General features: G+C 35.7%; 1 protein-coding gene and 1 long non-coding RNA gene across 5 annotated transcripts; one reads left to right on the forward strand and one right to left on the reverse strand.

Annotated features, from left to right (window-relative positions):
* Positions 1–10,249: 10,249 nt before the first annotated feature.
* LOC126713917 (KH domain-containing protein At4g18375-like) lies at positions 10,250–46,309 on the reverse strand. Of its 2 annotated transcripts, XM_050413874.1 has the most exons (8): positions 46,144–46,309; positions 43,557–44,223; positions 23,978–24,451; positions 23,565–23,810; positions 23,200–23,412; positions 22,355–22,410; positions 22,171–22,270; positions 10,250–10,943 (listed from the first exon to the last, which is right to left on the reverse strand). In XM_050413874.1, exons 2-8 carry the CDS (start codon positions 44,184–44,186, stop codon positions 10,596–10,598), a joined length of 2,067 nt encoding a protein of 688 aa, XP_050269831.1. In that variant the 5' UTR covers positions 44,187–44,223; positions 46,144–46,309; the 3' UTR covers positions 10,250–10,595. The 2 variants fall into 2 exon arrangements, with proteins under 2 accessions (XP_050269831.1, XP_050269832.1); XM_050413875.1 differs by lacking the exons at positions 22,171–22,270; positions 22,355–22,410.
* A 20,015-nt stretch (positions 46,310–66,324) lies between these two features.
* LOC126713918 (uncharacterized) lies at positions 66,325–70,022 on the forward strand. 3 transcript variants are annotated; one of them, XR_007651489.1, is made up of 8 exons: positions 66,325–66,608; positions 66,654–66,828; positions 67,156–67,185; positions 67,275–67,342; positions 67,696–67,820; positions 68,848–69,107; positions 69,206–69,340; positions 69,674–70,022. It is a non-coding gene; the product is annotated as an uncharacterized LOC126713918 (long non-coding RNA). The 3 variants fall into 3 exon arrangements; XR_007651488.1 differs by lacking the exon at positions 67,275–67,342 and having other exon boundaries at positions 69,674–69,726; positions 69,828–70,019; XR_007651487.1 differs by lacking the exon at positions 67,275–67,342 and having other exon boundaries at positions 69,674–70,020.
* Positions 70,023–72,089: the final 2,067 nt, after the last annotated feature.

Genomic DNA, 72,089 nt, shown 5'->3' on the forward strand with positions numbered 1-72,089 from the left:
TCGGCCCACGTACGTGGGCAACAACCTGCGTACGTGGGCCAAAGCATAATGGCTGAGGTTTGGAATGAATCCCACATCATCTAAAAGCCATTCCAAACCCCATTTTTTCCACTATATAAAGCCCTACATGGTACATTTTTAAAATAGACAAAAATCCCACAGGAAAAATACAAGATTCATTAGAAAATAGTTAATCAAAAAGGAGTTTTTCATAAACACCCTCAAGTCAATTTTGTTTGATTGAGACCTTTTCTAGCCCCAATCCTTTTATTTTAATGTTGCAAATCGCTTTCTTATTGGTTTGTGAATAGATTTGACTGAAAGGAATAGTCAAAATCAAGTTTGGAAAGCTTTTGTGTGAGATATCTAGTCGAAACTTTTCTTTTTTCCTTTCTTTCATTTTCTACTTTTAAATCTTTCTATTTGCTTTATTCATTTGTTATAATATGTTTTAATATGCTTTTCTAGTTTAGGTTTGTATGTTTAAAATGCATGTTTGGGTTTCAGATTTAATGTTTTAGGCTTGGTTGTGTCTTTAGGGTTCTGGGCAAGAACTTATGTATGCATAATCTTGCTTGCGCACATAGGCTTGATTATGCGCACGCAGGCTTGTTCTTGCATGCATAAACCACTACCTAGAAACCCTAATTTTTGTTTTTATTTGTTTTGCTCCTACTTTCACATGTTTGTTTTGTTTAGCTTCTTTTCCATGTTTTTATACTTCCAAAGTCTCTGTTTCACATGTTTAGTTTCTTGGTTTGCTATCATATGTTAGAATTAGGGTTTGTTTAGTATTTTCCTTGTTTTAATGACATGAACATGCATTCACATGCTCATGCATAAATATGTCATTGGTGTTGAGTTGCTGCAAGGTAAGTAAAAGGTAAGTCATGCATTTGAAATGCCCATACATCTATGATATGGTCTTGCTTTGATGATAGAGATGAATATGCCTTGTTCGATGTGCAATTTCATGTCTATGTTTGTTCGCCATGTCTACTTTGCTGCCTTGTTTTGCTGTTGCCTTGGTATAATATGATGGAGTTTGTGATGGAGCATGCTTAGATGTATGATTAGGGTTTGTAATGTGATGAATGCCTTGATGCCATGATTAGATGAATGCTAGGGTTGTGTTTGTGTGGTTGGGCTCCTTATGCTTTATGGATGGATATGTATGTGTTTTGGGATGAATGATGCCACATTGTATGCTTAGATATATGACAGTGTGTGTGTGAAAGTATTGAACTTGATTTTATCAAGGTTAAGACGTAAGACACAATGATGGGAGGCCAACCTTAGGGTTGGGCAGTCTTGAGTGCTTAACACCTTCCTAAGAACATACCTAAACTTCGAACTCATATCTCTGGTAGTAAGATCAATAGTCCTTCCTCGAGAGGACGTCCTCAAGAGGACGCTATATATACGGTTCCTAGACCATTGCAAAAACTAGGTGACGACTCCAACACTTTCCGTTGTGTCCACAGGTGCCTAACACCTTCTCCATACATAACCAGACTTCCGAACTCAATAATCAAGATTTTTTATCCATCCATATTAGATTAGGAAAAACGACATTTTTCCTAGCCTAGGATTGGTAATAAAAACAAAATAGAGTCAGGTGACCAATCACACCTTGAAAAAAACCCAATGATTGGTGGCAACTTCACTTACCTTTGGTAACTTAATTAAAATTGACTTACTTTCCAGCCACACACAAGAGGTATACCCTTCTTCACAACACCCGAGCTCTAAGTTTGTATGTTCAAGCACGTGAGTGTCGCCGCGATGGGTGGTCAAACCACCGTGAGGTATCAATACAAGTTTATGATTGTTGATCCCATGACTAAAGGTTTGCCAACCAAACAATATAAAGATCACGTGGGACACATGGGACTTGGTAGTTTAGTAAATGTTTAATTTCTCTCTAATTGTTTTGTTTTTGTTTTCTGGACATGTATTTGGATATTCTTAGAGAATAAAAGACATCATGTTTATTTTGTGCACATAAAGTATTTGCATAAAGTTTGTTTTATCCATGGAGATATATGTAAACGATGTTTTATCCATGGGGATATGTAAGGTTTATATATGCATGAGGATATATAAAGATGTATAGCCGTTGGAATACATAAAGAATATATCTGTGGGGATATATAGAGGACTCGAATGGCTAGTAGGTAGTCCATTCATACAATATTAATGGCTCATAAAGTGCGTACGTAGGGAGTACATACATTGCGATACATGGAAGGAAGTAGTCATCGTTATAAGGGTATTACCACCATGATTCGTGTATAGGATTCTTTATTTGATTAGGAGCATTTTAGAATTAGAAGGTATGGGTAAAATTATGGCCTTATTATAGTGACTATCACTCATTAAGTTCTTAAAATGTCATGTGGGTCAAGTGGGAAATTGTAAAATTATCTACATAAGGAGACTTAAAGTGGCCCACATACATTTTATTTTAATTATTTTTTGGATTTATTATTTATTTGATAATAAGAGTGATAGATAAAGATCCATCCAATTAGGAGTCTTTTGTGAACAAACACTTATAACGCTTGGTTAAATAGACGTCATTTGATAAACAGACATACTCTTTGATGGGAGAAGTATAAATAGATAACCAACGTTAAATTGAAAGGGTCCCTAGTCTAGAACATGTGCATGTGTGTCTAACGTTTCTATCTAATAAGTAATAGAACATACAAATTCATAGTATTACATACAAGCCTAATAAATTCAAACTAAGTCTCTTTATATTTCCTTTTTTTTTTTTTTTTTTTTTTTTTTTTTTTGAGAAACAAACACATACACAAGGAAGAGGAAAATGGATTCTAATACAAAGGCACATCACAACTCCACTCAAAAGTCATGGTAACAAAGTAGAAAAAATCTCTCCCTTTTTTTTTTGGCTTATTGTCTTATTCACTAAATATGCAAATATTTGGAATATCCCAAATCGAAAAACAAAAGATACTGATCATGCATGCTTGATAGCTTCTTTGACTAAGGCAATACAAGATCTCACCAAATCTCTCCCACCAATCAACTTGAGTTGCAAGATTTTGTTTTGGAAAAGTCATGATTACCTTTAGATTAGAGAATGTTTTGTACAGATCTTAAGATTAGTCTCGGCGTATATATAATAAGAGAAATAGGATTGCACGAAAGATAGGCAAACATAAGTATGGTGTATTACTGCCGTTTTTCTTTTTTTTTTTGAATGGGTATCACTTCCGTTGTAATAATAAATATTTAAAAAAAATTAAAAGTAGGGTGTATCGGTTCCCATATCTATTAGATTTTTTTTTTTTTTTTTTTTTTTTTTTTTGGTGAACCGTATCTATTAGATTTACGTACTGTTATATAAATATTAGGAATTTGATTCTCACAAAACAAAAATAAAAAAGTAGTAGGTAATTTAGGAATGCATGATGGCTTGTTATCAAAGAATGCTTGGCCCTACTAAGCATACTCCCCATCAAAATAAACAACCCTTAATCCTACTTACTCTCATGACAAATATTCTATATTCCTAGTTTTGAAATTTGAAAGGAATACTACTACATTTGGTTAATAATCCATAACCTGCAATTACAATATAATTGAAATGAAAACTACATTTCATTTTATTGATGTTTTACAAGAGAAAGAAAAAACAAAGAAGTGAAAACATAAGAACAACGAATTATATCTATGTTAAGTTTTGACTTCTCTAAAATGGATATAGACCATTTCAAAATCAAAATTTATTCAATAGATCTAACAGTCATGTCATTTAATTTTGAATGTAGCACTGAATATATCTTTAAATTTGTAATATTTGATTTGAACTATAAAGTAGATCTATTCTAAATAAAAAATATATTTTTCCCCAATTGTTTGATATTGCCTTTTTTTCTCGTTACTTTTGACAATGTCTTGAAATGTGTAAATTGTACTTTTATTCGTGCACTAAAAAAAATCTGCATAGGGCAAAAATGGGCTAGGTTTGGAGGGATTGAGTTGGAAATATGTACAAAAGTGGTGTTTAGTAACGAGAGTGCCAAAAGATAGGGAAAAATATAAGTGTTTTGGAGATGGTAATATACAATATGTAAATAAATAAATTATAAATAGAATATGTATATGGAAAAAACTAAATTATATATATATATATATACACACACTAGCCTCTAAGCATGGGCATAAGGTTCTTCTATATTTGAAACAACATTCATATCATTTTCTAACCAAAAAACAACAACAACAACAAAAAACATATCTCTTCTCCTTTTTCTTTTTTCTTTTTTCTTTTTTTTGTTTCTCTCTTACCGTTTTCTTTTTTGCTTTTTTCTTTTTTTGTACATGTTCAACTCTATCAAAAATAAACCCAAGTTGATATAATCTCAAAAAAAAAAAAAAAAATGTTAGAAAATGTAAGGAGAGGTAGTGCCTATTTTTATGTGATATGGAGAAACAAGGTGAAAAAAAAAAACACCAAATTTTTTAAATTTACCTAAAATTTAGGAGTTTTATTTAAAGTTCAAGGCTTAAATGGCTTGGAAAACCCCTTAAATAATAGTATAGATAATTAAGTTAATTAAATATATATTAAATAAAAATAATACATATACACAGTTAGAGTGGGGCGGCACGAGATAGGATGGAACAAAGAAAACAAATTCCCTCTCCATCACCTCATCATTGCGAGGGGAAAAAAAAATCACGGGAAGAATAGAGAATTTTTTACATCCCTAATAAAAACTCTATCTTACCCTAGCAAGCATAGGTGTTTAGCTCTAGCCCGGTTTAGATATAATACAATGAGCACCCCCTAGATGATAAGATGCAAATGTCAACGTGAAGCTGAAACGCATTATTAACTGTAATCTATAAAATGAAAGCCTTCTTGATTAAACGTTTCCTTTATAGACTTATTTTGTCAACTGGCCCTCCACCAAAGTTGATTCGTATAGGAGGATGAGTGCATTGTGACCTCTTTGAGCAATTAGTATAGTTTCCATTTGACATTAGAGATTGAATAATATTTCACAAAGGCTTTCACATCATGTCAAACCCTTCACTCAACATCCCAAGTTTTCAGCTTACGAACATTTTTACCACTTTCCATATTTGAACCACTTTCCGTCAATCTGCATTATAAATTTTCACATAAGCACCCAATGACTTGTTATTTGCATTACAAAAATTCTATTTACTTTCAGAGTCAGAACAGTTAAAAGAATTTTCGGCCCATTGATATAGCTATTGATAAGACAAGTAATGAAGATAAAAGTTTTGGATAAAAGATGTCGAAAAAAGGGGTAGACATGAGCTTGTACTGCTCGGGTTAGCATGAGCACGTACTGTAAAGTATGCTAGCTAGGAATGGAGCAGTCGTTTTCTTCTCCAAAGTGAAATGCTGACGCACAATAAGTAGTTTCTAAGAGCATTTTCAGTAAATTCTTCAAATTTCTGTACTATTTGGTGAGTAAACAATAATTTTTACCTTTTATCTATCTACTTTATAAAATACATTGTCCAACAGATTCTCTATATTTTCTATATTCCATTAAAATATTATTTCTTCATTATTTCTTTAATTTTTTTAATTCTTCCTTTATTCACGCCCGCACAAAAAAGTTAGCTATGGAATTTTTTAATGTGATTAATTCTTTTCCAAATCTACAGTAGCTCATCAAACTTGATGAGTTATTGTTCATGAGCAAAAACTTTTTGAGAAATAAAGAGACTGTTGGAGCAATGAATTATCGTTTCACTCTCTATTATAGAGAAAATTTTGGGTTTAGCTACACCGTTGGAGATGCTCTAAGTGAGCAATGAAGTGTAGTAGTTTTTGGAGACCAATAGATGTTAATATGGATCCTAGCACATCTGCCAGTGAAAAGTTAAATTCCCTTCTTTTTTATAATGGTACAGAGCTTAGCCCATTATTTTATGTCATTAAACTAAGTAAATGAGGTGTAGAAGTGAGAAGTTAAAGGACAAAGTTTAGCTACAAAATTGGTTGTAACCTTAGGTTACAACCTTACTCAATAAAATAAATATTACAACATAATTTAGAAATCTAACCATTAAATTGCATATTTTTTACGCTCTTAATACACATATCAAATTTTATGTCAATTAGATATTATTTACTATATAATCTATAAGTCTATATTTTATGCATAATTTTAAACAACAAAAACTTGCAATCTAAACAATTTATTAATGACATAATTATTAATTTTTAATTTTTTAGAAATTTTATAAGCACGGAGGATATAAGAAGAAGATGTAATCTAATGGTGGATTTGTCAAAATTTACATCTAATAAAAAGATGTTGAGTAATTTGTAGACTTAGACTACGAGTAATTTTGTAGATAAATTTTGTCCAAAGTTAAAACTAGAATATATATATATATATATATATATTCCAATTTTTGCCCTATTTCTGAGGGAGTTAGCAATCCATTTAAAACCATGGTCAGGTTTGGATTTGAAAATTTAAAATCAAGGGATTTGAAATACATAGGTTGAAACTATCTCAATATAAATATATATATATATATATATATATATATATATATATAGACACACACGCACACACTAGTCTCTAAGTATGTGCGTTGAGTGCTTAGAGGCTCTCTTTTTTTTAGGTAAAGGTTAATAATTTGCATCTATTATTATTTTTTTTTTTTTTTTTTAAACTACTAAACTAAATTTTAGGGAATAAAAAGATGAATGTGAAGGGAAAAAAAATCCTAAATTTTAGGAGTTTTCTTTTTGAATTCAAAATGAAATTTTTTATTTGACATTTATGACCCTATTTCTAAAAGAAGTTATCCTTCATTAACCAGATTATTTTTTAACCATATAAAAGTTCAGTTGAAAGAGGAGAATCCTCTTATATATAGTATAGATATCTAGGTTTTTTTTCCAAAATAACTATAAAAGCCAAACTATTTTATTAGTTAGCCAAGGTTTTGAAACTATTTTGGTATCTAACAAATCGAGTGCAGAGAACTCGATTTTGCTCTGTGAAATTACACTTGGAAATCGAGTGTCTCAAAATCTTGGCTAACTAATAAAATAGTGTGAGGGATTTTATTATTTTGGAAAAAAAATCTTATTTATAAACATAAACGTCAATACATAATAATGTAAATTACAGAGTTTACTTTAGCTAAAATATTTGTGATATTACAAATTTGAAATAACATCTTACACGTATTCATCTGAAATCCACATTTAAGAAAACCCAAATCTAGGCATAAATTTCATCCAAAATATATATATATATATATATTCTGATTTAGTGCCATAATCAAGTCATATAAACTAAAGATCAAAATTCAAATCTCTCTCTTTAAATCCTACATTCAAACAAACCAGAAGAGTAATCTCTTAAATGCACAGAATCATATCCATGCACACACCAAGGTAGAAATGGGTGGAATCCTAACTCCTGAAAAAATCGAGCAATATATTTTTATAACTACGCCAGTCTCAACAAACTCTACTATTACATGCTTATTAAAAAAAAAGACATGTTTTCCTTTATAGGAAACACAGAAGACATCTACGTCCCAACAGGAACTTTTGCTAATCTTTTGAGTAGGTAAGTAGACAATTTTGATTGCATGGTATAGTTGGAGCACTCAAATTGTCAAGTGCTTAATAAACATAGTGCTGCTCTATGTGGTGAGGTAAGAGTTATACATATACATATCAATGAAATGACAACCATAAGCCAGTGCTTCAAATAGAAACTTTTATGGATAAAATGGAAAGTGCCCTCCTGGATATCCATGGAATTGATACTGGGGATGATAAGGCAAACAACAATAGATTTCAACAGGGCACACCACCAATATCAGTTCTCTCATAATTGGCGAAGTGGAAGGAGCACTTCCTTTATAGAGGATTTGAAATGACCATCTATCAGAAAATCTTCTGTGCTTTATTATGAGTTGCTTTAAGTACCATACGCGCGTTTTATCCTTTTGTATACTGCATGTGTAAAATGGTCTCAATTCCTCGACAGGCATTGTCATAACACACATTATAGAAGTCGTACTTTTGCATACCAATTAGAAGACCACTTCATATAAAGCCAACCACGGATACGCATAGTGCTCTTCCATGGTTGTCGTGGTTCTTCAAAGTTGCATATATAGTGGACGCAAGTTGTCACCAAAGCTTTGTTGAAAGAGTATATATTATAGTGCACTGGACGCGATATGATGTGGACACATGTCTAAAACTTATCCCATATCCGCATTGAGTGCACTGGAGCACTAACAATTTTCGTTATAGACATAAGTCTTTTAACGTCGAATCACATTAATCATTTTTGTTCTCTCTCTATAATCTTCTCCATATTTTTCTTTTTAATAGTTTTCATTTATTTGAATAGGTTTAACTTCTATCGAGTTGGCCCTTTTTTGGGATCACACTAGGTTCGTGAAGCAAATTTTGAAGAAGTTGGATGTTCTTTTAGGAGGTTCAGCTAAAAGACTAAAATTCAAGGGGAAATTTTCAGAAGAAAAGGCACTTCTAACATCAATATATATATATATATATATATATATATATATAACTGAGATCTCATGTGGGAAAGCATAAATTCTGTCAAGTGACACATTCTATACAAAAAGAATTAAAATGATCTCAAGATAAGAACAAATTAAATATAGACTTTTTGTTTCAATGTTTCAATACTTTTCTAATTAAAAAATAAATATTCTTTGTATCCTTTAGTTCAATATTTCAAGAATTTTCATCCCTCACACATATCACAAAGCTCTTTGCATTTTAATTCACCATTTTCACCTCTTACACTTTTATCCCTTTATATATAATTACCCAGCCATAACCCTTCATACTATTCTATGTCAAACACACAGACCAAAAACGATGTCATTTTCCTTCAATTTTTCAAGCCCTAACATTATTGTTTTATCTAAACCTACCCCATATGAGTTGTCCACAACCAAAGAAGGGGGGCTTGCATTTTATATTAAATGATTACGACAATTACTATTTTGATGCTAAGGTCAAATGTTGTAAATTTATAGGTTTTGTAAATGATGTGATTGACTACGAGTGTTTAGAATGTATATTTTGTTCTAGAATTAAGGAGAAAGACAGACAAATTTTATGTCAACTTTTAAAAATATTCCTCCAAAGTTTTTTTTTTATTTTTTATTTCTCATCACTTCAATTGAGTTATTATAATGAACATGTTTGTTCAATTTATAATTGTTGCTTTTTATGATGAACTCATTATAAATAAAGTTCTATAAAAATTATGTTATAATACTTATACAATATTCTCCAAAATCATCTTACATAAAATATTACAACATTATCCGTACATCACACGGATAACTTCCTAGTTTTATTCTAAAAGCTCGGCCAAACAGTTTTAGCATTTTGGTGAAAGCAGACGAAAATTTTGATTTGGAAATGAAAAAAGGCATGTAAATTTTTCAAAAGTGATTTTAAAAAGATTGGATAACAGGGTTTTGAGGAAAAAGATAAAACCTTGTAGTTCTGCTGAAAGTAAATTCTAGTTTAGATATAGGATTGTAAATTTACAACTGCGACTGTCTCGGAAAGAAAAATGTACTACTTTTTCCCAGAAAGCAAAAAAAAAAAAAAAAAAAAAAAAAAAAAAAAAAAAAAAAAAAAAAAAAAGCTTTGGTACTCTTTTAACTCATTAGAGTCCAATGTTTTCAACAAAGGCAGCCTTTCGAATTTAGGCTTTGAGGTGGGCTCCCCATTCCTCAAAATCGGGCTTTAGGATAGGACTGTTCAAATAGAGACTGAATGGTTTTTGCTTTTAAACGAAAAAAGCAATGGAAATTTTAAAGAGACAATTGTTAGAAAATGCCGGATTGAATTTACGCCAAAATATTGAAACAAACCCTTTTATAATTTTTATTGTTACATCAACTTGGAGTTTGCACGTTTGGTTTCGTGAGCTTCAACTTAATTCAAATGCAGAATCACTAGTTCACTTACCAAAAAGATAAATCAGTGGTTAGGTAAGTTATCTATAAAGAAGGGGATGATTTGAAAGGGATAAAATTGTCAAGAAATTCTCACACTAAAAAAATAAATATTGACAGAGGGCTGTCATTGCTTGCGTGACAATGTTAATATGCCAGGTAGATATCCATACAAATTCATATTGACGCCATTCAAACATTAAAAATTGTAGGCCTAAGTGCATAAGCCATAACATGCAAGTGATTCCTGGAAATTACTTTCGATTCAACTGGGGGTATCCACATGATGTTACAACCTTACAACACATTTTGAGCAAATTTTTAAGATTTGAACTCCAACATTTGAACTGTCTATACAGCAATCCTCATAAATAACAATTTGTAAATTTTCTTGTATTTTGTGAGGATGCTTACAACTCCCTTCAGCACTCTAGAGCAGAATGTTTTTTCTAGTTCACGCCTAAATAACCCTCGTAAGTCATGAGATAACTAGACCTCTAATCCCCGTCAGTATGCTAATTTGAGCAATTAAATAAAGAAATTTAAACACAAGAATTAATTATGGTACAAAATCGGCAAAATCAGAGTTAGTACTGGTAGCTTTGCTGGGCACTGATGTTGTGGTAAGCACCCTGCGGTACATTGATGTTGGGGTACGATCCTTGCTGGCCACTTGATTGATAGGGGCTTTGCTGAGCATTCATGTTTTGATAGGAGCCTTGGTAGCTTTGCTGAGCGTTCATGTTCTGGTAGGAGCCTTGTTGAGCATTCATATTCTGGTAGTTCTGAGAATTCACATTTTGTCCACCAGAAGCCATGAAGGCCTGAAGGATACTCTGTGCTGCATTCAAGTGCTCAGAAGAACCCCGGATGTCAACAGCACATCCGGAGCCACCAGCATGAGAGTTTTGAAGCTTCACTCTTGCCCCAACAACCTGAACAAGAAATTATTTTTTATGAATTTTGAATATAGAAGTCCTGAATATGATATTGCATCATGCTTAACAAGTTGAAAGCCCATAGAAGTTGAAAACCTAAATCCCTAACAAGCTGATAATTCAAAATTTTTGAAAATATATGATGGCCAAATTTGGCATTCTACAAAAAGGAAAATGCTTGTTTTTCAATTTTATAGCATTTGATATTTTGATGTTACTAGACTGACACCTTTACATGGAATGGAACTGAAACTATAGTTATCCAGGGTACAAGATACATTGAAAATTTGAAAGTGTAAAGAGCCTAGGTACAAAGCACAAACCAAGGCTTGAGTCTGACATTTTTTAAGATAAAAAAACTAAAGAAACTTGTAAGTAGTAACTATGAATACAACATTCCTATATGAAATGATGCAATAAGCTTACTCTCTTTTTTCTTCTCTTTTTTTAAATGACAAGAAACACCCACATCCCACTTAGTAGGACAGGATAAACTCTGAATACCTGGGATAACCCACAAACCAAAGGTATCAGGTTAAAAAGCAAGGACACAACAAAAAGCCATCAGACACGAGCACGCCTGGGACACAATTGCATGCATGTCCATGAAAGAGTGACGGAAAATTTGAAAAAGAAAAAAAGGGTGATAAATTACTATTAGTCTCAAAAGCTTTAAATTGTTAGAAAATAGTAAATTTAATCATTTAACTATTATTCTAACATGCCCTCACCTGTAAACCAAGACTATCCCTTAATAAGGGAGGCTCAATATGTGGGATTTATATCTTTTTAAATGAGAGGTAAAGTGGAAATAAGGTTCGAACTTAGAATCACCTACTTTGATATCATGATAAATTATCACATGTCAAAAAGCTTAAGAGATGCAAGACAATATCAAACAATATCAATAGGAAATAAAAAGAACAAAAATTAAAAGATAACCCTAACAATTAGAACTCAGGGGTTGCCTGGAATCAGCACGAAGCAAGAAAACTTAGGAATCGACGTCCAAGCTATTAGGAATCAACAACCAACAATTTGGAAAATCTCCAATTTCAATTTTATTCATCAAAACATCAATCTTCAATAAAACCACTTAGAATCCTTTTATAGAAGGACAAAGTTTAGCTACAAAATTGGATGTAGCCTTAGGCTATAACCATACTCAATAAAATAAACATTATTACATATTTTGAATATCTAATTGTTGAATTGCATGTTCTTTATGCTCTAAATACACATGTCAAATTTTGTGTCAATCGGATATTATTTACTATATGATCTATAAGTTTATATTTTATGCATAATTTTAAACTATAAAAACTTGCAATTTTAACAATTTATTGATGTCATAGCTATTGATATTTAAATTTCTAGAAATTTTGTAAGCATGGAAGATATAAGAAAAAGATGTAATCCAATAGTAGATTTGTCAAAATTCACCTCCAGTAAAAAAATATTAAGTGAGTTGTAACCTTATTTTACAACCAATTTTATAACTAAACTTTTTCCTTTATAGAACTTCCAAGAATAAAAAATAATCCTATCTAAAAACAAAAGCTAATCTAAAAACTAATACAACAATGAGTATCTGTAGTGGATATATTCATAAAAGTGTGACTATATTTTACGTTGGCCATCAACAACCCTCCTCTTCCCAAGCTTGGGACCAGCTATGAATAGAATATATGACACTAAGCACAGAAATGGGCGGAATAAAAATAAAAGTTTTTAAATAATCCAATTTCCTATGAGACAAAGAAATTCAGAAATAATAAATTCCAAAAAAAAAAATAGTTGTCCCCACATCATACTCCCCTGGTTTGAAAAAGCTCAACCTCAAGTTTTGAAACATTGAAGGATTAGGATTCCAACACATAATACTTGCTTCTGTTCACAATCATCTTTGGGAGCTTTGAGAATGTATAAACCTTCTACTCCAGCTCACTAAACTCTTCAGGAATCACAAAATTAATGTGTGGATTTGGCGAATCAACCTTTTCAACTTCATAAAGCTACAGATCTTCTTGTACCATGGAGGATTCTTCAAGTATAGAGGGTTCTTGCCGAACTTCATTGATGCTCTTGCCTCAAGCACCCTACAATCTGTTTAAGGCGCACAGCCGCTGGACTAGATTCTAAACGTGATCGTGCCTAAGCAGTGTGGCATAGGACAGTTTGAAAATTTTCTTTACATGTAGTTGTGGTGGATTGCCTCAAGCGCCCTACAATCTGTTTAAGGCACACAGCCACTGGACTAGATTCTAAACACGATCGTGCCTAAGCAGTGTGGCATAGGACAATTTGAGGAATTTCTTTATGTGTAGTTGTGGTGGATTTAGGACTTTGATAGGTAAGAGGAAGGGCATGGTTTGAGGGAGTATGAAAGAAGGAAAGAAGAAAATTTTCAAGGGTTGTATAAACAATATCAGCAAAGAGAAGAAGAGAAGAGAGAAAAGAAAAGGAGAAAACACCACATGAAGGCCAACGTATCTCAATACTCAAAACAACACAATATTTTTATTAATCAACTCTCTCTCTCCTTCGAGTACATTAAACATATATAGTGTCTCCGTATTAGTAGTGTTAAGACTTCTAGTTTGACTGGTAAACTAAAAAATTAGTAAGGTAATAACTAATAAAAGTAAAAACACCTGACGCATTTGTCCACTCTAGCAAATGCCCCTAATAAAAATTTACCAAAACATGTTACATAAAACCCAAATTAAGGGATGCTTTTAGCCCAAGGACAAATAACTAGACCTCTAAAATCACATAACTTCTATTTCAATTGGACTTCACAAATGAGCCCCATAAAGTAAATTGGTGAAAATACCATTTTGCTCCCTACATTTTGGAGTCACAGTCAATTTGGTCCCTCTTATTTTCAACTTACAGTCAATTTGGTACTTACCGTTAACTCACTAACAAAAAATGTCTATGTGGCTAAAACCGTACACAGTTGGTACATTTAAAGCTTATGTGGCTATCAAAGTAATAATTGAAAACTTAAATTAATTTTAAAAAATTACACATCACCATATGAATGAGTTTTTTTTTTTAATTTCTTAATTTCAAAGAAAGAAAATATAATCCTTATTCTGGACCACCAGCCCTGAACCACCCGAAAATTGGGATTTTTTTATTTTGCCCTCACCAAAATTACACTAGCTCAACAGATCAAAGCCCAAAAAAAAAAATCAAACCCACCTGATATAAACCCAAATCAAAGAGAGATTCCAAGTATTTGCTCTCTCCCTATGTCTCATCGAAGAGGATGAGAGAGAGCCCATTCAGGATTACAACTTGCTCCTCGCCATTCACTCCCATGAGCCACCATTTGCTTGCTCTCTCCCTCTATCTCTAATTTTCTTGGACTCATCCCTGTAATGGAACCTCTGTCATTTCGCATAAGGATGTAGTCATGGCTTAGAGCCAAGATGAAGCCGATGGCTGAGGCATAGCCCAAGACAGCTATGATAGTGGGCATTGAGAGAGAGATGAGATTGGCTACTAGAGATGGAATTGCATTTGCCTTGTGTGGCGGTGTGGTGAGATCGTAGTAGTTGGAGAAGAATTTACCTTGAGCAGTGGCAATGAATCTGGGTTTGTTTGTGTTTTTTTTAGGGTGGTCTGGGTGGATCTGGGTTTGGTAGTAGTGGATTTGGGTTTGGTGGTAGTGCTGGACTGTTGGGTTGCTGGTAGTCAGTGGTACTGCTGAACTGCTGTGTGTGTGTGTGTGTGTGTGTGTGTGCATGTGAGTGTGCGCGCGCATATATATATAGATAAATGCTAATGTGGCTTTTTTTGCCATCTAAGTGTTGATGTGGATCCCTGAAATTTAGACACGTCAACATTGGCATGCCAACATTGCACACCATTAGCCACGTAGGCATTTTCCGTTAGTGAGTTACAAGTAGGGACTAAATTGACTACAAGTTGAAAATAACACGGACCAAATTGATTATTATCAAAATGTAAGGATCAAATTGATTGTGAACCCAAAATGTAGGGATCAAAATGGTATTTTCAGCTTTTCGCCAAATAAATTTTGAATAGACAAATTTGTGTAGTAAAAAATTAATCTTCCATGGCTGCATCATTCTTCCCTGGATGGAAACAACTCAGTCTAGAACTTGCACAGACTCTTCAATTACCTATGTAAGCATTAAGGATAATCCCACAATATCATCAAATTCTTTTGGAATGATAAAATCAATCCTTCGAAAGATTTCGGCTTAAAATCATTCTTGAAATTATCCATAGAATAACATCAATATCTTCCTCGTTCTAGACTTTTCCATGATCAGCCTTATGCTCACCTTGCTCCATTGTCCTTATATTGCATTTTTTGTGTTGTTCTTGAAATTGGACATGTGATGAACTGTAAGGCTGGATTTCGCTTTAATCTAACACCTTGATGCACTAAAACAACGCGTGACAGCAAATTGGGCATCCATCAAATTTTGAAGGGATAACAAATGCAATGTATGCCAACAAGGGTGGGGATAAATTTGAGGGTCTAACTTAGAATATTAAGAACTTGATCAGCTACCATTCTAGCAGGATGTCAGCTTTACCAAAATAGCAACTGTCAGCTTACCAAAGTTTCTTGCATGGTAGGCAAATCTTCTAACTTCACTTTTACTGAAAACACCCTTTCTTCAATTGTTGCAAATTTTCTTGGATTCTACAAAATCTTGAAAAGAAAATCCCAAAACCTTGAATTTAGTTCTACATTGATGACCACCATCTTAAATGAGAAATTTCATCAAGCAATTGGTGGAGAAACTTTCAACAAAGAACTTGTGGAAGGATTTTGGCTCTAATACCAAATTGATGTAGGACAAATAGGGGAATTTGTCTACGTGTGGTTGTGGAGGATTTAAAGTTTTGATAGGAAAGAGGAAGGCTTTGGTTTGGGGTTGTAACAAAGAAGGAGAAAAGAGAAGTGTATAGTGTTTAAGACATATATGAATAAGTACCCTAAACATTAGCACAAGAAAGTGAAGCAGAAAAGAGAGAAGAGAAAACAAGAAAAGAACATTCAAAAACCAAAATGCCTTTTGATACTTGAAAAGAGAAAACAAGAAATGAACATTTAAAAACCAAAAATGCCTTAATACTCAAAACACTCGATGTGTTTATTAATCAACTATATCTCTTTTTTTAGAAGTAAAAAAAAAATGTCAAAAGATATTAATCAACTATAACTATTTCTTGTACTAGTAGTATTAGGACTCCTAATTTGATTAGTAAACTAAAAGCATAATTAGGTAATAACTAATAAAAGACTAACTTGGACTAAGAAAAAAAGAAAACCTAAGATACTTAGGGCCCGTTTGGTTTTAGCCTCACTCATATCTCATAATTCATATCTTAGTTTTCTTTGCTTATAACTCAATCTCATGTCTCAGTTCTAATTTCCTATCTTCTCTTAACTCATTCCAGATCATGTTTGGCACTCTAAACTCATTCTAAAATCCCCTTGGTTTTTGGTTTGAAAATGCAACTTCTATCTCAGTTGGTAGAACCCACTAGTCAGAACAGGTAATTGCCCTTCATTCACAACCAGCGTGAAACAACTACTTTAACTATCTCCCCACAAAAATCCAACCCACAGACCATAGTTGAGACAAACCCACTGAGGAACCAAAGAAGCCAAACCCAACCACCACTGTATAGAACAATTTAGCTACAAAAACACAACCACCACCCTCACTCTCCAATCGACCCAGCCGCCCAGCCTCCTACCACCACCAATCAACCCAGCCGCTACACAAACTCACCACCATTAAATGTAGAAACCAACTACCGCAACCCACAAAAACTTAACAACCACCGATCTCAATGCCAACATAAACAACCCACAAACCCAACAACACCATAAACAACCCATAAACCCACCAATCTCAACCCATAAACCCACCAATCTTAACACAAAAACCCAATTCCCTACCTTGCTTCTTCATTGATCAGTCCCATGGCAAATCTAGCAGGTGATACGAGCTGGAGAGGTGGATATGTACAGGCTTGGGAGTGGTGGAGGTGTTTAGTGGAAACTACAAGAGATGAGAGAAAGAGACCAGAAATTTCTGGTTTGTGTGTGTGTGTGTGTGAGAGAGAGAGAGAGAGAGAGAGAGGGAGTGTTGAAAAGTGAATACAAAACATTGCATGTGGTTCTGACTTAAGGTAGACAGGTCATAAGTGTGGGTCCCAGCACCTTTATTTTTTTACAAGTTTGCCATATAACTCAATTTTCATAATTTATTTTAAAAAGCCGTTTATTTTAGACATGAATTGTTAAAAAATAGGCCTAAGCATTCATAATTTATGCTAATTACATTGATACTTTGGCTTCAGCCTTTTCACACTTATGAATGTTTCTCATACATGTTTATAATTTTAAATATATGTTTTTAACTCTACTATAACCAGACCATCTTGGCATGTACTTTGTTATTTGATATCTAAAAATCTTTACTCATTCCAGAATGCCTCAACCATTCATCTTTCAATTCATTGGCATGCAGTTATGTAAAGGTCTTAATTGTTTCCTTAAAACTCACAAAAAACAGTTAAACCAATATTGTCTTAATTTTATCACTAAAAATAAATAAATAAATAAAGTTTTAAAAAATGGTTTGGGTCATGGGTCAGGTCACGGGTCAACATTTTTTGCTTCGGGTCAAAAATTCAGGTTCGCGTTGTGTATTTTCTGGGTCGGGTCGGGTCAAGAAATTCTGACCTGTTTTGCCATGTCTAGCTACTATAAGCAGCCAGCCACTCAGACACAGTACGTAAAAGATTCAGTTTTAACGCTACAGATGAACACTCAGCCCCATAAAACATATGGAGGTTATGTTCTCTCCAAAATAGTTCACATCACGCAATGAAGCTAGATTATATATTAAATAACTTCCCTAAGTGAGATGAGAGTAAAAAATTAAATAAAACAAATGATGTTCATTAAACTAGAAAACTTTCTAGGTTTAATTTCTTTTTTCCTATTGCTCGTGAATTACAGCTAATTAAATATTTATGACTTTTTTTAATATTTTAGTAACATTAAAGAATCTAAAAACTAATGTGGAAACAGGAGGAATGAGTAGGGGATTTGTGCGTTTCAAATTTGAGAACATGTGATTGAACATGGAAGGTTTTGTGGAGAAATCAATCGGTGGTGGAATGGATACCATTTCACAGGGTCCCCAAGCTTTGTTCTAACCCACAAATTGAAGACTCTTAAAGAAGATTTGAAGGAGTGGGATAAACATGACATTGGCTTTTAAGGAAAAAGTGCTTATTGAGTCAGCTATTGGGGTTGGATGCTAAAGAAGGATCACAACGCTTATCTCAAGTAGAAAAGGCCCACAGAATTGAGCTTGAGGCTGAAATTGATCATCTAGCCTCTATGGAGGAAATTTCTTGGTGGCAAAAGCCACATGCATTATGGTTGAAAGAGGATGACAGTAATACTCACTTTTTTCACATATTGGCTAGTTCCCACAGACGGGCTAATCATGTGAGGCATAGAGGTGGATGGTGTGTTGAATGACAACAGGTGATTCAATTTTATCAGAAATTGTATTAGGAGACTAAAACCTGGCGAACTACTATGGATGGGTAAGGCTTGTATATGAGAACAGGAGGCAATTGCTTGAGAGAGAATTTGCTAAAAACGAGGTCATTCAAGTGTTGAATGACATGGAGCGTGCTAAAGCCTTGGGTATGGATGGATTTACTGACATTTTTTCAAAAGTGCTGGTGTGGTTGAAAGGGATGTTACGGCTTTCTTTGTTGACTTTCATAGGCATTGGCTTTTTGAGAAGTCTCTCAATGCCTCTGTCCTCGTTTTAACTCCTAAGAATAATAACACCTAAATAATAAGGATTTCCAGCCCATCTGTGGGTAGTGTGTATTAACTGTTGGCCAAAGTGTTGGCTAATAGAATGTGGGTGGTTTTAGACGAACTCATCTCTGAGTCTCAAAACACTTTCGTTGGAGGCAGGCAGATTTAAGATTCAGTCCTTATTGTTAATGAGTGCATGGATAGTAGACTGAGGAGCCATATTCCAGGTGTGATCTGTAAGCTGGACGTAAAGAAAGCCTATGATCATGTGTATTGGGATACATTGTTTTATTTGTTGGATAGGATGGGTTTTTAGGAGAGATGGAGGAGGTGGATGATGGCTTGTGTATCTACCATACACTTCTCAATGCTAGTCAATGGTTCCCCCAGTTATTCAGCAGTTCTCAAGATTTAAGATAAGGAGATCCCTTGTCACCCTTTTTATTTATTCTAGTCATATGTGTTGAGTTGAATGATGAAGAAAAACGCAGAGAGGTTTCATTCATGGTTTTCATGTGGGGCTTAACACGTCTAAGAAGGTAAGTATTCACATCTTTTATTTGCTGACAATACCATTCTATTTTGAGATGCCTCTAGGAAGCATTTTTTATACATCAGGACGGTTTTGATATGTTTTGAAGTTGTTATTGGCTTCAAAGTCAATGTGGGAAAAAGTGACAAAGTCCCAATTGGGTAGGTGAGTAACTTAGCAACATTGGCTAATATTCTCCGTTACATAATTGGTAGTTTGTCAATGACATATTTGGGAACGCCTTTGGGTGCACACCTTAAGGTAATTTTAGTTTGGAATACTATTTTGGAGAAGATGGAATGGAAACTTTTGGGCTAGAAGAGACTTTATTTATCCAAGGGTGGCAGACTTACTTAGGGTGGCAAACTTACTTTATTGAAGAGTACTCTCTCCAGCCTTCCAACATTCTATTTATCATTATTCACTATGCCTAAGTTTGTGGCAGATTGGAGAGGATTCATAGGAATTCTCATGGGGGGCATCAGGGGAGGAGTTTAAATACTCGTGGTGGCATGGGATACACCCGTTGAGGCAGGGGGACTGGAGGAAAGGAGGATTGCGAGTTTTAATCAAGCACCACTAGGGAAGTGGTTATGGTGATTTGGGCATGAAGTTACTTATTTATGGCATCGGGTGATTGTCTCCAAATATGGAGAAGATAGAGGTGGGTGATGTACATAGTGAGTAGAGTGATGCGTGTGTGTAGTTTATGGAGGAGTATCAGAGCAGGGTGGGATGGATTCTTCCAGCATGTATGGCATTCAAAGTTGGAGAGGGCAATCAAATAAGATTTTGGCATGATCTTTGGGCTGGAAACCTTCATCTAAAACTATTATACCCTGATCTATTTGAATGCTCAGTGGATAAGGAAGATATTTACTCCTCCACTGTCAATATGCACATAGTTTATGGTCATTTGGTTTTTGTTTGATTGGAGTTTCCTGGGTTATGCCTAAGTGAGTAGTGGAGGTGTTGGCTTGTTGGAGGGGAGGATTTGGACGTCGTCGATCTGCTGGTATATGGGGGCTGCTCCGTTGTGTCACATGTGGACTATTTAGAGAGGGCAGAATATGCGTACCTTTGAGGGGAAAGAGCACTCAGTTTTGGAGCTGAAAAGTTTATTCTTGCATTTTTTGTATGACTGGATGTTGGCAATGAGAGGTCTTTCCTTTTCTTCTTTTATAGAATGTATTGATTCTTGAACTCCCTCAGGAAGATTTTTTTTTTTTTTTATGTACTGGACTCTCAATTAGATGTGGGTGGTTAGGAGTTGGAATTTGAGGCTTCATAGGGATTTTCACGATTGGGAGATGGAGGCTGTCTCTTTCCTTGATTTTACTTATTCTTAGATACCCAAGGGGGAGGGGGATGACAGGATGACATGGAGACTTAGTGGGAATGGCAGCACTGGGTAAAATTCTTACCATTGACAAACTTATCAAGAGGGGTGTGTCGTTGTTAAATTGGTGTTGTATGTGTTGAAGAAACAGGGAAACGGTAAACCATCTTTTAATCCATTTTGATGTTTCTTCTGCTTTGTAAGGTGAAGTGTTTAGGATGTTTGGGAATCATTGAATAATGTCAGGGACAGTTGCAACTTTATTCTTTTGTTGGAGAAATTGGTTTGGGAAACATGACTCGGGTGTATGGAACTTGGTGCCATCATGTCTGATGTAGATTGTGTGTAACGGAATAGTCATACACTTGCAGATATTGAGAGATCCTTGGATCAATTGAAATCCTTGCTAGTTCTTCTCTCATTGATTTGTCTTGGGTTTGGTGTTTTACACACTATTCTTCCATTTTAGAGTTCCAAAATTCTTTTAGTTCTTCCATTTGACATATTTGTATTTTTTATGATACTTTGTGTTCATCATTGTGAACATAAAGTATTTCTTCATTATCAATAAAACTTGCATTACTTATCCAAAAAAAATGTGGCCATTATGATGAGGCAAGTTCTCTTCTGATAAAGTTAAAAGTTTTAGTTTTCATTAACAATATTTTTTTTATGGATAAAAAAAGAGATAAATGAGATGTTTACAGAGAGAAGAAGAAGAAGAAGAAGAAGAAATGAGAGATTAGCTTGTCCCAATGAGCTCTAGCTGTAATAGCTCCTTCTCGCCTTATAGGTTCTAAGTGGAGGGTGAGGTTGAGTTCAAGATCTATTAGATGAGAGTGAGAGGAACAGCAATTTTTTTTTTTAAGTGTCGACTTGTTCCAGACCAAAATGCAAATATCGGCCACAATGCACCAAAAGACACTAAAATATGAGCTAAGGTGGAACATGGGGATTTTTTTTTTTTTTTTTTTTGGATAGGTAAGGTGGAACACAGGGATTAAGTGTAAGGTTTTATAACTAGTACAAAATATTGAAACAAAATTAACATCATCAATTAAAACATCTTACTCTGTAAAGAGGTAAAATATACACCAAAAGAGAAGCTAATATCTAACAAATAACACATTAAAAATGGCAAAGAGCAGCCAAAAAACAATCAACTTACAAAAAAGATGGGACAGTGAAACTGCAGAATGTGGGAAGGAGAAATGCTAGTAAATCAATATTCAATAGGACACTGACTACAGGGTGTGTGAAGGAGAAAGATCAAGTAAACTGATAACCACACCAAATTTCAGCCTCTTCAGACTCAGTTCCAAAAAGTATCTTCAAACCTAGAACCAAAACTAGGGTAATCTACTTTCATTTTTAGTTTTTGGTTAAGTCAAAAACTGCTCTAAGGGTAGACAATACAACCCAGGAAAGTAATCCCCAGACAGTCATAGCCATTTACCAAATTTCTTCCCCTCTGGGAGGCCACAAGGTTGCAGTAACATACCTCACCAACATTGGAAATGTTGCTCCCTCCTGATCCAATAACCGAACTAACTGCACTACTTGGAATCTTGACATCTGAAGCACTATTGACATTTGGGTATCTGGAACAAAAAGATAGCCACCATCTCAATTATGTTAATCAATCATGAAATTTACATAAAACAATGATTTGAATGGCACACTACCCAGTAGCAGCTCTTGGAACTGGATAGCTCTGTGGTTCATATTCATATCCCTCAACCTTCAAGAGCATCAAGTATAATTGAGTTATCAAGGCAAGGAATCATAGAATAACATAATTAGTAATACGAAGAAATTTGCTCTCTTTTTTTTTTTTTTTTTTTTTGAGAAGTACAAATTTGCTAATGACTTGTAAACAGAGTTTGAACACAACAAATCAATTGTTACTACAACAAAATAACTATCACAACCATGTCTCTCAGGAAAGCTGATATTACAAGACTTGTGCCATGCACAACTTAACTTGCCAAAAAAAACAAAGGAATTAATTTAATATATTAAAAAATACATTGCATAACATCATCAAAATTGTTTTCCTTCAAAAAAAAAAAGAATAAGTAATAGTTTGCATTAATATTTTTTTTTATGCAGGTGGCAGCCATTGAGCCCTGGCACAAATACTGTCAGGTCTGCCTAGAAAAATCCATTATGAAAACCCAACACCAGCTCATATCCCACTGGGTATTATTTAATAAAACTCATTACCAACCGTTTCTAGCCGGGTAGGACTGCTTTGGGCAGGTCGGGGTTGGTTTGAGCAGTCATAATGGTTACAACAGAATGAAAAGTGGTAGTAAGAAGGAATTACCTATGAGTTTTATTTAAGACTGTTATGCCCTTAAACATTTATAAGAGGGTGCCGCTGAGTAGGAGCATTATTTACAAATACATTAAAGATCAGAAGATATTTATTTAAATACGGTATTTTCATATCAAAAATAAATGATTATATAAAGCAAATGGATTTAACAATATTCAGAGACAAGCATGCAACAGACTAATAGAGTACCTTTAGAGGATCATATCTACCAGAGCTACCGGCTCCCATTGTGCCAGATTGTGGGAGCCCTCCACCAGGTATGCTTCCTGCAGGACGAAGTCCCTGGGAAGGACCAACAGGAGCACTTTCTGCAGCAGCATTTGCATCTCGCAGAGTTCTCACTCTGAGTCTTGATGCAATCTCTGCCAATGCATCTTTAGCAACACCAAAATTTCCAGATACCTGAATGACCAAAGGCATAGGACTTAGTGTGGAAAATTGCATATCACAAAAATTATAATAATCAGAACACCATAAAAACTCAGGATAGAAGAAGTTGGTAACAGTAGCATATTACAAAACAGATTATAAAAATGCATGTCACAACTCATCACCTGCACAAGCTCTTCATCTTCAGCTGCACACTTAGGCTTGTCATCTTTAGAGAAAACACGAATGTCTGCCTGGGTTCTCTTTCGCATCTCATTGATAACATGACCTCCTTGTCCAAGAATGCAACCAACCTTACTTGACGGGACAAGAAGCCTAGTAATGATATTACCTTTTTCAGAGTATTCACTAACTTTATTCTGAAGCTGAAGAATTGCTTCAATGGTTTGTGATCTCTGGTTCCAGATAGCCTGAAACAACATAAGGGCAATGATCCACCACTATTATAACAGCAGCAATGCAGCACCATTGACATCAACAGTTCATATACAACAGGATGCCCCATATTAATAATGATTACATACTATGTGAAGAGCTGTAAAAGAGGGAATTGTAATGGGGCACAGAAAAGGCGGACCTCGAAAGCAGAGACCCGAATCACACGTTCATCTGAATCGGTTGATGCCTCTTGAACATATATACCGGCTCCTGTTTCCTGCTGTAACTGTCTTACATTAAAACCTCCCTTGCCAATCACCCCACCAATTTTCCCAGCTGAACAAAGAATTTTCATAAAGAACTCAGCTGAAGCTTCAGCAACAGGTCCAGGAGGAACGCCATTGAAACCCCCTGGTACAAACTCAGAAGGCCGGTTTCCATATCCCCCCATCCATGGCATTGGTGGCATACCGTGGGAATCAGAGTTCCAATGGGACCACATTGGATTTCCAGGTGGAAGCATATTAGGCAAGGGAGCTCCAGGGGGATGAAATCCTTGGCCTCCAAAAGGCATAGGGAAAGTCAGAGGAGGTTTATCCTTGCGTGGATTCTGATGCAACAGAGTTGATACATCATAAAGTGCCTTCTTTGCCACATCTCGTTTTCCAGATATCTGCAACATACCTTCAAAAATTACAAATTGTAGGGAGTTCCAAGAAAAATTAGGATTATCCAAACAATTTTCCAAATAAGAGCATGTTCTTAAAATATAAATAAAAAATAAAAAAATAAAGTGGGGTGAAGAAATAAAAATCACAGAGAGACTCGCAAGAACATGGACAAGGAAAAGCACCCAAAAAAATAGTTAAAATAAAGAGATGTGCAAAGTAAGAGATCATAATCCCAATAACAGCATTTCATATCAAAAAGACATTTTTGCAACAGCAAACCTCACTTCATATATGTGCATGTGTATATATATAAATAAATCATACATATTCAGAGGCAGTAGCAATGACTCTTACAAAAGACAAAAATCTAGAGTGAACAAAAAAAGGGAAAGGGTCCTACCATCTTCCTTCTTAGTTAGATGCCCAGAATGTTCTATACTTCTCAAACCTTCATTTCAGGGCAATCCTTACTGCCACTGAACCTACTCAGGCTTAACCAGAACTTACCTAATGCTCAGAACTATTAAAGGAAAACCTTCTTGAAAGTTGCATTAGGTGAAGCTATTTATATTCTTTATTATATACATATAATTGGATAGTTATAATGAGGGAGAGGGGATTTGAGGCCAAGACGTCTCTATTGGAAACACAAGGAGGTTCCAATTGACCTAGAAGGTTCTTGACAAAGTTATTTATATTAAATGAAACTAAATGGGTCCACACAAAAAAAAAAAAAAAAAAAAAAAAAAAAAAAAAAAAAAAACCCAATACATTTACTGCATTGAACACTCAGAATGGACAAAATATCACAAACTGGGGTGAAACATAATGTCACCACACCACATAATTCAGTCACTGGAGATAAAACGTTCCAAAGCCAACAACCAATCAAGTAACATAGCCAACTCACTAAGACTCCACCAAAACCTTTAAATCTTATCATGCAGGATGAACCAGCATGAAAAACTCAACAACCATAAAATGGCTTGAGAAAAGTTTACTGCAAAGGAGCTCAGAAGGCTTTGAATCTGACCCCAATTGAGAGATTCAATCAGATTAAGACGCTATTTTGGTCCAGGGTTAAGTGACCATACTTTAGCCCTAAGTAATTAAATTAAGTCTTTGCAGCTTTATAATTAGGGCTAAGCTTTATAAAAATAAGTGTTATTATCTTTCTTATCTAGTGCATATTGGAGTGAGATTTACAGCTTGAGGTTACTTATCATGTGCTATTGTAAGTTCTCTTCTTCTCTATAACTTTATTGTCCTTTTCTAATTTTCTGCACCCTTTCATTATGTAACTACAAGCTCACATAGGAATCCACTCCCTATTGCAATAGAAATCATACAAAGCCCAATACTGTTCCATCAAGGAACATGTCCTGCAACAAAGGCCAAGCTACAAAATAAAAATGTTTCTGTTACTGCTCGTCACTGTTGAGTGCCCAATTGCCAGTAACCCAATTTCTACATTCCTTGCTTCGTGTCATCCCCACTCAATCCACAAATTATAATTCTACATGTTATCCCAGCCTTCCCACACCAAATTAACATCTCAAACCCACCACCACAAGCCTTTTTTTTTGGTTACTGATGTCCAAAATTTCCAGCACCTTATTTCCACAATACCTGCATAACAAGACCTATGAAACCCTTCCACTGTTCCAAAAGCCCTCACAATAATAATCCACCAACTTTCTTACATAAGATACTCCTTAGGCTCAACAATACTGAGGAGCTCCTCCATCAAACCACCTACTCAATAATGCTGAAATGAAAGTATGAAACGCCTTGCAAATGGAGAATTCCTCAATATCGCATACGTGGCCAGGGTGACGTAGGACAAATTGAGGAATTTGTCTACATGTGCCTGTGGTGGGTTTAGAGTATGGAGAATTTGAGGATCTAAGATTTAGAAAGTGTTATGTGATTGTGTTTGGAATTATAAGGTGGTTTGATGAGTTATTTGATTGCTATTTGGTAGAAGAAAGTATGTATGGATTTAGGGGTTTGATAGCTAAAAGAAGGAACTTTTTTTTTTTTTTGATAAGTAGTAAGTTTTATTGATATCAAAAAGGAACACCCTAGTACACAAGGAGTGTACAAGGGGTCAACAAATCAAATACAAATATTGCAAGAATCTAGGAAATCAATAAAAGGGAATGATTGTTTTTGCAAAGCAAACAACCAATCCAATAAAGTTCAAAAAAAGAAAAGCTTGAGATCCGGAATAGATCTCTCAATATTTTCAAAACATCTACTATTTCTCTCCCTCTAAAGACACCACATTAAACAATGAGGAACAATGGACCATATATAACCATTTTGATGACGACCAAAGCTGCCTTGCCAACACCCTAACACCCCAACACCCGCACCCTACTATTTCAAAAATTGCCGAGTCCCGCACCCGCACCCGCACCCGAGTCCCGAAACGCACCCGTGCTTCATAGGGCATAACCCAAGTTACTCCAAATAAACCCAAAAACATAGACCATAGATCCATAGCAACAGGACAGTGAAGGAAGAGATGGTCAACCGATTCACCATTATTCTTGCACATGTAGCACCAATCCAAAATCCACACCTTCCTTTTTCGTAAATTATCAATCATCAAGCATTTGCCTAAGGCAGCAGTCCAAACAAAGAAAGCTACTCTAGAGGGAATCTTCTGTTTCCAAATACTTTTCCAAGGAAAACCGTAGATAGTAGGGCCAACTAAAATTCTATAATAAGCATTAACCATGAACCCTTTATCTTTGCTAGGTAACCAACACATCTTATCCTCACCAAACCCCCTTATTGAAGAACCATATATGGTTTCCATGAAGCCTAACATAACCTCTAATTCCCAAGCATGCACACCCCTAAAGAAGCTCACATCCCAAAAGAGGACTCCATTGTAGGCCTTCATAAGCTCAGCCACACTAGCCTCCTTATTCCTGCAAAATCTGAACATGTCAGGATAGCTAACAGCAAGAGATGTCTCTCCATACCAACAGTCTTGCCAAAACTTCACCCTAGACCCATCACCAATATCATACAGAATATGGCGTGAGAAAGAAGGCCATCTCTGACTGATACTTTTCCTTAAACCAACACCATAAAGACCATTTACAAATCTAGTACACCCGCCCCCCCCCCCCCCCCCCCCCAACCACACACACACACACACACATCCATATTATATCTCTATCACTTGTCTCCAAAGGGCATCCTTCTCAATCCCAAATCTCCATAGCCACTTCCCAAATAAAGCTTCATTGAAAAGTCTTATCTTCCTTACCCCTAAGCCACCCGAAGAAATAGGAGCACAAACAGTAACCCATTTAACCAAATGAATTTTAGGTTCATCACCGAAACCGCCCCATAATAAATTCTGCTGAAGCCTCTCAATTTGGTTAGCCACACTAGCAAGTGTAGGAAATAAAGATAGAAAATAAGAGGGTAAATTAGATAAGGTGCTTTTGATTAGAGTGACTCTACCTCCCTTGGATAAATACAAGCGTTTCCAACCCGCCAATCTCCTCTCCATTTTCTCTAGAATCAGATTCCATATAGTCTTATCCTTGAATTTAGCACCCAAAGGAAGACCCAAATATTTCATTGGAAGAGTACCCTGCTTGCAGCCAAGAACATTCAGCAATAAGTCAATATTATGCACTACTCCAACCGAAACCAATTTTGACTTGCCCAGATTTATCTTTTGACTCGACATTGCCTCAAACCAAATAAGAATCATACGGAGAATCAAAATCTGTTCTAGATCAGCTTCACAAAAAATTAGAGTGTCATTCATAAAAAGGAAATGAGACACCACCAAGGATCTTCCCTCCAAGTTACCCACACTAAATCCTGACATGCGTCCTTCATGAACTGCTTTATCAGCATTCTTCCAAGAGATTCCATCACCAAAACAAACAATGGAGACAATGGATCACCTTGTCTCAAACCTCTGGAGCTACCAAAAAATCCACCAGGAGAGCCATTAATCAAAATAGAGAAACGGGCTATAGATAGACAAAAGAAAATCAATTGTCTCCACTTGGCACAGAACCCACTTCTTTCTAACATCTGCAAAAGAAAACTCTAGTTTACATGGTCAAAAGCTTCTCAACATCCAGTTTACAAATTAGCCCCGGCACCCCAGACTTCAATCTACTGTCAAGACATTCATTAACAATAAGAACAGGGTCAAGGATCTGTCTATTCCTCACAAAAGCATTCTAAGATGCTGAGATTATATCCCCCATAACCGTGCGGAGTCGGTTAGCCAAGACTTTAGCAATAATTTTATAAAACCCCCCAACAAGACTAATGGGCCGAAAATCCCTAATCTCACTTGCTGCATGTTTTTTAGGGATGAAAGTAGTAAAAGTTGCGTTTAAACTTTTCTCAAACTGACCTTCAGCAAAAAAATGATGAAATATGGCCATAAGATCAGGTTTCACAATCCCCCCAGCAAGCTTTAAAAAAAGCCATTGGAAAGCCATCTAGTCCAGGAGATTTATCACCATGAAAACTCTGAATGACATCAAAAATTTCTACCTCTTCAAAAGGTCTCTAACCAATCTGCATTATCGCCGGATATCATTGGAAAAACCAACACATTTGGAAATGGTCAATCAACTTGCTGCTCAGAATACAAACTCATGAAGAATTGAGTAATGCAGTCTGCAATCATACCCTGATTCGAAGACAAGGTACCATTAACCATTAGGCTTTCAAAACCATTATTTTTTCTGTTAGAATTCGCCATTCTATGAAAGAATCTAGTATTGGCATCCCCTTCCTTCAACTGCAACACCCTAGACTATTATCTCCAACTAATCTCTTCTAAAAGACTCAACTTTTCAATATCTGTACGAAGATTAACTTGTTCTAACTTCTCCTCAGCTATTAATCTATGTGTCTCCTCTTTAGCATCCAAAACATTCAACTTGCTCCAAAGGTCCTGTTTCTTTTATGTGACATTGCCAACTCCATCTTGTTCCACTTTTTTAAATCCAACTTCAAGGCAACCAACTTCTTAGCTAGTATAAAGCTTGGAGTTCCTTGGAACAAATAGGATGCCCACCACATCTTCACTTTATCGACAAAATTTTCTACCCTCAACCACATATTTTCAAAACGGAAAGGAATTCCAACAAAATAGGAAAATGGTCTGAAAGTACTATAGACATCCTTTTTTGTGTAAACTGTGTGAAGTGATCTGCCAAAAGCGGAAAGAAAAGGAACCGATCTAGTCGAGAAGCTAAGGATGTATTGGACCAGGTGTAAAGACCCTCTTCCATAGGTATATCCATCAACCCATGAAGAGGGATAAAGTCAAAAAATCCATACATAGCCTGAGAGTAGCTAGCAGCCCCCAGTCACTCTGATGGGAAACGGATTATATTAAAGTCACCTTCTAAGCACCATGGCAAATCCCACCAACTAATCAGCCTGGTTAGTTCCTCCCACATCAACCTAGTGTCATCAAAGGTGTTCCGAGCGCTCGCCTAGGCGCCGAGGCAAGGCGAGGCGCCAGAAAAGCGCCTCAAAGGCACTGAGGCGCTCACCTCTAGAGCCTAGGCACTTGCCCAAATATATTTTGTTAGGCAAGAGGTGAGAGGCAAGCGCCTGAGTAAATTTTGCAATTTAAAGCCACTAATGGCATGTTTTGTAAATTTAAAGGGGTGCATGGTTGGTTTTAAAACTATTACCTCAATAGGGATGAGCTGTCACCCACTATATCAAATAAATTAATATAAAAAAAAAGCATAAAACAAAAGACCCAATAAGAAATTTCGGGAACAACTCCTCTTCATCAACTTTTAGAGCAAAGCAGCGGGTATTTCGTCTTCTTCTAGGGTTTGGAAGAGAGTGGGCCAGTGGCTACCAGCAGTCAACCAACATCAGGTAATATTTTCCAATTCTTTTAGTTTTTTTTTACACTTTTTTTTTCCTGAGTTCTCTCTCACTGCCTTGGTAATTTTGTCCACACTTTCAGAGCATGCAACGCTTTCCTCTCTATTTCTTCTTTGCTTCCCCCCCCCCCCCCCCCCTTCTCTTCTCTTCTCTTCTCTCTGGACTCCTTGTCTCCAGCAACTCCCTCCTCTCTTTTTTTTTCCCCTTTTTCTCTTCTCTATTGGACTCTCTGTCTCCAGCAACTCTCTCCTCTCTCTTTTTTCTTTGGTTTTTTTTTCCCCTTACCCTTCTCTCTTGGACCCTGACTATCTCCATCAACTCTTCCTTCTCTGTTTTTTCTCTAGTTTTTTTTTTCCTTTACCCTTCTCTAGTCTAACTGTCTTATAGCAACTCTCCCCTATCTTTTTCTTTATTTTCTTTTCCTATATTTTTCCTTTTTCTCAAACTCATTACTTCACTCAAGTTTTAGAGCTTAAACCATAGTAAATGATACATAGCTAGCTTAATATAGAATCCTATTAAATGTATTGTATTGGGTTTTATTTTTTAATATGTAGAATGGCTTCAGATAATGGGAGGAGAAAAGATCCGGGATGGAAATATAATTATTTAGCTAATGTTGAAGACAAAAATGCAGTGACTTGCCTCTTTTGTAATAAAGTCACAAAGGGAAGGATACATAAAGCAAAGCAGCATCAAGTAGAGAATTTTAAAAACAGTACAAAGTGTTTAAAATGTCCTGATCATGTTAGAGAAGAGCTTGCGCAGTATATGGCAGAGAAGAGGAGTGAGAAGGAGAACTATGACAAGATGCCTAATTTTGATGATATAGATAATATGATTGAAACTGAGGATGTAGATGATGATGAGGTAGAGGAAGTAAAAGTTATCCAAAAAGGGAAAAAATCATACTTTAGTAAGAGAGGGGTTGGCAGTAGCACCCAAGTGAAAACTGTGAAATTAATGCCAAAGTCTAAAAAATTGAAAGGTCCCATGGATTCTTTTGTAACATTAAAGCCATAAAAAGTGGTTGCACTTAGAAAACATGGTAAGATGAAGCAAACTAACATCAATGATAAACTTGACAACAGAAAAGAGCACAAGTTTGTCAATATATTGGCCGGCTATTTTATCTAGCCGGTATACCATTCAATGTTGCTTGCTTAGATGAATTTAAATGGGCAGTTGAAGCTATTGGGCAGTATGGTCCAAATATGAAGCCTCCTAGTTACCATGAGTTAAGAGTTCCAATTCTCAAAAAGGAGGTGGCTTACACAAATGAGTTATTGAGTGATCACAAGGAATCTTGGAGGAAATATGGCTGTTCTATTATGTCTGATTGGTGGACTAGTAGAACCAATAGGATCTTGATGAACTTTTTGGTGAATTGCCCATCTAGAACCATGTTTGTGAAGTCAATTGATGCATCATCTTTTATGAAAACTAGGGAAAAACTTTCAAATTACTTGATGCATCTGTAGAACAGATTGGGGAGGCTAATGTAGTCCAAGTAGTATCAGATAATGGATCTAATTATGTGTTGGCTAGGACGTTGTTGGAAGCAAAAAGGTCAAATTTATATTGGACTCCATGTGCTACACACTGCATTGACCTTATATTGGAGGACATTGGGAAAATTCCTAGAATTGCAAAAACTTTGGAAAGGGCCATTCAATTGACTGGATATATCTACAACCATGGGGGTGTGTAAAATATGATGAGAGAATACAAAAACCAAAGAGAGCTGGTTAGGGCTGGGAAAACTAGGTTTTGCACTTCATATCATACAATAAAATCCATTTATAAGCAAAAGCATAACCTAAGGGCCATGTTTACTTCTGAGGAGTGGGTTCGTAGTAGATAGACAAAAGAAGCAAATGCTAAACGAGTAGTAGAAATGATTTTGATGCCTTCTTTTTGGAATACTATAGTTTACATTCTTAAAGTTATGGGCCCTCTTGTTCGAGTTCTTCACCTTGTTGATAATGACAGAAAACCAGCTATAGGTTACATATATAAGGCAATGGATAGGGCCAAAGAAGCTATTATAAAAGTTTTTAATGAGAATGAAGAAAGTTATTCAGATATTTTTAAAATCATTGATGAGAGATGGGAATGTCAATTACATCGGCCTCTGCATGCAGTGGGTCATTTCTTGAATCCAGAGTATTTCTATTTCGATCCTGACATAGCAACAAATCATGAAATTACAGCAGGATTGTAAGCTTGTATAAAAAGACTAGTTCCTAGTACTGAAATTCAGGACAAGATCATTGCTAAGCTACCCATGTATAAGAAAGTTGAAGGCCTCTTTGGCATTCAATTGGCTTTAAGATCAAGAAAGACAAGGGCTCCAAGTAAGAAAGCATTTATATCTAACTTATAATGACTAGAACAGTGGCACTTTTTACAAATAAAAAATCTGACTTCTATGATATATCATATATCATTACTCATACTTATTTTTTTAACATAGCTGAATGGTGGAGTTTGTATAGGAGCTCAACTCCGAATTTGCAACAATTAGCTATAAAAATCTTAAGCTTGACTTGTAGTGCACGTGGTTGTGAGCGCAATTGGAGTGTGTTTGAGCAGGTGAGTTTTTAAGTATAATAAGTAGATTTTATCCTTTGATGAGCTACTTTATTTCATTGAAAATTCCTAGTCTAATACTTCGTTTTCATAAATGCTTGTAGATTCACACAAAAAGAAGGAATAGACTTGCACAAAAACGACTAAATGATCTGGTCTTTGTGAAGTATAATCAAAGGATGAAGGCATGATATGATAAGCGTGATGTTATTGATCCCATCTCCTTAGATGATATAGATGAAAGTAATGAATGGTTGTTGGGGGAAATGGGTGCTGAACCATCTATGAATGTTGAAGATGAGTTGGTTTTTGATGATGATGATGATGGTTTGTCATGGGGTGTAGTGGCAAGAGCTGCTGGTGTTGGAGAACCAAGAAGAATACTAGATTCCAAACAAAATCAAGGGCAAGCTCAAAGGCCTCAACATCACAACCAAATATTGAAGAGGAAGATGTTGATTCTGATGAGACCGAGGAAGAGAATGCTGATGGTTATAAATCTGGTTCAAGTGATGGAAACTTGAGTGAAGAGTCTGATGATGACCTTTAGATTAAAATTAACAACCACATTCAGGCTATTAAATAGGCTACAGAATGTTCAATCTTCAAATGTTTTTGTTTTGTCATGGATAGTCATGAAATTCAATCTTCAATGTTTTTTTAGGAGTTTTCTTCTTTCTAATATGAAGTTATGAACAATATTTTAGCTTAATATTCAGATTTAGTTGATATTTGGATGGAGACTAATTTTTAAATGGTGATTTATGGTTAATATTTAGACTTAGTTGATATTTGATAATTATCTAGACCTAGTTGACTGTTGATATTTGGATGGAGACTAATTTTTTAGTTGGGATTCAAACCCACAAACTAGTTTTATAGACCAGCTCCTATCCATTAGAAATGGCGTTAGATTTGTTTATATAATATTCTTATACATCAAATACATTAGATTGGAACCGTATATGTAAAATAACAATATTTAGAATTTGGCACCTCGCTTCACTCGGGCTAGCCCCTTTTTGGCGCCTCGTCGCCTCGAGCGATACAAGGCCTTGGCGCCTTAAGGGCGCCTTTGACTACCTTGCATCAACCTACGCCTTTTGTTCAAATTTGGCCCATATACGCCTGTAAAAGCCCACTCAAATTGGTCACCAACATTTTTAAACTTGCATGAAACCGAAAAATGGCCCACCACTTCCTCCACTTTTTCCACAACCCTTCTATCCCACATCAATAAAATGTCTCCAGAAACACCTTCAGAACCCAGGTACAACCAATCTACGTATGGACAACACCATATACTTCGAACATATCTCTAGTAATCCATTCTAGTTTGGTCTCCTGCAAACACACAATATCAGCCTTCCAAGATCACAACAAATTACGAATTTGAAGCCTCTTTTCAACTTCATTCAGCCCTTTGACATTCCAAGAAAGTAACCTCAAATTCATTGAGCAACAGAGAGAACCGATCCCTATTAATACCACTTCGCCTAGCAAAGGTAGAGCCATAATTAATAGAACTAAACAACCCCTTCAACTCTCTTAAACCTTTCACCCCCAAACTTTTTAAGCCACATGTGTCTTGTTCACCTCAGCCCTCCAATTTAATTCAGCTTTAACAGCTAAATGAAGGGGTTTTTTATGGTGTTCAGGGGCTGTATGATCAGTACCCGTGAACAGAACAACAAGAAAGAGGAGATGAAGAAGAAGAATAAGAAGAAAAGAGAGAAGAGAAAGGGAGAAAAGAACACACAAACTCAACTAAATTGCCAAAACACCCTTAATTCACAGAAATTACAGATTTGCCCCTAAATATAACATTGACCATACCTTATTCAATAAAAAACTTTGAATCCTAAAAGACTCATAAGTAGACCTTTAAAACCAAACAAATTTTACTTCAATTGCACTTTACACATGGACCCCATAATTTACAAAGCAGTAGCAAATCAATCTTCCATGACTGCATCAACAGGTGGTGGATTTGGGGCTCTTGGAATAGTGGTGGGGATGGTGTGCAAAGAGATATTTTAATTTTAAATTTTTCCTTTTCTAATATAAACAAGAAATAAAGATGGAACAACTTTTTGGTTTTCTGATGTGGACAAACTAGTGCCTCATGGCCATTTTATCTCAAGTTTTCTTCTGGTTTTCCGTCAGCCAAACCAGAAAGAGATTTCTCATATTGTGTCCCAGATTGTCTCCTGAATTGACATTGTGATTGTATTAAAATGTGTTGTCATTGCAAGGTTCCATTCTTGATAGTAGGGTCCTTAAGTTGGATTCTTTATGTGTGAGTCCAAAAATGTATTTTGATTCAATTTCAGGTAAGGATCAAGTTAAGAGTTCCATTAAATTTGGGGACATTTGAGACCTAGGAAGCATGGATACTCCATTTTTGTTTAAGTACCAATATCCAATACATATCATATTAGATACCTCTAGGATACTTCTACATGCGTGTCCCAACTATTTCTTTTCTTTTCTTTTCTTTTCTTTTCTTTTCTTTTAGGAAAAAAAAAAAGATGTCGATCCGTCCATGATACCACTCGGATACAGTTGTAACCCAACCCCTCAATAGTGAGAGAGCCCAAACTTGTAAGAATTTTTATTTACATTTTTTATATATTGGATTCAAAGTTTAAACACTTATCTAGCTATCTTTTATTTACTCTTTTGGATCTTGGTTTGTATTCTAAACATCATTTAATGCCACAGTTTCACTTTATTATCCATTATTGCTCTTAAATTGATATATGCTTAACAATATATGAAAAATAAATGCTTAACAATATATAAAAAATATATTAAATAATTAATTAATACATGTATCCCCGCCGTATCGTATCCTAGTGTTTCAAGAATTGCCATATTGGCGTATCCCATATCATACCGTACCCATACTCGTACGTGTGCCTCTTAGCTTTAGACGTGCAATGCTACTAGATTAGAAGTGTTGAAGACTTGGCCGGTTTCCTTAGTTTAGTAGGGATGTTTAGCAATAGAGTTTATCAAGAAAACTTCCTAGTTTTTAGGAAGAAGATAGGATAAGTGATGTTACCAATTGTTTCATCTGTTTCAATTGCATTTCATTATTATTAGAGTTTCAATTTTTGATACTGTTATTTAAAGCAGTATAAAATGAATAAGAAGAACAGCAAAATTACTCTCTCTCTCTCTCATTCTTGGAGGCTAGTCACCTCCAATCCAGAACTAGCCTCCAATGACTTGAGAGTGAGAGGGAGAGAGAAATTGTTAAAATTCTTCTTGGTCATCTTCATTCATCCATCCTCCTCCTTAAATAACATAGCCCCAACCCCTCCCAAGAACTGATGGACAGAAACAACTGAACAAGGAATTCTCTGTTCCCTCTACCACTTACCGAAAGCACCTTCACTTCCAGAACTTGGCTTACTTCATCTTCAAAGATGGAATTGTACACAAGGAAGATAGATTCAAACCTATATAAATAAGGGCCTCCCAGACTAGCCGCTGGAACCAGCAAAGGTAAGCTGATGCTCAAACTTGTCAACTTATGAAGCATCTACCCTAGCTTTAATGGATGGATCTATCCATGCCTATGTACCAGAAGCTGGAAGAGCAGCCCTTAATGAGGGGTATGCTTCCAGGTCTCGATCACAATGGACCTAATCATTGATAACGATCTATAAAGGCGACCACGATCACGAGAAGCCAAAGCCTGATAAAAATAAATAAATACTGACACGATAGAATGAAATAGCTACTGATTTTTTTTTATATGAGTAAAAATATTTGTTTGATTAGTCTTGCATGTAGGGTTTTTACACATTTTAATTTCTATTTTTGAGTTCCAAGACTTGCTTTGTTTTTTTGTTTGACATTGTAATAGCTACTGACAATAATTTAAATCTTTATCTCCTATCTCGTTATTGACAAATCTTATCAACTAACAACTAAACAATCCTACAGCAAAAGGAGAACCAGCCAAGCACTTAAACAGTCAAGCATAGCTTTGGCTTTATCCAATTTGGGTGCCAACGTGTAAATCCATGCAATCCATCATTGAGTCCATGCTATTCATGCAACATTGCAAATCCATATCCGCCCCTAGGTTGTCCTGACAGAATTGGGTCATAGCACTAAAATGATGTAACCCGATTGTATTTAATGGACTAAATAGAAATTTGGTCAGATTCGAGGTGACTAACCTCCAAGAATGAGAGAGAGAGAGAGAGATTGAGATTGATGGTGATTAAGCTGTTGAGATGTTAGCTTGTTGGCCAGGTCATTTTTGCCATCATCAGAATGGTCATTTGTGGATGGCTGCTCCGCATTGCTTGATGTGATGTATAGTAGTATACGGAGGAAGAGGAACAATAGGAGTTTCTAAAACACAAAAAGAACTATGTCTGATCTCAAATTTTATTTTTTTTTAGAACTTTGTTGGATTGGATGTCAGTTTTGCATAGTCAGTGTTTATGGTCCATTGCTGATTTGATAGATTCATATAATTTGTGTGATTGATTGTATGGTCCCCAACTATATACTCCCTGGATACTTGGGTGACTATTTTTCAATAGCAATAAAAATTGAATTACTTATCAAAAAAAAAGTAATTAAGCTTTTCTTCTTATTCATCTTCCACTACTTTAAATAACAGTACCAATAATTGAATACAGTCTAATAATAATGAAATGCAACTAAAACAAATGAAACAATTGATAACATCACCTACCATATCATTTTCCTAAAAACTAGGGAGACTTATTGATAAACTCTATCACTAAACATTCCTACTAAACTAAGGAAATGAGCCAAATCTTCAACACTTACCAAGAAGCTCTACATGTCTCAAGTTTCCCCAAACTTCATGGAACTCATCTCGATCCACACGTGTCCTACTAACAAGCCTTGGGTCATAACATTCCTCTCCCCTTAGAACAATCTTGTCCTCAATATTGTGTTGTTGTTACCGATTGTGGATATGTATTCCACATGCTTCTTCATCAAAGGCAATCTTCTAATAGACCCATACTTTAGTGACATTTTGATCTCTTTGTTACTACACCCAATTTTGGCAGGGGTTTTGAGTTCAAGATTATTTGACCTACATTGATCAACCATCCTTAGATGAACTCCCAAAAGAACTTCAAACTTGCCTAAGATTCTTGAGTTTTCATTTGTTCGACAATGTCCAAACCTTCATTGAATTTTAGAATGATTGTTTGTTCATTGATCTCCAAGAACTCATTGGACTCTTGAATCGTTGGAGTTGTTGGCTCATGCATCTTCGAGGTCCCTTGATCACTGACACTTGAGTGGTTGGATAAGAGTTTTGAATGATGTTTAGAACCGATATTGTAAGGCTCCTATGAACTCCACCCAATTTGTGGAAAAGCTTGATGCCTCCATGTTTTGAAACCACGCTAAGCAATGAAAATCATGCGGTCTAGTGAGGTGTTGTGGAGAACAAGGAATTCATTAACCTTAAGAATACACCAAAAAGCATCTCTTCCTTTGAATCTTGGTACCTCCATGGATCTTAGATGAGATGCAGCAGATTAAGTCATTTCAGATTGACAGTCTAATACAAAATGACGTAATCTAATTGTATTTAGGGTCTATTTGGATACCGTTTATTGCTGAAAACATTGAAGCAAAATAACTTTTAAACTATGAATAATGCCCGTAGGACCCAGTTTTAAAGTTATTGCTGTGTTTTTCCGTACTTACTGGTCCGTGAATAGTTCGTGGGGCCCAGGGAAAAAATGCAAAACGCGCACCGCTGCCACTACGCAAACGCACACTTAATGGACTAACAGAAATTTAGTCAAATTCAAGGTGACTAACCTCCAAGAACGCGAGAGAGAGAGAGAGAGAGAGATTTTAATTTTGCTTGTCTTATTATTCATTTTCCACTACTTAAATAAGAGTACCAATAATTGAAATACAATCTGATAATAATGAAATTTAGTGGTAATATCACCTATCAGAGTACCAATAATTGAAATAAAATCTAATAATAATGAAATTCAGTGATAATATCACCTATCCTATCCACTTCCGAAAAGACTTTTTTTTTTATTAATAATTACCTAAAATATTTTAACATGTGGTTGTAGACATTCATTCACATTACACTGCTATAGAATGTAATAAGACTAATGGGGTGGTTGGTGCACGAAAAAGGAGACAAGTGCGTATGGTGTTAGCCTCTAGAGGTTTATTAGAAGTGGCTGGTTGATCTTTTCTAAACTCCTACAATATGAGGTGGGTGATGGTATTAGAGTGAAGTTTTGGAAGCATGTGCGGTGTGGGGATTGTACCCTCAATAAGGCTTTTCCAAAACTTTACTGTCTTAGTAGGGCAAGGGATGCTTCAGTGGCGAAGGTTATGGGTTGGTCTAGTGGGAGGATTCATTGGGATGTTTGATTTCGTCGGCCACCTCAGGATTGGGAGCAAGAATCTTTTGATCAATTTATGGCCATTGTCTACTCTTTGACTGTGAGAGAGGGGGGGGGTGGGGGGGGTTGACCCAAACAAATTTTGTTGAAAACCAACTAGGAGTAGAGGTTTTGAGGTTGAGGATTTTATCTTTCTTTCTACCCTCCTACTCTTACTCTTTCCCTTGGATAATGGTGTGGCAATCGAAGGTTCCTCCAAGGATAGCTTTTTTCTCATGGTCTGCTTCCTTAGGTAAAATTCTTACAACAGATAACCTTCACAAAAGGCGTATTATTGTTCTTGATTGGTGTTATGTGTGTAAGAGGTGTGGGGAGTCGATGGATCATCTTCTTCTTCATTTCCCCCATAGCATCTGAGTTGTGGTCTTTGGCGTTTTGTTTGTTTGGAATTCACTAGGTTATGCCACATAAGGTAATTGAGTTGTTTGAATCTTGGCTAGGTAAGTTTGGGTGTCATCGCAATATAGGCTATTGGAGACTTGTGCCGCATTGTTTGATTTGGTGTATTTGGAGTGAGAGGAATGCTAGATGTTTTAAGGGATGTGAATGGTCCTTGTTAGAGATTAAGTTTTTTGTCTGCCATACTCTCCTTGTTTGGAGTGTGGCTCTATTGCATTTTACTAGTTTTTCCATTCTTGTTTTACTTAATCATTATAATTTTGGTTCTTGATTTTTGCCCCCACAGTAAATCCCCAATGTCTCAAGTTGGCTTCTTTTTTAATAAAATATTTTGTTATTTATAAAAATTAAAAATTAAAAAAAAATAAAACTAAAAACTATTATTGATAAACTCAATCACTAAACACTCCTACTGAAATAAGGAAATTGGCCAACTCTTCAGCACTTATCCAGCAGCTCCGCATGTCTCAAGTGTCCCCAAACTTCATGCAACTCCTATCTTGATCGACACAGGTGTCTTGACAAGCCTCGCGAGTCATAACACCCTCATCACCCAAAACTGAATCAAAATACTTTTTTGGACTTGCACAAAAGAATCCAAGTTAAGGACCCCACTATCAAGAATGGAACTTTGCAACACATTTTAGTACAATCAAGAAGCCAAATCAGCAAACAATCTGATGAAGGCAGTGGGTCAATGTCAATTTTACTTATTTTTTAAGTGGTAGGAGCAATTTTGTAATTTCATAATTTCTAGGATGGGCTGTGCTAATAGTCCATTGGTTCTTATTTTGGTTTCATTTAACTTTAGTAATTTAGTTTGGGTTTAGTATTAAAGCCCAAGGAGTCCAACTCAAAGTCTTATTAGGAGTTTTAAATAAAGTCCAATTTCAACTAGGAATAGCTATTAGTCTTCTATTTAAAGGGGTGTAACGCTTTTCTATTTAGAATAATAGTAAAGTTTTCAAATTATTAGAGAAGCTATGAAGCTTGTGATTGGTTTGTGTTATGCAACCTTCTCCAAGGTTTGATGCCAAGGAACCCTAGGTCTAATGCTTAGGAAGTTTAGGTGTGATGCCTGTGAGAAGGGTTACATCCACAACATTTTCACAACATTTTCACAATAAATCATAAGTGGTTAGCTATTATTAGTTATAATTTGAATCTATCATTAGAATTACTTTTTGCCCCACCAATAACACCTTGTAACAACCTGCCACTTAAAATTTGTTGTGAAAGTGTTATGAAAATGTTATGGACATAGCATTACTCAATGCCTATATATGTGACTTACAAACATACTCAACCTAGAACACATAATCAAATGGCCAAGAGCCTTATAGCTAAACTCGCAACTTTGACATCTAGATTTAAAATCCCCCATCCCCTAACTATTGCATTATCAACAACAAAAAAAAAAAAACCACACAATCAAATGAAAATGGTTTTAGAAACCAAAGTGGATAGAGAACAGGAAAGGAGACTAGTCTCTAGTTTTCTAGTCCAACCAAGGTCAAATCGATGGTTGAACTGGTAATGTCATAAATAATAAAATCAATAATTATACAAATATAGAAATTATTAAAATAAATGTATAATATTAATAACTCATAATATTTACAAAAAAAAAAATCAAAAAAATATATATAAACAGTTTTGAATGAGGTTTCATAACTTATAATTAAGTCTAAAAAAAAAATCAAATTAACATTACAAAAATAATAATAATTTATAACCATTTTTTTCCCTTTATCCTTTTTTTACATTGTAATTGAAAATAAAGGATTTAATTGAACTGCCCTCAACTTAATAGGAATAATAGGCTTTTCTTGTAGAAACTAATTCTAAAATAAAGGGTGCCAAATTAGATGCAATGCAAGTGGACCATTCCTTTTCTTTGTGTAATAAATGCATATATTCTCTTCACCTATCAATACAAAGGCCCAAAAAAAAAAATTATAAATAAATAAAAAGAGGTAAGCAAACTTTCTCAAAGGCAACCCCTTACACAACCACAAAGGCTTCAAGCCTGATTTTTGCAGTCACCCATCCAAACCCTCTCAAGCCGTTGGCCTCCATCCACACAATGAAAACCTTTAGCCTCCATCATTGAGACAACAGTGAGCTTCCAAAGTTAACCGTTGCAACAACCTTTAGGGGAGATTCCTGGTGAGCTCAAACCTTCCAAGTCCATATCAACATCTATGAAGCACGGACGCGGCACCAGAGGTGCCGCACCCGCGTCGGACGCGGCCGGACGCGGCGACGCGCGAGGGACGCCGTTGCCCGCGCGTCCAGCAGCGTCCGACCGAGTCCTTCCACGTGGCAAGCTCGAGATCTCAGCCGACTCGCGCCGACTCGCGCCGATGCGGCTCCGACTCGGGCCGACTCGGGCCGTATCGGCAGATATCGGCCGAAACGGCCGATTCAGGCCGATATCGGCCGAAACGGCCGATTCAGGCCGATATCGGCCGAAACGGCCGATTCAGGCCGATATCGGCCGAAACGGCCGATTCAGGCCGAAACGGCCGAAATTTAAAAAAAAAAAAAAAAAAACACACACACACAGAACGCACCGTTTAATCTAAATACTAAACCCTACTCACTCGTTTCTCACTCTCATTAGCTCTCTGCCTCTTTTTCATTAGTTTCAATCTTGTGGGTTATGTTTAATTTATAAACATCATGTTTTAGTTATTATCTACTATTGTTTATTGCTCTTAAATTTGGTATATATTTGTATAATGTAAAAAAGTATGCTTAGCAATATATTAAAAATATAAATAAAAATATTTTTAATAATTTTTTAATCGCCGAGTCCCGCCGCACCCGCACCCACCTTTTTCAAAAATTGCCGAGTCCCGCACCCGCACCCGCACCCGAGTCCCGAAACGCACCCGTGCTACATAGATCAACATCATTGCAAGCATTTCGGGTGTCATTGCTGTTGAGCTCAACACCTTTTTCTGTCGCTTTCAATCATTAACTAGAACTGGCTTAACCACTCTAGTTCTTGGTTTTGTTGGTTGACCTAGTGATTACCAATTATTTCTGGACCTTTTTTTTTAATTTTTCAGTCATATGCATAACCAGACCAGACTACCGGCTGGTTCACAATCAAACTGATTGAACCGCCAAGTCCGGTCCGGTTTTAAGAACCTTGTAAATGAAAACAATGCCAAGAATTGACTATTGACAGTAATTCTGAAACCAAATGCAATGGCTCTAGTACATTCATTTGACTCCCAATATTAAAGGTTGTTTCTATTTAGGTAATCATGTCATAACTTAAGAGAAAATCAGCATGCACATTAAGGCAAAATATCTCTAGTAACTGCTACAAATTCCCAAGCATAAGAAAAGCCTATAATACTCGCTTTGTTAAGACAAACACCTCAAATGCAGAAAACAGGAAGTGATCATCAAGCCAAACCACTCCATTTCAAATTTAAATTTAAAAAATTAAAATAAAAAAAAAAGAAGGAAGGGGTGGGGGGTTGCAGAAGAAAGGTATTATTAGTTAAGTCGAACCAAGCCTTAATTGAGGCTCAGCAAAGTGGTGTGCTTGTAGGGGAGATATGGATACAATCATATCCTTCAATCAAGCCTCAATTCCAACCAATTAAAAAAACAACTTTAAAGGTAAAATAAGAGCATGCTTACTATGAAATTCTGGTGCAGAAAAATTGTTTCATATGCTAAAAGCAGAGCAGGAATAATATGAAATAAAAGAATCAAACAATAGAAATATTACCTGTACCAATTCATCAGTGCTCATAGCACATGTAGGAAGATGATCTGCAGAAAGAACACGAATATTTGCACCTGTCTCACTTCGCAATCTTTGAATAACATCTCCACGTTTTCCAAGAAGACATCCTACCATGAAATTTGGAACTAGAAGTCGTGTAGTGACAACATTGTTCTCATTATCATCTTCAAATGTCATTCCACCAAAGAGATCTTCCTCAATAATCCTGTCATGAACTTTTAAGAGAGCATCCTGGGCTGCACAATGAGGCTCCATGGGCTCCAACTCATTCTCCCCAGCTGAATCTTCTTCATCATTTTGGTTCCTTGAAAGTTTGTTAGGAGAACTATAGATAATAATTACTCTCTCATCAGCTCCAGCAACAGAATCAGCAACTGTAATCTTCGCCTGTGTCTCTTCTCTTAGGGCTCTAACTATGCTGCCACCTTTCCCAATAACACCACCAATTTTTTTAGAGGGGCAAAGTATACGGTAGACGGTGTCAACAGACTCAGAATTCCCTAAAGACTGTTCACGGCTTGAATTATTCCATTTACCTTTCCTGTTATTTCCTTTCTTCTTAAATTGGATGTTGGGGCGTTTATTGAAAAAATTTCGCTTGTTCCCATCCATACTATCAAAAGAGTTGATACTAAACTACATTCAATACCTAAAAACCCACCAAAGAGTTATTGTGATCATTAGAAATTTGATAAATTAATAAGGCACCATATACAATTTTTATCCAGCACTACAATAAGCTCTCTAAAATAAAATGACCACCAACACTAAAGAGGATATCACTTCCAACAAACACAAAATTACAACCCAAAAGGCAGGAAAACAAAGAATTGAAATTTGAAACACATATTTTCCAACATTTGGAAACTGACATCAACACAACTTTGACTAACACAAGTAGCAGTCTTCATTGAATTCTGTTTTAAGTTCTACATACCAATATAGCTAAAATCACCAAGCAAGATTTCTTTTTCTTTTTTTGATAAGTAAGAATGATATATATATACAAAAGACTAAAACTTAATTACAAGAGAGAAGAGAACTAATAAACAGAGGGAGGGATTCACTAGATGTGAGTCCCCAAGCTCGGGACCAGTCAAACAAAGGACCACTAAAAGAATCAGCAGGTTATCCGAACTATCCACATTCTCAAACGTCCACCTATTACCCCCTCCAAATACACCACATCAAACACAATGGAAATAAATTCCAAATGTCTAAAGAATGCTTCCCCACAACAATAACACATAACACACCAATCAACAAAATCAAAACCCATACTTCTCAAATAATCACCCATGAGTATCTTATTCCAAGCTACAACCCAAAAAAAAAAAGGAAACTCGCCAAGGGGCCTTAACTTTCCAAATAACTTTCCAAGGAAAGACAATGGAGAGGGGAACTCGCAACTCATAATAAAGTGAACGGATATCAAAATCTCCATTCTTCTTCAACTTCCATTTCATGTGATCCTCATTATCCATTGAAGGTGTATTGGATTCCAAAATATGAAAGAGATCCACTACTAAATCCAACTCCCAATCATTCAGATTCCAAGTAAAACGTACATCCCAAGTCTGCCTCTCCCCCTTCCCCTGCCTAGCCAAGAAAAATTCTATTGAAGCCTCTCTATTAATGGCAATCTCATACAAAACAGGGAAAGACAGTTGAGATGGTTGGTCCCCACACCAACAATCTTGCCAGAATTTTACTCTATTCCCCACCCCAATCTCAAACCAAGTATATTGGCTGAAAGCCTCCCAACCCATTCGGATGCCTCTCCATAAACCACAGCCATGTACACCCCGACCCAACTTAGAATAAAACACTTCCAACGAGCCCGCATCCTACGATTTTAGTCTCTGAACAAGGACCAATTGAAGCACCAACCCAAAAGCAAACACAATTCAATCTCAATTTAGGTTACAAATTCTACTACTCCTACAAAACTAACCAAACCGTTTTGCAAATAGAACACTTCAAATGAACCCATATCCTAAGGTTTTACTCTCTGAACAAAATCCAACTAAATCACCAACCAAACCCCCAAACAATTCAATCTAAAAGGCACATAAACATTTCCTCAGCTTAACATTTCTCAATCCCACACTCCATAACACAGTACAAACCCCTTAATTCAAATAAAACTCAAGCTCTAGAAATCACAGAAGCTTCTAATACTTACTATTTAAAAAAAAAAAAAAAAAAGCAATACTGTATATAGTACATATTAATTACTCGTTACCGAGCTGATTTAAATTCGAATTATTCTCTTAGCTTAATATTACAACACAATCACATTCGAATATTACAATGCGAATTGAAAGCAAATATTAAAAAGCAAAATGAAGCATAATTTTCGAAGTTCCGCTCGAAATTAACGCATCTCTTAGTAGAAAAAGTTCGCATTTGTCTTTAATTATTGAGTTATATAAGCAATTAGGTCTAGGTTTTCGATAATCCATTTTCGCAATAAGAAAATTAGGAATAAAGAAAAGGAATAAGTGGAAGAGAAAATTAGGGGTTTGGAGGTAGTTGAAATGAGAGAGGGAAAGAGAAGAGTACGTACCAGAGACTGAGAGAGAGAGAGAGTGTTACATCAGAGTGATTTGCCGCTGTGCTGACTGCTAAGTCGAATGGCGGAGAGAGAGAGAGAGAGAGAGAGACAGTAATGGGGCTTTTTGCTGCTGCTTTTTTCTACTTTGCTTTGAATATTGTTTGGTTTGTGGAGATGGGTATGGGCTTTTGTGAGTAACCAATTTTGGAAAGTGTTGTAGAAAGGGCCAATTTGTGTTTATGGGCTTAAGCTCGGCCTATAATGGAAAAAGGTTTTACAGGCTATTCGGTTCAAAGACGATTGGGTCGTGGAGCATCTTATGATTTTTTCTTTTTCTTTTTTCTTTTTTTCTTTTTTGATAGAGTGGTGCATCTTATGCTGAAAACAATGTAATGTTAGTGATTGACAATTAGCTAAAAAAGGGAAGATAAAAATCGATTCTATTATTCTATCATTTATATTGAGGACAGATTTCAAAAAGCCTTAATATGTGTGGTCCTCTACTTGTGAATGCATAGAAAATTTCAGAAGTTAGACACCAAAGGTCAATGTTCTTCCATCCATGGGATAGATAGATATAGAGGAAGGGTACAAGTGTTTAGCGTTTTTCATGTTGTCTAATAGTGTTTTTTTTTTTTTTAAAGAAGAGTAAACGATAGAATTGTTTTATTAATCTTTTGATCATTGGTATTCATTACAAAAACAGTGCATGGGAAAGAGTTCTCCTGCCACACCTCTGCATAGGGGATTGGGCGGGTTGGGTGCATTTTGGGTATGTTCAAAAATGGATCAAGTACATAATTATCTATTTACCTATTTATTACTTGTTTAAATAAATATTAAATGCACATTACTCACCCAACCCATTCAATCACCAACACACCCCCCCCCCATTTAACTCATTATTTGATTTATATATACATACTTACAAATACCAAAAACTTATAAAATTGCCAAAATATATCCAATCAAAAAGAAATTTACCAAAACACCCACCTTATGGATCAAAGGCATAAAATTAAAAATCCAACAAAATTCTTCTATCCCTATCTTTGGTTGCGTAAATCAAAAAATCAAATTTAGTTAATCATGATGAGAGAGAGAGAGAGAGAGAGAGAGAGAGATTTCTAGATTTTTCAGTAACCAAATAGAAAATCTAACCTCAACAAATTAAACAAACAAAGCGATACTCCAATTCTCTTAGTTTTGATTTCGCACTCAAGCTTCTTCACTGAATTTCACATCGTCAATGCAATTTGATCTCAAAGGAGAAGTCATGGTTTTGAATGATGGTTTCGTAGTGAACCCCCTTGAGTGTGGCAGCAAGGAGGGACTCTAGTGACTTCATTGTCAACGGTGGTCTGCAACGCCATCACCTTAGCCATGCTCTAAGATCAAGAAGCGGATCTCGACAATCTTATAGCACAATATAGACAATTCGTCAAATAGAAAAAGATGGTTAAAGAAACTAGACAATCTTAGGATGTGCTTGGTAGCTGGAAAAATGAAAAGAAAACTCAAGAAAATCAATAAGAAATTTTCTAGTTAAGGTTTAGATTTTCTCTTTGGAGAGGGAGGGGTACCTAGAAGATGTGTTTAGGTTCTTAGGGGTAGACATTTTTTTTTTCTTATTAATGTTAAGGGGTGAAAATAAATAAATATGGGCTACCTAGTGGGTTTACCCATTTAGACTCATTTAATTAGATTACCCAATAGGTCTTTACCTAGGCCCAATAATGACAAGGGATCCTAGGCCTTCAAGGGTGGGTGGTTGATAGTTGGTTAAACTAGGCTTGGCTCACCGCAACCTTATTAGGCTGTTTATGAGCCAATTTGTGCACAAGATATGAATCCCACAACACAAATATACATATATGTATAATGTATTATATTGGTTGAGTAAATAATTAAGGAATATCAAATAAAATACAAAGCAAAGAGAGTGACAAAGATCCTCCAAATAGAGTGGTATTATATTTTATTATATTGAGTGTTCAAGTACATTACATTATACTTTGCTGGGATGTTCCACAAGGCTCAATAAAGTTCAAAAATCATAGACTTGAATATTCCACTTGGGCTTTCAAGACTTGTAAAGTTTGAATCCCTTTGATCCAAGTGACTCCTGAAATGTTTGCTCTACAATCTCTTACAATGCCTCACTCTTCCCACTCTATCTCAAGTAAAAGCTCAAGGATCTTTTTTGGTGTTTCTTTGTATCTTGGGTTTTACCTCTTTTATAGTGTTGTTTGAAGGTTCTTCAAAAAAATAATACATCCATTTGGTGCTCTGGGTACCAGGACCAATGTTCTATTTAAAGCATTGGTGGCTGATCCTTTCCCCTTTCTTCTCTTACTTCACTCTCCTACGTACTGATAGCTAAAAGCCCACCTGCTGACTTTCCTCTTGTAGGAGATTTTTTTTTAGTAAATCCAAATTCTTCTCTAAGGTCAAAACTTCTCGTTCTTCATCCAAAATCTTAAAAGGGTCACCTCAAAGTTCTGAAGCTTTGATGTTGACTTCTCACAATTCATTTCTTTCCCTGAAATGAGGAAAATTCCTTCTTGTTAATGGTGTAGCTGAAAAGGCTCTTGGCCATCTTCCTTCTTGGTTCACCTTTTCTGCCTTGCCCGAGGTCCTAGGTTCCTTCAATAGGTGTTGGCTCCGAAATCACCATCTATCTCTATCACTCTCTTTTGGGTCATGGGAAACTGATGTTGACAGGACCTTCTTCATCCTTCGTGCTCCTTTTTAAATGAGCATGCCATATCCTGAGCTGTCCACATCTTGGTTGGCGTCCTCCGACTCTCCTCAATAACCTACTCTCTAAGGTTGGTGGATCCTATGCAACCGAGGCCCAAATCCTAATTGTTCCTTTAGACTTCCTTAGGTATCATGCCTTCCTTAAGCCCTTGGGCCAAGCCTCCTTCATCCCTCTTTATCCAAAGCCTAGGACTTATTTTCTTCTTCTTATAGGCTAGGCTCCCCTTTTTCATTTTAAGGGTCAAGCCTTCTTCCTTTTTTTCATTTCCATAGGCTGGGTCTTTCTTTCTTTTATGGGTCTGGCTCCTTATTATATTTTGGACCTCAATAGTCTGCAACGCCATCACCCTAGCCATGCTCTAAGATCAAGAAATGGATCTCAACAATCTTATAGCACAATATAGACCGTTCGTCAAATAGAAAAAGAGGGTTAAAGAAACTAGACAATCTTAGGATATGCTTGGTAGCAGGAAAAATGAAAGAAAACTCAAGAAAATCAATAAGAAATTTTCTAGTTAAGGTTTAGATTTTCTCTTTGGAGAGGGAAGGGTACCTGGAAGATGTGTTTAGGTTCTTAAGGGTAGACATTTTTTTTCCTTATTAACGTTAAGGGGTGAAAATAAATAAATAAATATGGGTTACCTAGTGGGTTTACCCATTTAGACTCATTTAATTAGATTACTCAATAGGTCTTTACCCATTTAACCCAAATGTTTAATTGGGTTGGATCAAAACTTACCCAAATTAAATGAGTCATGGGGAGTTAATAGGTTTGGGTAAAAATTGTCACCCCTACCTTTGAATCAATATAGTGCCTTGCATCTTGAGCAAGAGCTAATGCTGCATTATTACAATTTCTATAGCAACATAGGAAGTGTTTAGGTTTTAAAACACTCAACTAAGACTTTGATGTCAAATAGAATATGGCCAAACCCCCTTAAAAGTTGGTTCGCCGACTTAAAGGTCGTTATGATTGCATGGGAGTAGCAATCAACCTTTACCTCTCACAAGCAGGGACGAAGCCATTCATTGGCTTTGGGGGGCCACACCCCCCCCCCCCCCCCCCTCAATTTTTTATTTTTTTCAAAATAGTAGGTATAATTAAGGTTTATTTAGAATTTGAGCCCATTGAAACAAAACTTTGCCCCCCTATAGTTTCTTTGACCCTCTAAACCCAAAAAATAGCCCAAATAATAACCACAAAAATTAATCTAAATAGCCCAAACAACAACAAAAAATTTATCAACAAACCCATAGTTTAAGCCTTTCAGAAACAAAAATAAAAACAAAAAAAATCCAGTCCATAAAAACTCTTTAAATTTACCACACAAAAAAACCCTAAATTGAAATTAAAATCTAATAGCAAGTGAGACTATGAGAAAGCGTGTCTCATGAGTCACGCCTCCTTTGTTCTGGGCAATGATGCCACGCCATCACCAGTAAAAGCAGGCATAGTCTTACCGTGCCTTGCCCACCGAAACTGATCGGAGATATCTGATTAGATATGCCATATGCGTCACAAGTCACAGTTGCCACACAATTTGCTCTCCTTCTTTAGTATTTCATTTCTCCCATCTCTGACTCTCTCTCCTTTGTTTCTTGTTTCTTTCTCTCTTAAATCTAAAGATTCTCAAAACTTGATATCTCTCCCATCTCTAAATGGCAAAGTTGCAATGCCACTCAGTTGAGAACATGATTATGAATCCTCAAACTCCACCATATCTCTTGCTTGTCATGTGATACTTGAGATGTCCTTTACCATATCTCTTGCTTGTCATGTGATACTTCAGAGATCCTAATGGTTTCCCCCTTAAACCACAAATTCATTTCTACAATCCCATAACAACCACAGAGTCATACAAAAAATAATTCAATGCTTAGCTTATTTAGATGGTCCATTATCTAGCTAGCCACATCTACAAACGGTCCTTTAATATCCCTAAGCTTTCCCAACTTGCTCGTACTCCATACATCTGATAGGCCAAAAACATATTGACCCCTTGTGATAAATTAATTGATTAATTAGCCAATTTTATTAATTAATTAAATTAACATGCAAAACGCGTTGTAGCACAAACAAATCACCAATAACTAAAGTATGCAATGAAAAATAAATTGACACGGTGATTTGTTTACGAATGGGGAAAACCTACACGGCAAAAACCCCACTGAGTGATTTTAAAGTCACCACTCCCGAGAATCCACTATTATCAAAACAAGCAATTACAAGTAAAGGAATCCCAGTACCTTATACCAACTTACAGTTGAATCCTTACTCCAATACCCAATTTGACTTGTTCTGTAGTAATAATCTCTCCTTTCAATGCACGACTCCCAATACGTGACTAACCAATTGCGCAGATCCCAATACGCGACTTCAATCACCAACTAGAGAAGGTTGTTGGCTACAAAATTTTTCAGTTCATCACGCGATGAAGATCAAGAAGCTCATTGATCACAGAACCCTACGGTGTACAAACATAGCAGCTTCTTCACAAGAAAAATGAACTAAGGCAAATTTTGTCTCCGGTTACAATTTGCTTGAACAAAATTTTACTCAACACTTGTGCAACTTGTGTCACCTTTAACGGCCCTTAAAATAATCCTTATATATGTCTAGGGTTGTGAGAAAAGAAAGCCCAAACATACAATCATAGATTGGATGAAAAACAGTCTCGAAAAATTGAATTTCATAAACCTCGACAGATACCCTATCTGTTGAGCTGCTGTCGAGCGACGGGCTAGAACAGCTCTTTAAGGCTCGATAGATGCTAGTTGTTGAGCTAGCTGTCGAGTTTTATTGAACAACACCTTTCATAGTTGAATCTTGGACAGACTTGCATGGTTTTAAAACTTAAACTTGAAACTTTATTTTTTGAAGTATTAGACACATCCTAAATTTACAATTACAAGTAAAGTGTGTTTTGTCAAAGGATTAGCCAATTACATAAAATAGTGACATATATTCCTAACATGTGAAACACATATGTCCTAACAACATCCTTGGCTCGTGACACAACAATAGGGTAACTATGACTATCTTTGCTTCCTCCCCCCAATATTGTATGAATATTTTGGGATAGTGCATTTGGAGAATCCATTCATTTTCATGGGTAGAATATTATGCAATCCCCACCACATGAACACTTAAATATGATTTGGCACTTTTGTAGATCACACCCAACGCCATAGAAGACTATGATATCCCTCGGAGGTGCTTATGCTATGTCTTTCCAATACAAGGGTTTCCACTTGCATTAGATAGGCACTACGCACTATATAGCTTCCATGCACTGTTCAAGTCCATATCAATTCCTACTAGGCATTATAGTGACCAAAGAGAAATAAGTTTAATTAGTTCAACCTTGTAGGGAAGGAATTTCTCATCAATTAGAATCTCCTTTTAAGAGATTGTCTCAAAATCTACGAGCATGGCAATCTCCATATCCTCAAGCAATCATCTGCGTGGGGGAAACTATTTTCTAAACAATTATAAGAGACCACGCCCCCGGCCCGTTTTAGAATTGGGCCAAACCCACGTAAATGGGTGGAGTTGTGTTATTGCCTCTCAAAATGGAGGTTCGACAGATTATATTTTCTCCTTTAGATTAACAGTTTTACAATAAAGATACCACTTATTTAATTGTTGAAAAAAATAAGAAAATCGTAATTGAAAAATTCATCATTTTATTAATTTAAAAGAATTTACATTGATCATAGAAAATTACATGGCTTTGGTTCTAAATACAATCTAAGATAAAGTAAATGACTTTATTTCCTAGTTACAATCTAGAAATTAAAAATTACATGAATAAGTATTGATTTATTAACCCTTGATCTAAGTTTGAAAGCTATGTTACAAGGTAGGAAGGTATTAGGCACCCATGCATCTTGCCTGGTGAAATCGGTCTTCTAAACTATGGTGGCCAACATGCATATCATATTATCCAATATGTTATCAATCAATTTACATATTGAATTTAATGTGTGTGCATGTGATAAACTCCAATTCCATTTATTAATCATTGCATTTTGATTAAAAAATAAATTTTAGTGAATGTATATGAACGGTGATATCCTAGATTCAAGAATTTAAGATAATTATGAAACTAACATATTTATCATATTTTGGATGTGGATTTAAAATCAAAGTTAGTGTCATGCACGAACATGTTATGAACAACCAAAAACATGTGAAGAACACTTATAAGCATTTAAGAATATCAAGCATATTCAAACATATTCAAGGAATTTAAATAATCATTAGCATGCTTTAATCTTAAATTCTCATTGTAGAAACATAAAAAACAAGTTATGGAGAGGGATTATACCTACATGCAAGATCCACACAGTGGAGGAGGAGGCTCTTGGCGAAGGTCCTAAGGGTGGAATAGAAAAAGAAGAACTAAGAGAGGGAGAGTGAGTCTCACTTAATACCTTAAGTCACAGAAAGACCAAGATATGACAAGACTATTCTACTTCACTAGAACTTAAGAGGGGAGAAGAGATGGTGAATCTATGTGCTTTGGAATAGAGGAGAACGAGGGTTTATATAGTAATGGTAGAGAAAATATGAATGGAATGGTATTTAATGAGGGTTGGCAAAGAATCAAAGAGAATCATGAACCTAGATCCTATTTCAATATTTAGAGAAAGCTATTGTATTAAATTTGGAGGCTGGTGGGAATGATGAGTAAGCAAAATGTCTAAAACCTCGGTTTTTTCCGTAGCTCTTGTAACAGTTTTCAGAGCTAATTTCAAAAAATCATATCTTTCTCAATTTTGATCGGAATTGCCTTATTCTTGTGCTCAAATTGAAGTCCTAGATGTCTAGCAAAATTAACCTCACTCACAAATTCAAAATATTCTTAAAGATATCAACGAAATGGTGAACAAAGGTCATTTGTTGGAAAATAGTTTCAGCATAATTAACATTAATAGGCTCCAAATTAGTTTCCAATTAACATTAATAGGTTCCAATTACTTCCATTTCAAACTTAATCAGTTCCAAATTTACCCCAATTAAAAAGATAATTACACAAATTACTTATTGAATAATTAATGTTTAATTATCTAATTAATTAAGTGTGTGCAACCTTACCATAAGAAATAGTCCTAGCCAACTCCTTAAACACCTACATACAAGATTCTCTATCCCATGGTTATGCTGCGGTGATTTTAATGAGATCTTACACTCCTTCGAGAAGCAGGGACACTTACCAAAACAACAACAGCCAATGATGGAGTTTCGGTCAGCTCTACTCCATTATGGTCTATTAGACTTGGGCTTTCAAGGCAATATTTTTACATGGAACAATGGACGAGCGGGGGATGCTTTTGTTCAAGAATGATTGGATAGGGCCTGTGCAACCTCAGAATGGACAGAGCTCTTCCCACATACAAAGGTCATTAACATCCAATCTACTTATTTAAACCACAATCCGATCCTCCTCAGTTTGTCACAACCAAACCAGAATTGCAGGAAGAAAAAAATACCAACGAGGTTTGAAGAAAAGTGGGCTTACCATTTAGATTGTAAGGGGGTAGTCTGTGGAGCATGGGAAGCCGAGAATGTGGCTAGCAGCCCTATGTTTCGGCGTTTTATAAAGATTAAAAGGTGTAGGCTTGAATTGGTTCGATGGAGTTGTAATATTTTTGGGAATTTTAAAACAAAAATTTAGGAAAAGCAATCGGTGTTGGAGGCTTTATCCCTACAAAATGACTTAGAAAATCTACCAACAATCAAAACACTAAAAAATGAGATTAATACACTGCTCAACCAAGATAAACTTTTCTAGTGTCAGAGATCAAGGTCCATATGGTTACCAGCGGGTGATAAAAATATAAAGTTCTTCCATCAAAGAGTCAACCAATGTCTTCGGAAAAATCACATCTCTGGGATCACTTCTCAAACCAGGGAATGCTGCACATCCGAGGACCAAATAGCAAAAACAGTTGATTACTCTAACAATAAACCTTGCAGATTATAGTGGGGTGTTGAACTCGATGGATCACCTCATTACTCTAACAATAAACAACACCTTACTCCAAAGGTATAGCCCAAAGGAAGTGAAGCAAGCCCTATTCCTAATGCACCCATCAAAATCTCCTGGACTTGATGGTATGTCACCCTTTTTTTTCCAAAAATTTTGGCATATAGTTGGTCAAGATGTTACAGTAACTGTTCTTTCAGTTTTAAATTCTAGTCACATGTTGCATAAGATGAATTTTACCTATATTGTATTAGTCCCAAAAATTAATGAGCCAAAACACATGTTTGATTTTAGGCCTATAAGTTTTGGTAATGTGATTTCCAAAATAGTGTCGAAGGTACTAGCCACATGTACTCCATTTGGTGATCTCTAATGCCTAAAATGCTTTTGTGCCTAATCGTCTTATTACTGATAATACTACTGTAGCATATGAGTTGTTACATAGGATGAGGAATAGAAAGAAAGGAAAGATGGGTTAAATGGCTGTCAAGCTCGACATCAGCAAAGCATATGATTGGGTGGAATAGGGCTTTCTGTGACAAATTATGCTTAAGCTGGGATTTGACACTAGATGGGTGCATTTGGCAATAGAGACAATCACTATTGCCTCGTATTCAGTCCTAATAAATGGGGAACATGTGGTTTCATTTCCCCGTTAAGAGGTCTTAAACAAGGAGACCCACTCTCTCCATATTTGTTCCTTGTTTAAGTGGAAGATCCATTGGATAAATTGTCAAAAATTGTGTATATAAAAGAAAAAGGGAGGAATGGGGTTTAGGGACATCTCAACATTCAATTTGGCAATGCTAGCTAAGCATGCATGGAGGCTCATCCACCATAATCAATCACTATTCTATAGGGTGTACAAGGCAAGATACTTCCCAAATTTTAGCTTCTTGATGGCAGAACTGGGGTTGAATCCATCATATGTTTGGCGATCTCTCCTGGCAACAAGAGATGTGATATGGGAAAGGTCTACATGGCAAATGGGTGATGGCCAAATGGTAGGTGTTACCTCACACAAATGGCTACCAAATACACCAATCTTCTTACACGAGCCCGATGGGGATATGAAGGTATATGACTTGATGAATCAAAGCACAAGACAATGGGACTGAGGTAAAATAATCGCTACCTTCACCCCACGGACATGTGCAAAAATTCTAGCTATTCCCCTTAACCAGCTGGATTCACAAGACTCCCTAACCTGGGTTGAGAATATGACTTGAAGAGTCACGGTGAAAATAGCCTTCCAAGTAGCTCTACAATTGAAGACATCGGAAAGGCTTGAACGTTACTCCTCGGCTCGAGTCCATGGTGCAACATGGGGAAAAATCTGGAAGCTCAACATCCCACTAAAGGTTCAGACCTTTCTATGGAAAGCATGCTCAAATTTTCTGCCAACAAGGGACAACTTGCTTAAAAAGAAAGTGTAGATCAAAGCAACTTGTGAGTTTTGTCGCAACGAACCTAAAACCATAACACATGTACTCTGGTCCTGCCTATTTGCAAGGAACATGTGGGCACTGATCAAGGGACGGGTTTAGAAATGTAGTAATGAGGCAGAGGACTTCTTCCTCCTCTTCAAACATCTGTAGCACATTCTAGAAAGTGTAGACTTGGACAGATGGGCAGTCATGGCATGGTCCATATGGAATTCAAGGAATAAATATTACTTCGAGCACATTCAACAAGAGCCACGATCTATCATGGAGAGAGCTACAAGTTTGATAACTGAGTACCAAACACTCATGGCAGCACAGCAAGTGTGAGCAACAAGCCATACATTTCAATGTCTAGAGGTTTTTTTTTTTTTTTCCTGTATTGCAATTCATGGGGATACGCTTGAGATTTGGGCAGTATCTCCCCCAAGCCCAAACAAATCAGTTTGGCATTACCTGTATAAACTTACTCGTTCAAAAAAAAATGTCCAATGCACCCAAAAAGCACATAATTTAGTCATTTGAATTGATTAAAAAATAAATAAAATTTTGTGTTTTCTATACTTGCTATCCAATGTAGTGTACACTGATTTGATAGGCATACGCTACATGGCACCGACATAAGCTACCTTTAAATCAGTTCTTCAATAAGTGAATATAAGTTGAGTGATTTATGACTTCTCTCATATCTTATTTGTTTGTTGTAGTTTTGTCACGGATTGCCAAAGGGGGAGATTCTTAGGACATATGTTTTACACATGTTAAGAACATATGTCACTATTTAATATAATTGGTCAATCCTTTGACAAAATGCACTTTATTTGTATTTGGGTAGATCTAGGATGTATTTAATACTTCAAGAAATAAGGTTTCAAGTTCAAGTGTTAAAACCATGCAAGTCTGTCCAAGATTCAAGTGTGAAAAGTGCTGTTCATTAAAGCTTAATAGCTAGCATCTATCGAGCCTTGAAGAGCTGTTCCAGCCCGTGGCTCGACAGCAGCTCAACAAATAGGGTATTTGTCGAGATTTATGAAGTTCAGTTTTTTAAGCCTATTTTTCATCCAATCCGTGAATATATGTTTGGGCTTTCTTTTTTCACAACACTAGACATATATAAAGATTATTTTAAGAGTCGTCAAAGGTGACAAAAGTTGCACAAGTGTTGAGCAAAGTTTATTCATGTAAATTGTGACCGAAGATAAAATTTGCCCTAGTTCATCTTTCTTGTGAAGAAGCTGCTGTGTTTGTGCACTGTATGGTTTTGTAACCAAGGAGCTTCTCGATCTTCATCGTGTGAGGAACTGAAGAACTTTGCAGCCAACAACCTTTTCTAGTTGGTGATTAAAGTCACGTATTGAGATCCGCGCAATTGGTTAATCACGTACTAAGAGCCGTGCATTAAGAGAGATTGTCACTACAAAACAAGTCCAATTGGGTATTGGGATAAGGGTTCAACTGTAGGTTGGTATAAGGTATTGGGATTCCTTTACTTGTAACCGCTTGTTGTGATAATAGTAGATTCTCAGGAGTGATGACCTTAAAATCACCTGGTGGGGTTTTTGCCGTATAGGTTTTCCCCATTCATAAATAAATCACCATGTCAATTTATTTTCCACTGCATACTTTAGTTATTGGTGATTTGTTTGTACTACCACGCACTTTGCATGTTAATTTGATTAATAAATAAACTTGGCTAATTAATCAACTAATTCATCACAAAGGGTCATTACGTTTTTGGCCTATCAAGTGGTATCAGAGCAGGCACACTCTAATTAAAATTAATCTTTACTATATGATCCATTGATCCATGTTTGTCATGGATAGAGGACAATCTCTTATCATACCTCATTTATTTAATGGCACTAACTATGCATACTGGAAAGTACGCTTGAGAGCTTTCTTGTAGTTTCTAGATGAGAAAATATGACAAGCTGTGAAGATAAGTTGGACCAAGCCGAAGGAAGCGCTGGTCGATTGGGATGATGCTAAGATTAAGGCGGCAAACTTCAATAGCAGGGCATTGAATGCCTTATTCAATGCGGTCACAAATGAGGAGTTCAAGAAGATATCCTCCATTGAAACTGCAAAGGAAGCATGGACCATTCTTTAGACAACCTATGAAGGAACCAAGGCTATTAAAGATTCAAAATTTTAGGGGCTCACTACAAGCTTTGAAGAAATTAAGATGAAGGAGGATGAGTCGTTTGATGAGTTTTATGCCAAGCTCAAAGATATAGTGAACTCAGTTTTTAATCTTGGGGAAACCATTCCTAAACCCAAGATTATGAGAAAGGCGCTTAGATCTCTACACGAGAGATTTCATGCCATGATCACCGCGATTGAAGAATCGAAGGATATTGACAAAATTCCTTTGATAGAGCTGGTTGGCAATCTACAGACCTATGAGTTGGGTTTGTCTAGAATTGGGAAATTGAGCAAGAGTAAGAGTAAGAGCAAGAGCATGGCACTGATAGCCAAGAGCAGTGACACAGATGAGTCTTCAAATGATGAAGATTCTAAGATGAAGTCCTACATCACTAGGCAATTCAAGAAATTCATGAAGAATGCAAATGGGAAGGGCTTCGACAAGGACCGTAGGCAATCTAGCTCCTCACAGTTTAAGAGCCAAGACAAAGGGAAGAAGGATGCTAGGGATGGTGGTCAGTACACTGTTCCCTCAAGACCAAAATGTTTTGGGTGTCAAGGTTTTGGTCACATGAAACAAGAGTGCCCCGCATATCTTAAGACCATTTGAAAAAGCAAGGCACTTGCTGCTACATTGAGTGACACTGAGCCTGAGGATGATTCCAACAATGAGGATGATAGAATCTAGAATGCCTTCATTGTCAGTGTCAATCCTACTGAGGGGATTGTTGAAGATGTGGATGAAGAAGAAGAATTGGTGGAGTCCAAGTTTGGGAAGATGGATGAACAAGATGACATCCACACAGCCTATGCAAAGTTATACAATGTCTTAGAAAAGTATGAAAAGATGTATAGGTTGGTCACCAAGAAGTTTAGTGATGTGGAGCTTGAGTGAGAAGAAATCTCTACAAAGTTTGATGAAGCAAATCAAACTATTGGAGCACTGAGGTTTGAGAATAAATTTTTAGCTGAAAAAACCAAGAAGCTTAAGGCAAAATTATTCCAAGTCAGAGCTCAATTGGAAAGAACTTCAAGCACCAAGCTCGATGAGATGCTCGGTCTTCAGAAATCGGCTTCTGATTGAACCGGTCTAGGGTATGATTTCTCTTCTCCTAGTATTGCTTTTACTAGTACTACTATTTTTGTTCCTCCTACTAATAATGTTGAAACTAAGAACAATGTTGTTAAAAATGATTTAGCTAGTGAGAACATAGACAAGGGTAAATCTATTTTAGGAGCACCCCTAAGCAGGATAAGAAAGAAGTTAAAAACCCTAGAACTAAGAAGTCTAACTCTCAAAAGCCTAAACAGAAGAAGTAGCATCTATGTCATTACTGTGGAGCAGCAGGTCATACTCGACCAAATTGCTATAAATGGTTAGCCACTCAATTGAGCAACGACATGATCACATCGGGAAACCAGAATTAGTTTCCATCCTCTTTTGCTCCCCTTGGAGGTCTTCTCAAAGCCCTCATGTTTCTTTCGAACTTGAACAGTTTCAATTCTTCCCCTTCACCTCCGGTTCAAGGATTCACTCAAAGGAAAGGTTCTTCCAAAGTATGGAAGGAAAAGAGCTCCAAGTGATTCTGTCACTTTTTCTCTCTCCTCTTCTTGTGTTTGTTTGCATTACTTATGTGTTTTGCTTTATTGTTTTGAGTCAATCTAGTTTTATGCATTGTTTTGTTTAATTTGTTTTTGTTTGTCTTCTTTTCAGGTTTGGTTTATTTTGTTTTTCATATAAAAAAATTTGAAAAATACAAAAACAGTGTGTGTCTGTATACATTGGTACTTGTGTACCTTGGATGGCCATTGAAACAGAGTTTTCTAAAATTTGTATCTTTTGTAACTTAGATGAGCATCTCTATGTACAACTAAGCAAGTGAGCTTTGTGGCTCGTGTGTGTGTGATGAGTAAGATTAAGTAATCTCTTGTACTTAACACTCATATCACTCTTTTTTACTGGAAGGACTAGAAAATCCTAAGAGAAATGCATAAATAACCATCTTACCATTGTTGCCCACCAATCATGAAATGACATATGTATGCTTCCGCATAGAAAAAATGCAATGTCAAAAGTTTAACATCATTGGGTATTTCTTTTCTCTCTCTTATATGTCCATACATGATTTGCTTAAAAGATATAAATGCAAAGAAAAATAAAAGAAAAAAGAATCAAAATGCTTTATATATGATTGCTAGCGTATCTTCTAGGAGATGTGAGAGTTATAGGATGTACCTCGAAGTGATAGTCCCCATCAAACAGTTATGATTGTGTGTGAGTTAAAGTAATTTTCTCATATCTCAAATCGTCATAACAAGTAAACACTTATGCAATCATGCAATGTTTTTCACATACAACACACAATATTCTTTACTACTCTTGATACATGTGCAGGTACAATGTGATTTGGCAATTACAAGGGATACTTGTGTGAATGTATGTTCATTAAACTATCTTAACTTATTTTTGAAATATAAAATTGGTTAGACTTATTTAGTGTGTGTATGTGTGTCTTGGAATCTATGTGCTTAACATTTTTTTGTTGAGAGATGTTTTTGAGAGATCAAAATGTTGTTTGGATCCTTAGTTGAGTTGCATGGCTGATTGCATTCATTTTTGTGTTTTCTTCTTCTTGAAAAGCTGTTTTTAAGCAATCTCGATTGCTCCTCGACAACTCTCAACACATAGCTTATCTATCGAGTTCTTCAGTTGCTTTTATCACAATCTCGACACCTCTCAATAGCTAGGTGGATCGATCGAGAAACTTTCTGTCCCCTCGATAGCTCCTCGACAACTACCTCAATCTATCGAGCTTCTTTTGCCTTGGACACCTACTCGATAGCTACTTCTATCAAACTCTTTAAAGCTCGACAGATACTTGACACCTCTCAATCTGTTGAGAATTACTGAGGTGCTATATAAGGGGCACTCGCAATCTCAAACTCATTTTGCTTGATATCTCTCGATCTCTCTAACCTTTTCACCTCCCAAAACCTCTCTCTTTCATCTTAAACCTCTTCCTCAAGGATTCTTCGACCTTAATCAAGTTTTCTTCACTTGGTAAGTGTCTAAATCCCTCATATTCATGCATTTCATGATTTTTAACCTAAGTTTTTGGGATTTTTGAAAATTTTGGGGTTTTTCAAAATCAAAGAGGTTTTTGCAAAATTTTTGGGATGGGTTTTGAAGATTTGATCTTCAAAACTTCATACATTGCATCTCATGAGTATTAAAACTATATTTTCATGCATTTAGATGTATGTTATATATGTTCTCTGCTTATGTGCTGGTAGGTTTGGATTGGGCTGAGCCCATGATGCTTTTTTTATTGCATGTCACATGTTCATGCATTTCCATGCATACGTTTTTTCTTTTCAATATATTTTGGTATATTTGAATTGCTTGGGACTTTTCTGTTTGTCTCTTTCTCCCTCTCTCTTTTCTGTTTGCGTTAATCTACTTTTATGGTACCCAAACGCAAATCTATTCCGTCCTGGAACCCTCTTCGTTCAGGGGCATCCATTTTTGCTAATCTTACTCCTTTCTCGTCCGGTTCCGTGATGAGAAGGCCAAATCAGACTTCTTTGAGAACTTTTCTCGACGAGACATTCATTCTGAGTGCCAAGTCATCTTGTCGAACTTCTCCGAAACTGACCTTCCCACTGTCATTCACAGTAGGGAATGGGAGTCACTGTGTGACGTCCCGGTCACATGTCCATCCATGCTAATCCAAGAGTTTTACTCCAACATGCATGGATTTGATTTTTCAGTACCTATCTTCATTACTCGAGTTCGAGATACGCGCATTGTTGTTGTTAGGATTAATGCTCTTAAATTCTATTGTATGATATTATGTATGACATTATGTATGACTTAATATTGTGATTAATAAAGTTGTTTTATTATTATCTGAAATAATGGTAACATGAATATTCGGACATTATCATATAGTTCATGAGATGCAGAGTATGTGATTTATGTGATTAAGTCACAAAAAATATAAGTCACAAGTTCTTTGTAAACTTAGAATTTTAGTTCATAGTCGGTGATGAAATTGAGCATTTCATCTGCGAAAACTATAATATATCAACTAAGATGATTTGTCTTGATCATGGAAGTGAAAACTTCTAGTTTATGTGTTGATATGTTGATATGTTTTAAGAGTTAAAACATATTGAACTCGACTGCTGTGAGATTCATTATTCTCCTAACGACTGTCAAATAAATAATAAATCTCACGACTTATATTTACATGAACTCTTAATCCTAAAAGAATAATGGACTTGATTATGGAATGTAGATTGCTTTGATATATCAGGAGTGAGATCTAAAGTTACGGTCACAACCTCAGTATGTTGGGCAGCCACATTTAGTGTTGATGGAACATATATTTTCAAGAAGGAATTCATAGTCTCCTAACGAAGATATAAAATATTCCCTTAAAATAAATTAATGGGTTCGGTTATTCAGAGTGTTAGGTTTAGCCACTTTAGTAAGGAATTACCAAAGTATATATTTATGAAATTGGATTTCATAAATATATGATGAATAACTTAAAATGATTAAATTGGGTACTCAAGGATTAAGATGTAGTGATCTACAAAGTGACAGTCTTCATTCATGACTTTATATTATTACAAATATTTTATGAAGGGGTTGCATGTACAATAAAGTCTTAGGATATAATTTATTAATAAGGCCTAGAGTGCAATTATATTTATATAGTGATATTAAATATAATTAATGGTAACTTTGGACTTATCAAGAGCTGATAGAAAGGCTCAAGGCCTATTGGTGCTAGAGTCTTATTTGTTCCCTTTTGGTCCCACTTCAAGCCACATATTAAGGCCCAATTGGAAAAGCCCAAAAGGTTAGCCCAATTAGATAATCAGTTATGTAGAGAGAAACATATAGAATTTTTGTAAGAACATGAAATGGTATGTATGTGGTTGTTGGACACTTTTTATTCTTTCTAGAACATATACATATAACTGATTGAGAGACCACACTTCTTGGGCACAAGTGGAATTGAAGTGAAGATTGAAAGTGTTCTCAAGAATTTCTGATCTTTGGTTTTGAAATTCACCATACCAAGGTACACTCTCTTATTCCTAAATTCTGAAACTTACTTAGTACATGTTATCAATTGTGAATGAAGTAGATCCGTTAATTTTTTGCTGTGTACATTCATATTTCCATCAATTGTCACACCGGAGATTGTCTTCAATGTGCTCTGTGTCCTTAGGGTAGAGCATCCTGACTGCCCTGGTTGTGATCGTCTTAAGACCGTGTCTAAAGACAAGCTTATTTCTGCTTTCTATGAGTGCCCTTCTAATTGGGGTGAGCGTCAATTCACTTACTGTTTGGGTTTTGCTAAAGGCCCTCGGTTTTTTAACATAGTTATGACTTTTGTTCTTTATCCTCTATCTCACTATAACTCTATCACAGAGCCCCGTGCTCGGCTTTTGCTTTCCCTTCTTAAGCATCTTAGTATAGATTTTCCCTCTCACTTCATTCTTTCTATCATAGATGTGTATAGGGATTCGGCGACCCGTGATAAGCTCATCTTCCCTTCGGCTATCACAAGGATTTTACGCCATTTTTCTATTCCTTTTCCGCCATCCAACCATTTCTCTTATATGGGTGCTATAGATGCCGCTACTGTTAAAAGGAGCGAGGCACAATTTTAGTCGAGGTGGTCTGGGTCAGTAGCTCCTTCCACTCCTTCAACTCTATCCACATCTGCTTCCTCTTCTTCTACGAGTGGTATGACTCTCGAGGACATCATAGCGCAACTTCAGTGCATAGATGCTCGCCTCGACACTCTCAGTGATGAGTTGTGTCAGGTGAACACCCATGTTAGTCGTATTGCACAACGCTAGGCAGTCATGAGTGGCTTCGTTACTTCTCCTCCACCTACTCCAGAGGCTTCTGATGATGAGGATGAGGATGATGATGATGATGCTACTGCTTCTGATGATGAGGATGATGGAGATGCTAGCTTTTCCAGTGCTGACAAGATGTCTACTTAACACTCTTACCCTTTGTCACTCGTGACAAAAAGAGAGAGTAGTTTTGGTTATGAGAGTAGTCATAATTAGGGGGGGAGTTAGTTTAGGAGATTTTTGTTAAGGGGAGTGTTGATTTTGAGGGATGTAGTGAGGATATAATGTATCTTTTTTTTTCTTTTCAGTCTACTTTAGATACATTTATCTCTTATACATGGGTTTTGTGACCATTTTGACATACATTGTACTTATATTCTTTACATATTGATGTATGTTTTTCACTTACCCTTTCATGTGTTGTTTCTTTTCTCTCTTTATGCACATGCTTCTTATAACTTGTATGCAATCTATTATTTCTGTTTCGCACTAAGATGCCTTGATGAGTTTTGTTTAAAATGTTTCAGAAATACAAGTTGTCAAAGTCTACTTGCCATAAACTTTCTTCTTGCAAAGTTTTTCAAGAGTTTGTGTTATGATAGATTTTATTGTATTCAATAAGTGATTATGAGTTGAGTGATTTATAACTTCTCTCATATCTTATTTGTTTGTTATGGTTTTGTCACGGATTGTCAAAGGGGGAGATTGTTAGGACATATGTGTTACACATGTTAGGAACATATGTCACTATTTTATATAATTGGCTAATCTTTTAACAAAACGCATTTTACTTGTATTTGGGTAGATTTAGGATGTGTTTAATATTTCAAAAAATAAGATTTCAAGTTCAAGTATTAAAGCCATGCAAGTCTGTTTAAGGTTCAAGTGTGAAAAGTGTTGTTCATTAAAGTTCAAAAGCTAGCATCTATCGAGCCTTGAAGAGCTATTCCAGCTCGTGGCTCGACACCAGCTCGACAGATAGGGTATCTGTTGAGGTTTATAAAGTTCAGTTTTTCAGGACTGTTTTTCATCCAATCCGTGAATATATATTTGGGCTTTCTTTTCTCATAACCCTAGACATATATAAGGATTATTTTAAGGGTCGTCAAAGGTGACATAAGTTGCACAAGTGTTGAGCAAAGTTTGTTCATGCAAATTGTGACTAGAGATAAAATTTGCCCTAATTCATATTTTTTTGTGAAGAAGCTGCCGTGTTTATGCGCCATAGGGTTTTGTAACCAAGGAGTTTCTCGATCTACATCGTGTGATGAACTGATTACAGCCTACAACCTTTTCTAGTTGGTGATTGAGGTCACCTACTGGGATTCGCGCAATTAATTAGTCACGTATTGGGAGCCGTGCATTAAAAGGAGAGATTGTCACTACAAAACAAGTCCAATTGGGTATTGGGGTAAGGGTTCAACTGTAGGTTGATATAAGATACTGGGATTCCTTTACTTATAACCGCTTGTTGTGATAATAGTGGATTCTCGGGAATGGTAACCTTAAAATCGCCTGGTGGAATTTTTGCCGTGTAGATTTTTCTCATTCGTAAACAAATCACTGTGTCAATTTATTTTCCGCTGCATACTTTAGTTATTGGTGATTTTTTTGTGCTCCCACGCGCTTTGCATGTTAATCTATATATATATATAAAACCGAAGCTTTTGAAGCTTCTACAATTTTCCACGTCAGCATATTTAAAAAAAAATAAAGATAAAAAAAAAAAAAAAAAAAAAAAACTTTTCACGCAACATAAAACTTTTAAAACCCGATAAACACAAAACCCAATCTCTGCCTTCTCCTTCCTCAGTCAAAACAGTCCCACCACAACTGAGTGATAAAAAAATAAATAAAAAATTCAATGCACCACAACAATCTCTGCCTTCTCCTTTCCCGTTTCACCTACAACCACAATCTCTGCCTTCTCCTTTCCCGTTTCACCCATCAAACACAGTCCCAGCACCACAATCTCTGCCTTCTCCTTTCCCGTTTCACCCACAACCACAACAACTCAGTAGGCAGCAGCACCTCCACCACCCACAACAACCGCAACACACAAACCACCATAATCAGACCATATCAAACCCACAATCCAAAAGCAAAAAACGATTCTGAAGATCTGCGATTGCCCAAAGTTAAAGTCACTGCTGAACTTCTTTCCTATAACTTACAGAAATTCGAGATCTGGGGGAGTCCGATTCTAGATGAACGCTGCGAATCATCTGGCCGTTGGGGAGACGATATGGTAAGCATGATTGCAACCGCGCTCTCAATATTCCTGCCCCTACAGGTTTTAATAGAACAAATTGCAGTAACTATGACATCTATTATAGTCCTCCACATTATAATTTAACGCCCTCTCCACCTAAAGCGTATGACTGAAGGTTGTCGCGAGTGTTATATCAAAGGAGGTCAATGTAAGATTGACCACAAAGGAAAAGCTTATTGTACCAAAGGAACGAAAGGTATGGGTACAAGAATAATGCAAAAATGTTTGGATATGCACTGAAATATATTCAGGAAAAAGCACATATGTTTCTTTATATTTTTTGGTTGTAGTTATATTTCTTATATCTGTGCTGCTATTTCTGCTCCATGCCGTAATCCACTCTTTACAAAATTAGCTTTACCTGATTGGAATTAGTTTCAAATTTAGGTTATAAGATACATAGGAGCTGTTTTTAATAGTTCGTGTAAAATTGCTAAGATTTCCAAGCATTCCTCCTCAATCATATTCATAGCTGCGTCCTCTTGATCTTCCCTGTTTAACTAACACAATTTTTGTTATGCAGGGAATAATAGAAGCAGGGTAGTAGCATTAGGTAAGATGCCTCTTCAATCAGATATCGTGTTGCAATAAATATTCGAGTTTGCAAGGAAATTAAATTATTCCTCAGCGTCCTTTTCTCAGCCTCTTCGTTTATCAAGTTCCAAAATCAACCAAAGCCTCAACTTTGAACACACCCATTTGCAATTTTGGTAATTATTTTTTTTTAATACTAATTGTTTTCGTAGCCCCATCACGTTTTGTATTCCAATCATGCTTAAATTTAGAAATAGTATTGGCTATTCTAGGCTTTGTATTATTGAAATTTTTGTTGTTATTATTATTGGCTATTGTTGTTGTGTCGTGTGAGAACTGAGTTTTCTTTTCTATGGTTATGTATATTATGGTTGCTTTGTTGAGTATTCACACACTGAATCTAGATTACAGGAACTATATTCTTATTTTAAAATTTTTGTAATTTAGGACTTTTGATTTATAGAAGTTATTATTATTTAAAAACTTTCATCAATTATTAATACTATTTGGGTTGTTGGTTTTAATTAAGGTTGAATGATGAGAAAAAGCAGAGCATGATTGAAGACATCTACAACACCAAGAAGCAGAAAAGGCGGAGAAATAATTGAAAGGGTTTTTTGGTATTGGTATTGGCGGAGGAATTTGGGTTAGGGGGTATGCTGGCAAACCTATGTGTTTTAGTTTATTTATTTATTTATTTAATGGTTTACTTGATCATTGTTAAAATCTGTTGTTGAAGCTTGAATGTTGTAGTGTAGTCATTTGACAAATGCAAATTAATTGTTGTTTAATTTTGTTGCTTTAAATTTAAAGGTGTTAAAATCTGTTGAATAAGTTATAATGATCATTGCAATAGAATACTTGCTTTCTAAATCTAAATCAAATGACTAGAAGATTGTGCTTTATTTTAGTTTGGGATTTTCATTTGAACATATATTATGTTGGTTGTGTGTTTTATGCAGTTTAGCTTCTTGAAAGTATGTTTTTGGAATTACAATTTCAACGGAATTATTAATTTTCTGTTCCAATTTTGTTTTAGGCCCTTCTGTTTTGTTATAGTTTTCAGTGAATTTTTTTTTTGGTAATGAATATGTGTTGTGCAGAGAGAGTTGGAGAGAGATCTATGGGAGACCCTTCACTACTGTCAAACCAGTCCCCTCTAATACTATGAAGAGATTATTGTATTAATTGTTAATCTGACACAACCGGATGAAGCATGGAGTCGAATATTATGTATATGAGATTGTTCTGGTATTGGACAGATTGTTTTTCTTCTCTTTTAGTTTTATACTCTTGCACAGATTGTTTGTTCTCTCTTTCGTTATTATTATTATTATTTTATCTGAATGCAACCAAATGACCAATCTTTGGAACTTTAGCATATTTTTTTATATATGTTTTATCTAATTATTAGGTGTCTATGTGTCGGGAGGAACTGGAGCATGACTATGAGAAGAAGAATGAAAAGCCACTTCAATCTGCATATTTTATAATTTTAATGAGAACCAAAACAGTCACAATGAATCAAAGAGTAGATATGCAAAACTTGAAATCTTTGACTTTCAATTCTTTTATTCGTTTGTATATTATATTAACTTGAAATCTTATGATTTTGTGTTTATTTGTGTCTTACACATTACAATTAGGTGTTGGATTTTGAAAATTTTCTTGGTTTTAATAGTTGAAGGATGGGAGGGAGGAAGGTGCTAAGCAAATACTACTCACCTGTCCAACCTAGAGGCTTGAGGGGTCAAGCACACATGATGCTTCCCATAAGTAGATGTTATTGGTGACAATTATTTAGGTATTCGAAGGTTCTGATTCTACTGCAAATGTACAAATGCTTTGCTGAGCTTACCATCAAGACTGACCCACAAAATTTCAACTATATTGTTGAGTCTGGTGCTACCAGAAATTTTGAACCTGTGTGAAGATGATGAGGTAAAATAAAATAAATACAAATAAAATTCTTGCAATCTTTTGTACATATAACATGGTTTTTGACTAAATATTTTGATTATATTCTTTTAATTCATTAGGCAGCAGAGACAATAACCATAAAAGAGAAGTTGGAGAGATGGAAGATGCAATGAAATCTTTAGAGAACAAAAACCTTGGATTTGGAAAGAAAAATGGACATCATTACTACACTGGATGGGATGAAATCTATGAAGGTATTATTTGCTTTACCAATTCTATTTTTATTTATTAAGGTAGGCTATCATCTCATAGTGCCACAAATGGAATCTTTAAGTCTTAAATAGATTGTGTAAATTTAAGATTACGTGATGATAGATCAAAGTAGAAGGCCTTGAAGGTTGTCTCTGGTCTTTCAGGTATATGTTTTTATTTTTTGGGATGCTCTTCAAAGCATATACTTGGTTATGTGAAGGCAATGTTGCTTTTAAAATTTCCTTCAAATTCACTCACTTTCTTAAAGTAATTTTTATTTTCTTCAGTTTATAATATTTGGGTATTTACTTTTCGTTCAACTTTTATGGGTGCAGTTCTTTTTTTTGTATTTCATGGACTTAATCGGCAGACAAGGTACCCCCACATGGTACTACTCTTTCTTATCAATTTTCAGCTTCGATCTTCTTGGGTTTAATCCTTATTCAAATATGTTAAAACTTTTAAGGTTTTTGTTTTAATTGGTGGTAGTTGAGAATTGAGTGAGGATCTTGCAAAATATGCGAAAGTGTTAGAAGTAGGGGCTAATGGATTAGGCTATGAGCTGCTAAAAGACTTGGCTCTATCAGGTTTCCATTATTGGCTTCAAGGCTCTTTATTGTATGCATTTTCTTATGAGACATTTTGGCTCTATCTTTGTATTCAATATTGAAGTTAAAGTAGTTAGATGTATAGTTTAGTGATTTAGGGGGGTGGATGAAAATTGTAAGTGAATATGATACTTGGCAGATTCTTTCAAACATTGTTCTTTCAATTGGAGTGACTAATTGGTTGCTATACATAAAGCTCAACTTGGACATTGATGCTAAAATATGTTTGAGGAATTTCATCTTATTTTAGTTTTTTATGTCACTCCTTTTTCAGATAATGATTCAAAATAGTTGTTTCTTCAAGTAATTTCTATTTGAAACTGAGGTAAACCACATATAGTTTCAATAATGTTTTATAGAAAGAGAATGATTGAAACTTTACTTTTAGTTTTAATATAGAGCTATAAGTTATTTATGAAATGTTTTCCATACTGTCATTTGACCCTTTGACAATAGATTAATAAATTTTTTTTTTCCCCATGTGGTTTCTTAATTATCTTTTTATTTATCTAGCCCGTGCATCGCACGGGTTAGCGACTAGTTTGATTAATTAATAAACTTGACTAATTAATCAACTAATTCATCACAATGGGTCATTACGTTTTTGGCCTATCAATAATAAAGGACATCATCAAAATACCATAGGTTGAAATATTAACACATCTATAAGAATTAAAATAAATAAATAAATAAACCTATTATTATTAGGCAAAGTTTGGTTACAAACTTGAACTCAACTCAATATTTTTTTTATTGAATGTAAATTTTGACAAATCCATCATTAGATTACATTTTCTTCTTATATTCTCCATGCTTTCAAAATTTCCAAAATATCAAATATCAATATTTATATCATTGTAAACACTCAATTTTGCACACATAATTTAATCAAGGAGAATGACTTGAATGACCAATCCATATACCCCAAAAATCATAATTGCATTACATGCATTAATTTGTTCTTGCATTACATGCATCATTTCGTCTTTGCATTACATGCACTAATTCATTCATTGCATATCATAAAAATGGTCTTGAGATTCTAACGATCGTAGCGGTGTTTTCGATTATCAAATTGGACTATCGGATCGAAAGATATCGCATGATCAAGTTTGCACGGTCAATATGCATTGTGTCTAGGTAGAATCGACCACACGTGATCAATTTAAATTAATTTTGATTGGTTAAACAATTAAAATTAATTAAATAATTTTGTGATTGGTTGATAATTAGTGTTTAAAATAGGGATGCATGCATAGGAATAAAAGGGATGATTGGATAACAATAAAACTGTGGATAATCTGAACTTTATTAAGATTTATTTTAGGGTATTTATTTACAAGATAATTGTCCTTAAATATCCTGAATTATCTAAAAAAGAGATGAAAAATCATAGGCGGAAGATGAAAACGTGTCTAGGTACAAGGATCAGTCAAAAAATCCTAGAAGAAGAGTCCAAACGGCACCCGAACACGAAAGTGAATTCAAAGCCATAGGGCCAATTTGGCACTTTTGGAGTACTGAACGGCACTCTAAAAGGGCCGAATTTCCCTGATGTGAGCTGTGGCCCAACGGCCTTCGAGTGACAATTATGCATACCCTTTTCGATCTTTTTGCAAAAGGATACATCCGGATTCAAACCCTAATCGTCCGTACCTATTTTTTAGAGTCTTCTGGCCTCTATAAATAGAGACCGAACCTCATAATTCAGCACATTTTTTTTACGCTCTGAGAGGCATACGTTTTTTACTCTTAAACCACCCATATTTTCTGATCCCCTCTTTGAGTGTTGCTACAAAATTATGATTTTTAGGTTTCAAAGAAAATTGAACAAATTTCTTTGAACCCTAAAACATCCACTCAAGAACAAAGTGTGCTCATGCAAAATGTTGTTTCCTTCACCCTTTTTCTTGTGATGTGATGATGCATGTTATATCTTTTTCTTTTTCAAAATATCTATAACATGAATTGTTAATTTTTGTTTTGTTTACAGCATGATTTTTTTTTTTCCATGTGATTGTTATAATCTCTTTCTTGAATGTCAATAATCTGCATGTGAATGACTTTTTTTTTATTAAAATAAAATAGATCTACATCTATCTTAGATGTAGATCTGGATTTTTCTCAACATAAAAAGAGATCT

This window comes from Quercus robur, chromosome 2 (genome assembly GCF_932294415.1).
Source record: "Quercus robur chromosome 2, dhQueRobu3.1, whole genome shotgun sequence".
In the NCBI taxonomy this organism is placed as follows: Eukaryota; Viridiplantae; Streptophyta; class Magnoliopsida; order Fagales; family Fagaceae; genus Quercus; species Quercus robur.

Bases quoted from the DNA above. Each gene is read 5' to 3' on its own strand.
- LOC126713917 (XM_050413874.1), bottom strand. From the start codon at position 44,186: ATGGATGGGAACAAGCGAAATTTTTTCAATAAACGCCCCAACATCCAA. The intron at 23,811-23,977 runs GTCCGCCTTTTC...ATGTTGTTTCAG, and splicing joins TTCGGGTCTCTGCTTTCGAG to GCTATCTGGAACCAGAGATC. The intron at 10,944-22,170 runs GTATGTTACTGC...TTTCTTGTTCAG, and splicing joins ACATTTCCAATGTTGGTGAG to GTTGTTGGGGCAAGAGTGAA.